Here is a 60,948-nt window from a genome sequence, read left to right as displayed (position 1 = left end):
TGGCCTTAGACACTTACTAGCTGTGTGACCCTGGGCAAGTCACTTAACCTCTGTTTCCCTTAATCCACTGGAAAAAGAAATGGCAAATCACTCCAGTATCTTTGCTAAGGAAACCCCACAAAGAGCATTGGTGTGTTATGGTCCATGGAGTCACAAAGAGTTGGAAACAACTCAACAGCAACAGTTTTTATATAGCTCTTTAAGATTTGCAAAGTGCTTTACACGTTATTTCATTTCATCTTCACAATAACCCTATGAGGTAAGTTGCTATTCTTATGCTCATCTTATAGAAGAGAAAACTGAGGCTGAGGTTGAGTAGCATGCTGGGGTTACATAGTCAGGATCTGAAGTAGGAATTTGAACACAGGTCTTTCTGCCTCAGATCCAGCACTCTATTTACTACAATCACCAATGATGATCCCAAACCATCTCATTTCCAAGGTCTTGACCTGAAATTCCCCTTCTTTGATCATAAACTTCTAGCCTTCCAACTCTCTTCCTCTGTGGTCCTCCCTATCCCTCCCATCTCTCCCAGTCAATCAGCCTGCCTGGCCTCACTTTTCTCTCTTCACAGTCTATTCTATAATTAACCAGTTTGTTATTCTCTACCTTTAATCCCCTTACTTTGGTATTCTTTTATTATTCTGTTGTTGTTGAATCATTTCAGTTATGTTGGACTCCCCATGACCCCATTTGGGGTTTCTTATTAGCAGAGATACTGGAGTAGTTTGCCATTTCCTTCTCCAGATCATTTGACAGATGAGGAAACTGAGACAAACAGGGTTAAATGACTTTCCCAGGGTCACACAGTTAATAAGTGTCTGAGGCTAGATTTTAACTCAGGGCCTCCTGATTCCAGGGTTGGTGCTCTATCCATTGCACCAACTAGCTGCCTTAAGAATTTATTCTTATGTTATTCTGGGGTCCTGCTAATCCTCAACCTTGGGTCCTGCTAATTTTCAACCTTGGGTCACTGCCACCACCTGCCTTCTTTAATTCCAATCCAGGGTTTCTAGGAATGTGGCTGGCTGGAGGTAGTCATACAATGATTTGCTGCTGGGGACCACTACAAATTCCACCCATCTAATTGCAACCTCCTTTATGGTTGCATGTCAATCACTTTATCCTTTTCTAATTGACTCTAGCATATACCCCACAGAAAATGTTTCCATGTTTCCAAACTTTCCTTCTCTGTCTGTCTGTCTGTCCGTTCATCTGTCTGTCTCTGTCTCTCCCCCATCCCAACTTTCCTGCTTTACTGAGAATACTGAGCCTGTCTGCCATAAACTGTCTGGTCTCTCCTCACTCTATACCTCAAAACCTCCCAAAGCTCCTTCTAGCCTTTCTTTTGTCTTGTCTCAGAGGATAACTTGATAAGTTTACAAAGTTGTAATCTTTGGACTCCTTGCTCATCCACACCTCTTCCTAATGGGTATGGACATGCGCACCCCCCCCCCCCCCCCCCCCCCCCGCACCTACTATTGACAACTACTGTTTAAGTCTTAATGACAGGGTCTGTTAGAAGGTGAATGGCCTGGTCTGGGGCTACCCCTTGGTACCTCCCAGGGGATGGGTTTCAGTAACTGAGCTTGAAACCTTAAGATGATTTCATTGGTTTGGACTTGGCGGAGGGAGTGGGGAGGGGGGAGAGGAACCACTTCTTTGTGTGGGTCTATAGAAGTGAACCAGCGGAGCTCCTCGGCCCCTTTGGCTGCTTTCCTGCTTTCTCCTTTCTTCTGCAGAGGTTTGGAAAGAGTAAGAGAGAAGTTAGGTCCTTGGAGGAGGGGTGTGTAACACCCTCTTTCCCCCATCTGCCCTCCTTATGCTTAGAGCGGCCATGTCATAAGATGAGACAACAGAAGTAGAAGTAACAGAATCAGTTCCTCCTTGGAACAGGAGATCCCATTTTATGTTTGCATTTTCTCTGAGCAACACAGGCATTTTGAAGCCGACTGAAAAGTATGTCTCCTACTTACGTCAAATTAGGGGAGTTCTTCTGTGAGAAGGGATTTTTAATAGTTTTAGTAAATGCCATCTCAAGGGCTCTTGTGTTGGGCATTTTAATAATTTCTCTGAAGAAAACAGATTAAATAATACACTAGACCCAAAGAAAGGAAAAGCAAAAGAAAAAAAGGCAGGAACAAACACTTTCTTTCAACCCTGATGACAATCCTCCGGGTGGGCTCAGTCTGTTCTGATGAAAGAAAAGAAAGCACGGTAGGGGGGCAGCGGAATTAGCTTTGGAGACTCCTCTTTCACTCACTCGATTGCTGTGAGGCTTTAGATGTTTGCCAAGAACCTGAGCAGCTCAGGCCCAGAGCAGGGAACCTGACAGGGTTCTGAGTAAACAGTCGTAGACAGGTCATCCCAGAGGCAGCTAGCCTGCCTGGACTTTGCCCTGATTAATCAGTCCAGGAGAGGCCGGGCAGTTGTAAAGGTAACTGTGAGATTCCGTGAGAGTCAGGGGACAGGTAGGGATCAGTGGATGTGGCAACTGGACTTTGACAGTTTCTTCCAGGAGAGAAGAAACTGACCGGTTCCAAGGAGGTTTTATAAAGCTACGGCAGTTGGAAGGTGGGGACCTGATCCGAGCTGGTGTATGCACGGTATGGTATGGCTCATATTGGGCCCTTTGTCCTGGCTTTGGCTGGGGACCTCCTGTGACAGTCAGCTTTGAAATGACAATTCAAGGAGTGTCGTTTATTTTGGTGTGTAGGTAGTATCGGGCTCAATGTCGCTGCTCTGTTGGGTGGCTCTTGGATACCTTTCAATTCTTTTCCTTGAATGTGGGGCTTTGTTCATCGGAATCATTAGATATTTAATTCATTGAGCATTTATTAAGCACCTGCTCTGGGCTAGGAACCATTCTGGGCACTGGGGATACAAAGACAAAAATGAAAAAAAGTCTCTGGCCATAAGAAGCTCTCATTCTATTGCAAGAACAACACGTATGTAGAACATTAAATACAAAATCTTTATAAGGTAATTTCTGGGTGGAGGGCGCAGGTCTATTATCAAGAATAGGGAGCTTTAGACTTGGAAACCTACAGTTGTGAATCAAAGGGGTTCCAAGTAGAGCCAGAGGGCAGTAGATTGTCATGCCCTCCCCAGAAGCAGTGGGTATGTTGATTTGATGATCAGTTCCTGATCGATAAGTGGGAGGGGCAGGGGAGTTGTTTTGTCAAAGAACGACACGTTTTGATTTCTGCAATGCCAATTGACTGTGGTGGGTCTATCCAGAGGATAGGGAGACTCTAAGTAAGACTTTAGGGAGACTCTAAGTAAGAAGTGCGATTGTAGGGATCCTACTATGTTCTGATGACATGAAGCCCAGGAGAGTCTCTGGAGGTCACAAAAGCCCTTTCATTGTGTTCAGAGTCATCATGTCTGCTCTCTGTAGGTTTGACACAAAGGGCTTTCATTGCACCTTGTTTTGGCTATGGGGAGGGGGTGGTTCTGCTTAGACAAAGCCTCAAATTGTGAGTGTAACTGAAGAAGGGGTCTGCTGTTAGAGACTAAGAGTTCCCATGCCAGTCCTTTGTGGAGATTCCAGGAGTGCATTTTCTCTGCTTGATGCTAAGTTTTGGGTTTGTGGTTCTCATCCATGACTGGAGGATGCCCACATTGGTTAAATGTATCCTTTTAACTTTTAGGTCTGGTGGGAATTTTGATCTTATGCTTGGAGTTTTAAGGGTAGAGCACAGTAGACTAGACTGCTGAGAACCCCGGCATCTTGAAATGCTTCCTGAGGGAGAAGAGGGCATAAGGATTGAGTTGGCCCCAGGAAATCAGAAAACAGACTATATAGGTAAGGATGGGATCCATTCCCAGATATTACATGGGAGGCAGTTGGTCACTAAGCATTTCTTAAGCACCTATTATGTGCCAGGCACCATGCTAAGTGATGGGGATATACAGAAAAGCAGAAGACAATACCTGCCCTCAAGGGGCTCACAATCTAATGGGAGAGACAAGTAAACACATATATACAAACTATATACCAGATATAGATGAAGTTATCAACAGAAGGAAGGCACTAGAATTAAGAGGGACTGAGAAAGGCTTCCCGTAAGAGGTGGGATTTTAGTTGGCACTGGAGAAGCCAGGAGGCAGAGATGAGGGGTGGTGGGGGGAGCATTCCAGGCATGAGACAGCCTGAGAAAATAACTGGGGCCGAGAGATGGAGTGTCTTGTTTGTGGGACAGCAAGGAGGATGGGGTCACTGCATCGAAGGAAATGTAAGAAGATTGCAAATGTAGGGAGAATTTAGGTTTTGAAGGGTTTTAAATAACAAACAGAAGATTTTTATATTTGATTCTGGAGGGATTGGGAGCTAGATGAGTTTATCGGATATAGGTCTGATGTGGGCAGACCTGTTCTTTAGGAAAATCACTTTAAGCAACTGGATGGAGGATGGATTGTAGTGGGAAGAGACATGGCAGGCAGATTCACCTGCAGGCTATTGCAATAGTCCAGTAGTGAGGTGATGAGGGCCTGAACTGGAATGGGGCAGAGTCATAGGAGATGTAGTAAAGAGGACTTGACAAGTGTTGACAGCAGATTGGATATGGGGATACAGGGGTGAGTGATAGGAGACAAGAACAGCAACTAGGTTGCAAGCCTAGGGGCCTGAGAGGATGCTGTTGCTCTTGACAGTAATAGGGCGGGGTTGGATATAGCTATAGATATGATACTGACTCGAGTCCCAAGAAGAGAACTTGAGTAGTGGAACATGAGGGATTTCTGGAGAGAATTTATTTCCCATGTAGCTCAGTGTATGGAGCACTGGATCTGGAGTCAGGAAGACCTGAGTTCAAATCCTACTAGCTGTGTGACCCTGGACAAGGGCCACTTAACCTCTGTTGACCTCAGTTTTCTTATCTGAAAGTGGGGCTAATAATAGCACCTCCTTCTGAAGGTTGTTATAAAGCTTCATACATGCTAGCTATTATTAGAATGAGCATGCCTTTCAGCTTTTCTCGTTGCTGGAAGTTAAGTAGGAGGATCCGTGCTGAGTTACTTAGGGATATAGGAGTGATATCTTTTGGGGGAAGAAGCTTCACTTTCTTTCTACTTAAAGAATACCCTTAAAAAAAAAAAGAATACCCTTGGCTGCTCACACTGAAATCAAAAGACTTCTTTGTATCTCCCAAAGGACCTTTCATATTCGTTGAATGAATTGAATGAATGAATGAATGATGCATGTGTGAACAAATGAATGGATAGATGAATAGATGGATGAATTAATGAGCAAATCTGTGGTACAATACAGCGCCAATCTGGTAAATTGATTTATATCAGCTTTTTAAAATAGTCAGCTCCCATGATTCCCTCTCCATTAACTGGCTTAGATACATTTCTCCTATTGTTTCTAAATACGATGAATATAATTGTCAAACAAGTTACTTAATTCATAAGCTTGTTCCACGATTTTCAGGTGTCTGAAGTCCTCTGCATCTGTCTGTAATAGTGTCTTGGGAAGCAGGTGGAGATGGTTATTCTTTTGTGTTCAGCCTAACACTTGACCACCTATAGACCTGTGTTCTTAAATTCTGATGAGGTTGATGAGAATGAGGGGGGTGATGATGACGACTATTGTTCTCTCTTTTGTCCACAGGAAAATAAAGCAGCTTCAGCACTGATTCAATTAAAACTCAAGAGGAACTCTGAGCACAGCCAGGAATGGAGCCCTGGGTTCCTATTGCAAAGCCTCAGCCCCAAAGAAGGCCTGTAGCACAACCTAAGGGGCTTCACAGGGGTGGCTATCACAAGTCCATCATCCCTCATTCTCAGCAAAGTGGTGAGAAGTTCTACCAGTGGTCAGACCTTCGAGGGGGCCCTCCACCATGGCCAAATCAATGGGCCGACTACCAGCGGCCAAGCCATCCATATAGGCCAGGGGATCAGAATAGGCCTCATTCTAGGAATGAGTATTATGAAGGTGGTTATCCCAGTCAGCTCTATCCCAGGTAAGTCTTTAGGACTTGGGTAGAACCAAAAAGTGGGAAAGAAATTGTTTAAATCTTAGGATTTTGATAGCTGCAGTTTCTTGAACAAGCTAGGTGGAGAGACTTTCTTTCTTTGTTTACTTTTCACTTTTTCCCCTCCTCCGTACTGTTTCCTTAGCAACTTATCCCCTTTGTCTGTGCCAAAGTCTTTTTGCTCCCAAATTGGTTACAGTGACTGAAGATAAATGGCTGTAAACTCAACCCATTCCTTTGTCTTATTTCTTCCCCTGCAACCCCTTTGTGAATTTACAGCCATGTGACCAATAATAAAGGTTTAACTAGGAATTAGAAGACACTGACAGTCAGACAGGAAGATATGGCTCTGCTGTCTGGGAATCTCAAAGACAAAAATCTTTAGCCTACAGAAAGGCCCTTATTCCAAGCAAAGTCATAGCAATATGTGTACCCTGGGTGAGCACTACAGGACACTCCTAAACATGAAATGTACTCTCAGTCCCTGCTTCTCCCCGACCCCCAACTTTTAAGGTCAATTTCACTTGAGATAAAGTGGGAGGGGAAGGTCTTAGAATACCAACACTTGGGGTCAGCTGGGTGGTGCAGTGTACAAAGCACTGGCCCTGGATTCAGGAGGACCTGAGTTCAAATCCAGTTTCAGACACTTGACACTTACTAGCTGTGTGACCCTGGGCAAGTCACTTAACCTTCATTGCCCCACAACACTACCACCCCCCCCCAAAAAAAGGAAAAAGAAAAAAGAAAAGAATACCAACACTTGGTGTGGAGGCAGAAGCTGCCTAGATACTAAAAGGCTGTTGTTAATGGGGCCAGAACAGTGTGGTCTTTACTGGACTTTGACTACCCTGGGTCAGCAAGAATGGAGGGATAATGCCATTTGGTAGCTTCTTTTTTTTTTTTTTTTTAAGTGAGGCAATTGGGGTTAAGTGACTTGCCCAGGGTCACACAGCTAGTAAGTGTCAAGTGTCTGAGGCCAGATTTGAACTCAGGTCCTCCTGAATCTAGGGCTGGTGCTCTATCCACTGTGCCACCTAGCTGCCCTGGTAGCTTCCTTTTTTAAACCAATTATTCTTGTTAATGGAGAGAGGCAGAGTAGTGTGGTAGATGGAAAACCAGCCTTGGAAATCCGGTAGACTTGGTTCAAATTTCACCTTTGACCCATCCTTTGCTGTGTGACCCCGGGCATCTCAGTGCCCTTGAAAACTAAGACTTTTGCCTATATCAAGACAAATCACAAGTCTAAATCAAAGGGGGAGGGGGGATAATTCTTGCTAACTAGGTGCTAAGGTCAGTTGTTTCCAGGTTACTGAAGGACTCAATGCAATGGGTACCCTCCAAATTTTGGCACCTTGGGCAGAGCCCTGATCGATATTCTCGCAGTGGGCTAGTCTGGTCTGACTTGGTGGTGACATCATTCATTTCTTACTGTTATGACTACTTCAGCAGTTTCAGAAAATATAAAATATCAGAAATAAATGACAAATGCTACAAATTCAGAAAGCAGAGGGTTTTGTTTTGTTTTGTTTTTTTAGTGAGGCTATTAGGGTTAAGTGACTTGCCCAGGGTCACACAGCTAGTAAGTGTTAAGTGTCTGAGGCTGGATTTGAACTCAGGTACTCCTGACTCCAGGGCCAGTTCTCTATCCACTGCTCCATCTAGCTGTCCCAGAGGTTTTTTTCATAAAAGTATTTTATTATTCTCCAGTTACATGTAGAGGTAGTTTTCATATTTTTATTTTTATTTTATTTTATTTTTGCGGGGCAATGGGGGTTAAGTGACTTGCCCAGGGTCACACAGCTGGTAAGTGTCAAGTGTCTGAGGTCAGATTTGAACTCAGGTACTCCTGAATCCAGGGCCTGTGCTCTATCCACTGCACCACCTAGCTGCCCCTTAGAGATAGTTTTCAACATTTGTTTTTATAAGATTTCTAGTTTCAAATTTCTCTCCCTCTCTCCCCTCCCACCCCCTCCCCAAGACAGCAAGCAATCTGATATAGGTTATATATGTATAATCACATTAAACATATTTCTGCATTAGTCATGCTGTGAAGGAAGAATCAGAGCAAAAAGGAAAAACCTCAAAAAAGAAAAACAAACAAACAAAAAGAAATAGTATGGTTCAATCTGCACCTAGATTCCATAGTTTCTTTTTTTTTTTTTTCTGGATTTGGAGAGCATTCTCCATCACGAGTCCTTTGGAACTATCTTGTACCATTGGATTGGTGAGAAGAGTCAAGTCTATCACAGTTGATCAACACACAATGTTGTTGATACTGTGTACAATGTTCTCCTTGTTCTGCTCATCTCACTCAGCATCAGTTCATGAGAAAGCAGAGGTTTAAGTAAGCTGATTCCAGGTTGGAGGGTCTGGAACTCTTGGTCTCTTGAATCCTAGTCATCTGGGCAGCTAGGTGGCACAGTGGATAGAGCACTGGCTCTGGATTCAGGTGGACCTGAGTTCAAATCCGGCCTCACACACTTAACAATTACTAGCTGTGTGACCCTAGTCAAGTCACTTAACCCCAATTGCCACACACACACACACACACACACACACACACACACTCACAAAGAAAAGAATCCTAGTCATGCCTGCCTATGACTCATTGTAGGCCTTGGCCTACACTCATTTCCTTTCTTAATTTTTTCATATGAGGAAGAGGAGGAAGAAGATGGCAGTTACAGTGGCATGGTAGTAACTTACTCACAGGCTCAGTTAGTTGCAATTATTGCAAAGCACCTGTAGCTTTGTAATATTCCAAATATCATCCTGCAGATGAGTAAGAGTAGTGACTGATATTTCTTATTTTGTTCTCTGGTGGTCTGTTAGTTTTCAAAAGATGATAGGTTAAGGACTGAGGAGGGGAAAATAAACACATTTAAAGTGGCCCACCCCAAATTTTTATTTCAGTTCCTCGTCTTTTATATTTATAAAAACAATGACCATAAATCGAACCCTTATACATCATTGTGCCAGGGCCGCATGCTTATTGAATTGAATTGCATTGCATTTTCTCAGACAGGGTTTATACAGAATAAGGTCTCCTGGGATGTCATCCTTTTGTGGTGTCATGTAGGAAAAGAATGGAAGTTGACTGGAAAAGCATTGATTAAATGCTTATTATGTGGCAAACACTACACTAAGTGCTAGGAATACAAGTCACAAAGCCAGGGAGTCCCTGGTTTCAAAGAACTTCCATTCTAATAGGTGGAGACAACACATATATGGAAGTTCAGATTCGGGATGGGTGGAAAGGCTCATGGTCCTTCAAGTGCTTCAGCAGAGTAAGGCCTTAGGGGGCCTTAGGGTTCAGCAGCAGCATAGAGGGTGTGTCCCAGGGAGCCAACCTGTCTGGTGGGCTCCACCTTCTGGTGCCCTATGGTGGACTCTGGGCTTTACAAAGGAGATTTATGAAACACCCTTGACTTGGATGGAATGGAGATAAGAACAGTATTTTTGTTTTGAGGTTTTAATAGCATTAATATGGCTTTGGAAAGGTCATTTAGTTCCCTGGACCATGTTTTCCTCAATTATAAAATGAGGGGGTTGTCCTGAGGATTTCTAAGATCCCTTAAAACTTTAAATTCTCCTGTACTTTGACTTTGGGTCTTGTTCAGGCCATGATTCCAAGATAATCCTACCTCTGGGATACAGACCTGCTTTGAAGCCAACTGTGCTGGATTATTATCTCTTCTCTTCTTCTTGACTTTTGCTTTTTTTCAGTGCTTCGTTTTATTTTTATATGTGTGTGTGTGTGTGTGTGTGTGTGTGTGTGTGTGTGTGTGTGTGTGTGTGTGTGTATGTGATTTCAGGCCAGGATATGAGAATCCATATCAGAACCACCCTCCGACAAGCACAAGGGAAGAGTATACCTATGGGAGTTATTATCATGGACCCTCACAACTGCTGAAAGAAGAGCGAGGTATGTAATATATGGAATAGATCCTTGGGACTTGGCACTGGCCCAGAGACGTGGGTGGGCTTGGAACTCACCAACAGAGCCATTTCTTGGCAGCCTTGTGCCATGGTGACCTACCCAAGAGAGGGAAACCAGATATCTACATTTCTTGATCTTGAGGAATGGAGCTAGGGAGGAAACTGCTGTCCTTTGTATACTAAGAGAATTTTATCGATCCATCATCATTAAGGCAGGTCCCTTAATTTATTTTTGTAACAGTGGAGATGAGTTGTACTGATCCATCTCCCTAGTAGTTTTTGTAACCAAGACCAAAATCTGAGAGCAGAGGGCAGCTAAACTACATGAGAGCCAAATGTTTGACCTTAGTTTCATTAGTATACAGTAGTCTCATTAATTATACCAATGGTCCTCACCACAATTTCCTTCAGAAGACTAGAACTCAACCCATATCCCATAAATGCAAAGATCCTGCTTTATGGGTGAGACATCCCTTGCCATTGTTCACATGTGGAAAATTTTAAATCCCACAGTTACAGATAGGTGAGTAGCACATTCAGTTGTGGGTGGGTGGGTGTTCCAGGCAGCTCGTGACAGCGTTGGAGAGGAGAAGGAGTCTGTTTTGGTGTTGCCTGCACACACAGACACACATACATCCCACCTCTGTCTCCCCACCATTGTATAATTCTGTGCTCTTAATAGTCTGTGGGGGATAAGGAATTGTGTGTCGGAAGCTGGCACCTCCAGCCTCCTCCTTATTCAAGCAACTCTGCCTCATGACTCAAACATATTTTTGGGTGCATTGCTTAGGTATTCTCCTTTTGAGAAAGCAAGCATGTCAACTCTGACCTCTCAGAAAACAGAACTGTCTTGATTCTCTTTTTATTCCATCTATAGTTCCAAGGCAGGGGAGTCCGTACACTAGGCATGGAGATTATAGGGATCAGAATCTCTACAGTGACTATCACGAGGAAAGACAGAGCAGCCCATTTGGGACAGATGGTGAAATTCAGTTTCGGTAAGTGTGGCAACAAAGGAAGATCTGACCCTGGGCCAGGTGCCTCAAGCAAACCTTGGGACAAAGGGATGCTTTCTTCCCTCACCATCAAGGCTACTCTTATGCTGGTCTGGCCTGTCAATCAACTAACATTTATTAAGGGCCTATTATGTGCTAGGCACTGTGCTAAACTCTGGAGATACAAAAAAAGACAAAAAACAATCCCTTCACCCAAGGAGCTCACAGTCTAGTGGGAGAGACAACAAGATATATACAGGATCAGTCGGGCACAGTCTCAGAGGGAAGACACTATGATTAAGGAGGTCTGGGAAATGCTTCCTGCAGAAGGTGGGATTATAACTGAGGCCAGAGAAGCCATGAGGTAGAGATCAGGAAGGAGAATTTTCCAGGCATGGAGGACAACCACTGAAAATGTTCAGAGAATGCTGTGTTTGAGGAACAATGAGGGGGGTATTGTTACTGTGTCACAGAGAATGTCGAGGAGGAATAAGACTTAAGAAAACTGGAAAGCTAGGAGGGGGCTGGTTGATGAAGGGTTTTTTTTTCTTTTTCTTTCTTTCTTTCTTTTTTTTTTTTTGTGTGAGGCAACTGGGGTTAAGTGACTTGCCCAGGGTCACACAGCTAGTAAGTGTGTAAAGTGTCTGAGGCCGGATTTGAACTCAGGTCCTCCTGAATCCAGGGCTGGTGCTCTATCCACTGCGCCACCTAGCTGCCCCTGATGAAGGGTTTTAAAAGCCAAATAGGGAAATTTATATTTGATCTTGGAAGGAATAGGGAACCACTGGAGTTTATCAGTCACTGGAATGATATGATCAGACCTGCATTTTAGGAAGATCGGTTTGACAGCTGAGTAGAAGATTGACTAGGAGGCCAGACCCCAAGTTATTGTACTTAGTCCAGGTGTGAGGTGATGAGGACCTGCATCAGAGTGGTAGCAGGGTTAGGTACAGGGATACAGACAAGGCTGGACCCTGAGGATCTACTTGGGTTTAGAATGCTCCAGGAGACCTGAACCTGCCGTTCAGGATAGACTCTTGGGAAAAGAGGCTCCTTCCTATGTGCCATGGTACAAGAATTGGTTCAGTTTGGCTCATGGCCCCAGGTCTGTCCCCGGAAGAGACCACAATTCGGTGTCATCAGTCTGAACGAGGAGGCTTGGCATGTGTCCCGAGAGAGCCAGCCTTGGATTTAGGAAGCTCTGGGCTCAAGGCCTGCCTGATACCTGGCTGCTTGACCACGGACAAGGCACTTATGCTCTAGGTCAGTGGAATCAAACTCAAATAGAACTGGATCCCTGATAGCCTCTTATTGACTTAGAATACCACATATCAACAATATATGTCCTTTATTATATTTTTATTTATTCTGTTAAACATTTCCCGATGACATCTTGTTAGGGTTCCATCAGCACTAGAGCAAGGAGCTGTGAGTTTGACACATCTGCTCTAGGTAATTCTGTAAGATTATAAGTGGCAGAGGAGGTCTTGAACTATATTGATGGAGGGAGTTTCCTCACTGGGAGTTCTTTACACCAATAAAAGCACAATTCTGGTCCTTAATTGTTATTTTCTGAATTGACCTGATCTCTATAATGTTCTTTAGCATGATCTGGGTCTAGGATGCTCATCTGGTATCAAAGATGGGTTATGGGGCGGCTAGGTGGTGCAGTGGATAAAGCACCGGCCCCGGATTCAGGAGTACCTGAGTTCAAATCTGGCCTCAGACACTTGACACTTACTAGCTGTGTGACCCTGGGCAAGTCAACCCCCATTGCCCTACAAAAAAAAAGATGGGTTACCATCAAAGTGACCTCTGGGATGAAGAAGGGATGAATGGAAGAATAGAGAGGGTCCAGGAAGCAAGAGGAAAGGAAAAGAGGGCAGAAACCCATCTGTGCTGGTGTCTTTATCCAGCTTAGTCCCTCTTAAACCTAAGCACTTTTATTTAAACTAAAGACTACTTGAGACCAATAGAGAAGAAGTCTTTTCTAAAGACTTGGATGTACTCCAGGCCACTGCATCAAGCAGATAATAGGCTTTTTCTTATTTGTTGAATTGCTATGTTATGAAGGCCAATGAGAGAGAATGTCTTCATTAGAGAAGCTGTGGTACAATGCAAAAGACACCAGCTCTGGAGTCAGGGAACCTGGATTCAAATCTCATTATCTGAAATTTATTGATTTTTGTGACATTTAGACAAGACACTGTATTTCCCTGTATCTCAGTTTCCTCATCTGTTAAATAAAGGGCTTGGGCTGGATGGGCCTTTGAGGTTCCCTAGAGCTGGGGTCATTTGCTTCCACCTTTGGCCTGTAATGCCCCAGCAAAAGTACTTTCTCCTTTGGGTTTGCTTAATGCTGTTTTCTCACCAGGCTTTGTCCCTCTTGCTTCAGGTCTAAGAGTTATGATATGTACAAGGAAAGCCCAGCTTCTGGCTCTGACAGGCAAGAAAGGCCGGAGGAAGAGGACCTGCAGAATAATGCATTGGAAGGGGCCCACACTCAGCTCAATGAGGTAACTAACCTGAAGTGGCACGCAGCTTGTTTACCTAAGGTGCCACAGTTAGGAAGCTACTACACTCATTCTCCGTATACAGAGACTTTTGGACTCTCTTCAGAAGCCAGGACTCTGCAAAGCCCTGGGCACGTTTGGCTTGAACAGGGTCCTCTACTTCTAAATTTCAAATGTCGAGTCCAACCCGGGGCAGCTAGGTGACACAGTGGATAGAGAGTGCCAGGCCTGGAGTCAGGAAGACCTGAGTTCCAAAATCTGGTTCCAGACACTTACTGGCTGTGTGACCCTGGGTAAGTCACTTAACCCTGTTTGCCTCAGTTTCCTCATCTGTAAAATGAGCTGGAGAAGAAATTGCTAACCGCTCTAGTATCTTTGCCAAGAAAACCCTGAATAGCACCACAAAGAGTTGGACACGACTGAAAAATGACTGAATGACAATAATGAACCTTCCTCTTCCCCTTGACATTCAGTTTATTTCTTCATTAGATTGTGAGGTTTTTGAGGGCAGAGACTGTCTTATGCCTTTTTTTGTATCCTAAGACAGGCACGGTGCCTGGTCTATGGTGGTGTTGTTTAGTTGTTTTAGTCATGTTTGACGTTTTGTGACACTGTTTGGGGTTTCATTGGCAGACATACTGGAGTGGTTTGCCATTTCCCTCTCCAGCTCATTTTTACAGATGAAGAAACTGAGGCAAACAAGTTTAAGTGACTTGCCCAAGGTCACACAGCCAGTAAATATCTGAAAGTAGATTTGAATTCAGGTCTTTCTGCCTTCAGGCCTGGAACTCTATCTATTGTGCTACCTAGCTGGGATATCCAGGAGGACTAGCATCTCTGGTGTGAGGGCTTGCTGAGCCCTTGGCAGGAATGCTCACCCACCTTTGATGTCCATTTGCCACCCAACTCTCACCTGTACCTACGAGAAGCTGTAGTATGTGCAGTGCCCAGTAAACTGTCTCAGCAGAAAGGCTAAACAAGGTTGAAGTTAACTGACAGGCGTCAAACCTGTCAGGGAGTTAGGGGAATATCTACCCCAAGTACATGAAGACTTTCCCTAGAAGAATGGGTAGATGGGAACAATTTGTTCCAGTGGTCATGAAAGTGGCTGAAGCAGGCACAATGGAGCTCTTAAGAGGGCATCAAAGATGCCAAGATCATCCATTGCATCTTGGGCCATTGCAACTCGCCTTGACTTTTGTCCTGCCACTGGACTTTAATGATGAAGAGAAAGGGAGGTCGATGACTTTATGCAACTTGGCCTCACTTAAATCCAATTCATGCACAAGTCGTCACTGTGATATCATTGGTCCTCTTTGAAAACAAATAACAGTAGACCCTTGATAAATATTGGCGCACTCTGTGTACAGGCTCTTTTCCTCCAGTGGGATGTAAGCTTGATGGCAGGGACTATTTTCTTTTTGATTTCATATTTCTTGTGCCTACCAACAACAAGGCTTGGCTCATAGGTGGCCAGTGGCTCTCAAATTTCTTCTTATTTTTTTGCCCACGGCACAGGATTATTCTTTGTGTGATGAAAGAGAACAGTAGGGAGAGTTGGGAGATACAGACACATGCTTTTGACTGTGTAAGTTCCATTCAATCTGGGGCATGCCTCACAAGAAGCCGGAGGACTGGCAATATGGTGCCAGTGTTCTGGGGAACCCTTTGAGAGCTGCTCTACTAAGCATGTCATAAATGTTTGTTGAGTGGAATTGAATTGGCCTCTTGCCCTCGAGCTCAAATAGATTGGCAGTTTGTTCCTCTCAGAGATCTGTGAGCTACTGGGATATTTTAATTTAGGTAGGAAGACAGAGTCACACATTCTATCTACCCTGATTGATGTGGACCTCTCCCAGAATACCTATGGTTCTTATCATTGGTTCCAAAGAATTTAGTGATTTTTCCCGATTCTGTTTCATATGGTTTCATGTGTGTCTCTCTTATCTCCTCATTTAGGTTGTGTTTCCCAAAGTCAGGGGTTAGGGTTCTGTATCCTTTACAAGGGGCCCACTCCTGAGTGTGGCCAGCACCAGAAAAAAATGTTTATCAAATAGAAATTTAACATTTAAAATACTTAACAAAATAATTGAGCATCATTTGACAAAATAAATGAAGAACCATTTAACAAAAGAAATAAAAATGCAATAAATCACGGTTAACATTTTATTTTAAAACTGAGTCACAGGGATCTTTATGTGTGGATTAGCAGCTCCAGTTTCTATTTGAGTTTAACACTGCTGCTTTACAGTGCCTAGCTCAGGAAATACTTGTTTTTTCATAAAAGTATCTTATTATTTTCCAGTTACATGTAGAGATAGTTTTCAACATCTGTTTTTATAAGATTTTTAGTTTCAAATATTTCTCCCTCCCTCCCCTCCTGCCCCCTTCCCCAAGACAGCAAGCAATCTGATGTAGATTATATATGTACAATCACATTAAACATATTTCTGCATTAGTCATGCTGTGAAAGAAGGATCAGAGCAAAAAGGAAAAACCTCAAAAAAGAAAAACAAAAACAAAATAGAAATAGTATGGTTCAATCTGCATCTAGATTCCATAGTTCTCTTTGTTTTTTTTTTGGATTTGGAGAACATTTTCCATCATGAGTCCCTTGGAACTATCTTGGACCATTGTATTGCTGAGAAGAGTCAAGTCTATCACAGCTGATCAACACACAACGTTGTTGATATTGTGTACAATGTTCTCCTGGTTCTGCTTATCTCACTCAGCATCAGTTCATTTGAGTCCTTCCAGGTTTCTCTGAAATCCACTTGCTCATCGCTTCTTACAACACAAGTAAATACTTGTTGATGTATTGAACTCTTTTTCTACCTAGGAATCCTTTTACTATCACAGTATTTATTGGGGATTTTGAATTTTGGTTCTCTTTTTTTTTTTTTTAATTTTTTTTAGTGAGGCAATTGGGGTTAAGTGACTTGCCCAGGGTCACACAGCTAGTAAGTGTTAAGTTTCTGAGGCCGGATTTGAACTCAGGTACTCCTGAATCCAGGGCCGGTGCTTTATCCACTGCGCCACCTAGCTGCCCCGTATTTTGGTTCTCTTAAAAGAGAACTAACAGGAGGGAGAGGCCTCTGCAATGATCTACTCGACTGATGAAGTCCAATCTTCCCAATGTGTTTCCATTGTCCAGTGCCCAGCATATAGTAGGTGCTTAATAGATGTTTGTTGATTGTTCACATTTTTTTTTAATTTACAGCTTTCATTGTCTGGTGAATCCAGCTTGCTCCAGCAGTATAAGGATTCCGGTCTTAGCTCCAGCAGCTATGAGCTCAGTCAGTACATGTTGGATTCCTCTGATCAGTTTGACTCAACCCCTTTGAAGACCTGGAGTCCTGTTCAGACAGGTGGCAGCAACACAGGTCTGCTAAGAAACCATGTTTGAGGCCCAGCTCCTGCCTCATTTATAAATGGTCCTGAATTCCCTGGTAAAATATAAGCCCCTTGAGGGCAGGGATTATTTTATATTTTGTCTTTGTATCCCCAGTGCCTACAATAGTATCTGGTATAAAATAGGTGCTTAATAAATCTTGTTAATTGGTTCAATGCATAGGCTTCCATAGCATGGATTTTAATTATGATATTAACCCAAGGCTCCCATCTCTTGTCCTCTAGTTACCCTGATAATGAAGATCTTATTGTCAGTTATTAGGGGGGTGGTGCTGCCTCCAGCTGTCTCGTGTTTGGCATTTGAATGGTGGTCCACTTGGGACATGAGATAGTAAAAGGTGGCTTTTTTTTTTACCTAGATAGTAACACCTACCTAAAAGGAGACTCTTGGAGGTGAGGAATCAGGAAGGGATGGAGAAGGTAATGGTCACCCACAGAGCAAAATGACATTTCTGGGATGATGAATTCTCAGAGAAATGAAATCTCAAGGACCAGGGATTTTGCATGTTTTGTAGAAATTGGGTCTTTTTTCCTTGTTAGAGGAAAGAACCTGTTGGTTATCCTTTGGGAATGAATGATCATCTAAACCTTGTAACATGTTTGGAATTGGCCTGGTCTATAGAGGTTCTAGAGCAGGAATTCTAAACCTAAGGTGAACCTTTAGTCAATAAGCATTTATTAAGCACCTACTATATGCCAGTCACTGGGAATACAAAGAAAGGCAAAAGAGGTTCCTGAACTTGAGGATCTCACAGTCTCATGTAAATATAACTATAAAAATATTTTGATAACCATTTTCCGGCATAATCGATTTCCTTTGTAATGCTATGTATTTTATTTTATGTATTTAAAAGCATGTTCTCTTCTGAGAAATCAATCTTAGACTTTACTGGTCTGCTAAAATGGTCAATAATACAAAAAAGTTAAAAAAAAACTGTTTTAGATCATAATCCCTTTCAGCTCTCAATCCTTTTATCTTGTGATACTTGGGCCCTGTCTATTTTTCTAGCCTACCCAGAATCTTGCCCCAGCTGTCATTTCCACAGGAATGCTTTATAACCCAAGACACCAGTGTCTGACAATGATTATCTCTGTGTATCTCTGGTTAGAAGATGCGTCAGTTCGTCCTGTGGATCCCATGAAGTTCTTCATCCCTCACACACCTGTGTGTTTTGGGCCAGGAGGTCAGCTGATTCTGGTGTGCCCCAACCACCCAGCTCACGGGCAGGCAGCACTTGTGGAAGTGCACAGTTTAGAGGTAAATGTTAGGAAGCCCTCTCCTTCCCCCTATCACGAAGATGTGCTGGGTACATTTCTGCTCTTAACTTCTTTCACCCTCCTCAGTCTGAATTTCTGATCATGTATAGAGATTATAATGATCTGCTTTCATGGGAAACAAGAAGAAAACTTTTTTTTTCCAACTCATCAAATGAGCTAATATTTGTAAAATTCTTTGCGCAGTGCCTGGCATACTTGTTGTTATTGAATCATTTCAGTTGTGTTCAACTCTTCATGCCCCCTTTGGGGTTTTCTTGGCAAAGATACTAGAGTGGTTTCCCATTTCCTTCTCCAGCTCATTTTACAGATGAGGAAACTGAGGCAAACAGGGTTTGGTGACTAGTCCAGGGTCACACAGCTAGTAAGTGCCCGAGGCCAGATTTGAACTCATGAAAATGAGACTTCCTGACTCTAGGTCTGCTGTTCTATCTGCTGCACCACCATAATTTTACAGGTTCATAAATAAAGACTCTGGGAGCTTTAGTGACTTGCCCATCACTATACAACTAGAAAGCATCAGAGATAGGATTTGAATCCATGTCTCTCTGACTCCAACCTGGCATCCTATCCACTGTACCATACTAGCTTGGGCCCAGGTTTTCCTTGACATGCTAACAGCAGGCTGCCTCATGTAGAAAGATTCCTTGTTCTTCAACTGGATACAGAGGACATGCTCCAGGTTGGTGGAGTTCTGAATCACAACTAATTGGATTATGGAGTGTTCCATTCCTGGACAGGCATTAGAGCCTAGTTAAGTGCACTAGAATTTGAATTTCTTGCCCAGATCTTTATCATAAGGAACTGTGATTATGGCAAGGCTTGGGAAAAGGAAGCACGATGCTCCATTTCAAACATGATACAGTGGGAAATATTCTGGATTTGGAGTCAGATGACCTGAGTTCAACTCCTGGCTTTTCCATTTGCTAGCTATGTGTTTTCTCATCTGTAAAATGAAGGGATTGGACTAGATGTGAGGTTTCCTTCAGTTTGGAATCTGAAGTCTTATTTTTTCAAGCTACCTGATATGAACCATTTTATTTTATTTAACAAATTTAATATTTTATTTTTCCCCAATTACAGGAAAAATATTTTTTTTTTTGTGGGGGCAATGAGGGTTAAGTGACTTGCTCAGGGTCACACAGCTAGTAAGTATCAAGTGTCTGAGGCTGGATTTGAACTCAGGTCCTTTTGAATCCAGGGCTGGTGCTTTATCCACTGCACCACCTAGCTGCCCAGTATCTCCATTTTACAGATAAGGAAACTGAGGTGTCAATAGAATAAGTGGCTTGCCCATTGACTCATCTATCTATAATTATTCTATCAACCAGCTAGTAAGTTAAATGGTAGAACTAGGATTTAAATCCAGATTTCTAGATATCAAATCCTGCTTTCTACAATGCACTGTCTCCATTGATTAAAAGGCCACTTCCTTCTATTAAGATTTTATTTTTAGTTAGGATAGCCTTGCCTAAGTAGCAGAAATGTTCTCAAATGATTTTTTTTTTTTTTTTTTAGTGAGGCAATTGGGGTTAAGTGACTTGCCCAGGGTCACACAGCTAGTAAGTGTTAAGTGTCTGAGGCGGGATTTGAACTCAGGTACTCCTGAATCCAGGGCCGGTACTCTCTCCACTGCACCACCTAGCCGCCCCTCAAATGATTTTTTAAACCATTTTCTCTGAAGGTTGGCTAAGGGAGACTGAACAAACCCTTTCCATCTACTGGCCCAGGTGGAGCAGGGCATCAGATGGACAGAGGAAGTCTACTTTTGTTTTTCAGGTTTTCCTTAATGACACTGCAGAACAAGAGGAGCTAAGAGCTTTCTCAGGACCGCTGATCAGGTAAAATTCTTATAGGACTTTCTGAGTAAGTCTTCTTTATTAGCTAGAAGTCAGTCCCTTATGTTCATGGCTAATGTACTTCTCAGGCTGCTATCTGTTTGGCTCTGGCTTGACTTTCTTTGAAGAAAAGGTTCACTAATGGATAATGGAGCAAAATCCTTTGTATTGCAGGACAGAGCCAAATGTGTCATTGTCCATATTGATTTCATCTTTTGTAGCTAAAGAGAACAAGAAAACATAGGTTTAAAAAGAAGAGACCACCCAGGGGAAAAAAATCAATTAACATTTGCAGAGATCACCTCAAGGAATTTCTAGGGATCTGTATGAGTGACAGCGGATGGATATTAGAAGAGTACACCATTGTCAGATTGGGTTCTGGGAAGATGCCAGCAAGTGAATTAATGCTTTTGAAAAAAAATAGCCTTAAAGCATGGCTTCCACTAGGGAATTCCATGACAAAATTCAATAGTCAGACTAGTATGAGTGGGCACTTCTTCCCTCTGTAGGATTGAATTGGAGTTTCTCTATTTCAGTGATTATTTTTCTCAGCTTGATGATGTACATTCCAAGAGAAAAAACAAGAACCCAGAGTATTTCTAAGGCCACGGGGCATTCTCCTTCAGTTCTAAGTGAATAAAAGCTTTGTTTTCTGTGGCATATAACTATGGAGGATAATGGAAAGACCACTGAATTGTGAACCAGGAAATCTAGACTCGTTCCATCTCTGTCACTACCTAGCTTGGGGAATTTAAGCAAGTCCCTTAGTCTCCCTGGGCCTCAGTTTCCTCATTTGGAAAAGAGAGGTTAGATCCTATAACCTCCTTTAGTTTGAACATGCTTTATGAGCTGATGGTCCTAAGTCCACCTAAGTCCATTCTCCTTCCTTGAGATGATGGCTCCCAGACCTTCCCTTCCCCCCCCCCCCATTTATGTGGCCAGGCTTTTAGAGTAATCCTCATTCATCTAGTTGCCTTCATAGTCAGTCCCTAATCTCCTTCCCTGAGGCATCTTTCATCAGTTTATAGAGAATCCTAAGTAGCCTTCCCTTGAGTGTTCTGGAATATGACTCCCAGTGGCTGACTCTACTTCTTGTGTTGCTTCCACAGGGAAGATGTGCACAAAGTGGATGTGATGTTGTTTTGCCAGCAGAAGGCAGCTTTGAGTTCCAAGGCTGAGACCCCAAGGGGTAGAGACTTGGCCCTTCTCTGGAAGTTGCTGGTTCTCCTCTGTCGACAGAATGGAGTATGTAGACACGCAGCCCCAGTTAGGGCAGATGGGAATGGAAGGGCTGGATTTTGAGTCTTCTGGTTTGGATCAAGGGGAGTTAATTTCATGGACATTTATGGCAAAATGTCAGAAGCAAAGAATTGCTCTGGGGAAAAAAGAGTGCATGTACATATAATTGTTATTTTTGCTCTAGACCTGTGAATTCATCAGGATAGGGAACTCCTGGTGTGTGAACTCCCTCTACTGATGGAGGCTGGTAACTCAGCTATTATAGAGAGTCTTATGGGGTTGATTGGGTCACCGAGAAGTTAAGTGACTTTTTCTTATTCCATAGTTAGAAAATATGAGAGTCACGACTTGAACTCAGGTCTTCTGATTTCCAAGGCTGACCCTCTATCTTCTGTACTACACAAATGCCAATTTCAATATGTGAACCCTTCCACTTGCATGATGGTCCAGCCGGCTTACAACCCCACAAAAGAGTTACAATTTTTTGTCTAACTTGCTCCTGATGGTCTTCCAAAGAAGTCACGACTATCATCAACAATGCACGTGTACATGTGTGTATGTCTGTGTGTGTGTCTGTGTGTAAGGTAGAGGAAAGTGGAAGAAATAACTTTTCTCTTATTATACAGATCTTTTAGAAAGGGCAGGGCTTGTAAGTCATTGTTTTCTTAGTCTGAGCCACAGATTAGAACCAACCCAGGCTATTGTTGGACTCCTGCTATAGGCCTCATGATCTATTCTCTTTGTTCTGAAGTCAATGGTGGGGTCGGATGTAGCTGAGCTGTTGATGCAAGACTGCAAGAGGCTGGAGAGATATAAGAGACAAGCTCCTGTAGCTAACCTGATCAACTTGACCGATGATGATTGGCCAGTACCGAGCTCTGGGACACCCAATCTCCTCACTGGTGAGATTCCTCCCAGCATGGAGACTCCAGCCCAGATTATCGAGAAGTTTACTAAACTTCTCTTCTATGGAAGAAAGAAGGCAAGTAATCTCTAATTTTATGCCTATATCTCACAGGGAGTTTTATTTCATTTTATTTTATTTTTTAAATTTTTTAAATTTTTATTTTTTTTAGTGAGGCAAGTGGGGGGGGCGGTTAAGTGACTTGCCCAGGGTCACATAGCTAGTAAGTATTAAGTGTCTGAGGCCGGATTTGAACTCAGGTACTCCTGACTCTATCCACTGTGCCACCTAGCTGCCTCTCAGGGAGTTTTATTTTTAAAGTAGTCTAGACATGGTGGATAGAGAGCTGGGCCTGGAGTCAGGAAGACTCATCTTCCTGAGTTCAAATCCAGTTTTAGACATTTTCTAGCTTTTTGACCCTGGGCAAGTCACCCTGTTTGCTTCAGGCAAACTGTAAAATGAGCTGGAGAAGGAAATGGTAAACCATTCCTGTATTTCTGCCAAGACAACCCCAAATGGAGTCACAGAGAGTCGGACACAACCGAGATGACTCAACAGCAACAACAGACGCGGTGCTTTAGTAGAAAATTTTTTAAAAAATTGGGGGGGATATTATAGGGATTTCAGTCACATAAGAGGATGACAGGTTTGGGCAAACACAGGGTAGGACTGATGGCCTAAGAGACCAAGCCTTCCTTCCTTCCCTCCCTCCCTCCTTCCTCCCCTCCCTTCTTTCTTTCCTTCTTTCCTTCCTTTCCCCTTTCCTTCCTCCTTCTCTCCCTCCCTCCATTTCTTCCTTTTCAACAGGTCAGCAGCTTCTTAGTGTGCCTATGACACTGAGAGGTTAACTTGTGAGGTAAGTGATTTGCCTAGGGAAATACAGATAGTATACATCAGAAGCTGGACTTAAGCCTAGGTCTTCCTGACTCTAAGGTTAAGGGCTGCTGTCTACCCATAATCCCATAGTGCCCTTCCTCCCTCTCCCTCCCTCCCTTCTCCCCCTTTGCCTTTCTGTCTGTCTGTCTCTCCCTCTCTCCTTTCTTTCCTCTCTCTGTCTCTCTCTGTGTCTCTGTCTCTGTCTCTGTTTCTCTCTGAAAGGATTAAATAGGGAGTTGTTTAGAATGATCAATTTCTTTTCACCTGGAGGTAGAATTAGCTCATTAGCTCATTACGGTCCCCAAATGACAAATTTCCTGGCATTGAGGAAGTAATGGGTAATACTAGCATGGTGCCTTATACACATCCACCGTTCAATAAATATTTGTTGAATGAATCTCTATTTTAGGGAAAGTTAGATATATTTGCTCTCTCATGGAGTCATTGACATGATTGATTCAGCCTTAGAGAGGTGTGAATATCATTCCTGATGGTAGCTATTAGAGCATGTAGCCCTTATCTATTATTAATTTAACAAATCAACACAGTGTCTGTGGACCAGGGCTGATGATGGAAACTGTTTTCAGTGTTTGAGAAGCAGGTTGAGTCCAGTATTGGGATTAAAGTTACACCACTCTGGTACTTCCTCCTCTGCTTCTCATGTCTTAGACACAGGGAGTTTTTTGGCCTTTAATAAGGTCAAGGATGTTATACTTGGCTAAGTCTGAAGACTGACCACAGCTGCTAGTCAGGGTTTAAAGGCAATAGCTTTATGACTCTTGGTTCTTGGGGAGTGGAGGTAGGGGAGGAGCAAACTGGTAGAAGAAATAATCAACTGGGTGGTGCTGTGGATAGAGAACTGGGCCTGTCACCAAAATATATATATATATATATATATAAAGGGGCAGCTAGGTGGCCCAGTGGATAGAGCACCGGCCCTGGATTCAGGAAGACCTGAGTTCAAATCTGGCTTCAGACACTTATCACTTACTAGCTGTGTGACCATGGGCAAGTCACTTAACCCCAATTGCCTCACCAAAAAAAAAAAAAAGAAAGAAAAAGAGAACTGGGCCTGGAGTCAGGAAGACCTGAGCTCAAATTTAGACACTTAAGAGCTGTGCGATTCTGGGCATATCTTTGAACTGCTGTCTGCCTCAGTTTCCTTATCCATAACAATAAGATTATACATATTGTTTGCCTTCTCAGTAAGTGTGTGCATGTATGTGGGGGGATAGGGAGAAAATTTGGAACTAAAAGCTTAAAAAGAAAAAACATCTTAAAAATAAATAATAATTTAAAACAGCTAAAAAAGGACAATAAAGGCACCTGCCTCCCAGGGTTGTTATGAGGATCAATTGTGATAATATTTACAAAGTTCTATATGTTTTAAATGCTTTTGCTTATGTGGGGGGGTGGAGGAAGGAGTGGGAACAAGTATTATTAAGTATCTACTATGTGTCAGACATTTCTTTTTCTTTAATATTAATACCTGAGCTACAAAAAGACCTTGTAACTTGGTTTACTACTACTAGTATGCTTTAAGCTTTACAAAGCTCTTTACCTATGTTAACTCATTTGATCCTCCCTCCAACCTTGTAAGACAGGCACTATTATTATTATTATTATTATTCTTCCCATTTTACAGATGAGGAAACTGAGGCACAGAGAAGTTAAATGACTTGATCAGGCTCATTCAGCTAGGGAGTATCTGAAGCAGGATCAAAATATGGGTCTTCTGGATTCCAAGGCCTATAACTCTGCTTCACTTAAAACCAATGCACACACAAGTCAGGACATCACCCTGTGATGTCATTGGTTTTCTATGAAAATGAAGGATGAACAACAAACAAGTGAACTGCCTATATGCTAGCCACTGTACCATATAACCATCTCAACCTGGTTCTGGTGAATAAGCCCCAAGCAAAGAAATACCATTTTTCAGTGGTGGTAGATCAAGAAGGCTGATACTGACCCAGATGCATGCTTGATTTTAGGAAGCCCTGGAATGGGCCATGAGGAATCATTTGTGGGGCCATGCACTCTTCTTGTCCAGCAAGATGGACCCAAGGACCTACAGCTGGGTCATGAATGGGTAGGTAGGAACCCCTGTTTGCTCACAATATTTAGTGGATTGTGGGGATGTGGTGTGGGAGAGAATGCAGGATTCCAAGAAATAATGAGGCACAGTATCTCATATTCTACTATTTTATTGTGTACCAGATACAGATTCATCTTTGGCAGATTTCTCAAATGCAGACACAATAAGCCCACTTACAGAGAACCCTGCTTAGATATTCTGACCCTTTCTTCCTGCCCCCCAAAAGACCAAAGAATCTTAGTAATATTTTTATAGGGGATATGGTCTATAAAAAACTAAGTGGGAAGGAAGATTATGCTTTAATACTTGTCTTCCCCTTGGTTATAGCTATGAAGCCAACTCAATGTTTATTTCTTTAAGATCTAGTGATTGTCATACTGATAGGGGAGGCTATTCTACATAGTGACTAGTGAAATAATTTTATTGCCCCAGACCTTAGTTTCCCCAGCTGTCATATGGGACCAGGAATAGTTTTGCCTTATGTCAAGGGCAGGCAGTAGATAGAGTGGCGGGCCTTAAGTCTGGAAGACTCATCTTCCTGAGTTCAAAGCTGGCTTCAAACACTAGCTGTGTGACCCTGGGTAAATTACTTAACCCTGTTTGCCTTAGTTTCCTCATCTGTCAAATGAGCTGGAAAAGGAAATGACAAACCACTCCAGTATTTTTGCCAAGAAAACCCCAAATGGGGTCATGAAGAGGTGGACATGATTGAAAAACGACTGAACGACAAAAATGTCAAGAAAATTTAAAATGGTGAAGAGTTCCAAAATGACATCATTTAAAGAGTTTCAAACTCCCAAGATCAGAGTGATATTAAAAAAGAGATGCTGTTCTTGAAAATAATCCCTTTTGGGCTAATAGCAATGAGCATCCCACCACTCCCACGCTTGCAGGACTTGTCGCTGCTTCAGCTTTTTGTTTTGGCCCATTGCTCTTTGATGGGACCCAGTGAATTGTGAAAAATATCTCCCACGGAATATCCTTAAATCTCAAATCAGCTGTAGACCTTATTATATCCTTGTTAAGCATATTCTGCAGTTTGTCATCAGTAGGATAATTTCTGGTCCCTGTTCCACGCCTCTTTGGTTATTGATAATGGTCATTTAGTGCTTGTGCGCACAGAATTATAAGCCTGGGCAGCTTTATACTTGTGATGAAATAGAAAAAAAAACCACAAACCCACATCCAGGCCTATGGATTTGGCACAGAAAGCTAATATGCAGTTAGTGGGTGATGGGTAGCTGAGGAGGAAGAGGAGAAGGAGGAAGAAGAGAAGGAGGAGGAGGAGGAGGAGAAGGACTGCTTTGCAGAAGAACTACAAGGTGGTGCTTGATGCCTTGAGAGATCTGGGAGTTATGAAGCCTGCTGCTCAGTGGATGAAGGCTGGTTTCTTGCATGAAATGCAGTGGTTCAAGAAATGTCAGGGTTCAGGTCTTGATGCCAAAGAGGAGTAATTCCCCTCAGGCTTGAACCTCAGGTAGATAATTCTCTTAGAAGAGTGTATGGTACAATGAGTAACTGGGATCAGTTTTCTCATCTGTAAAAGGAGGATAATTATAGCACCTACTTCATGGGATTGTGAAAATCCTATGAAATAACCTATGTTAAGTGCTTTATTAACTTTAAAGTGCTCTGCAAATGCTAGCTATTGCTATTGATGTTATTATAATTATTAATATTATTGCTCTTGTTGTGACCCGTGATTTGCCATAGAGAATAGCTTATGTTTTCATAAATGCAGCATCTCGAAAAGCTGAAAAAGCCCTTTTCCATGTCTGAGGTGAACAGACACCATTGTTTCCTCAGCTTGGTCTGCGATCCCAAATAGTGCATTGATTATGGCCCTTTTTTTTTGTTCTCAGCTTCATTAGCTCTCTGGCCCTCAACGATCCCCTGCAGACTCTCTTCCAGCTCATGTCCGGGAGGATTCCTCAGGCAGCTACGGTACTGTATGCAGTTAGATGCCCCTAACCCGACCCCTGGTGCCCTTTGTGTTATGGGGTCGGGGGTATTAGGAAATATGATATTGGCTTACTTTACACTGAGGGTCAATTCCCCGGACTCCTCCTTTTCTTCCCTCATGGGTGGCTACTTGCCAACAAGAGTTGTCCTGCAAAGTCTATCACATTGGGTCCTGTGGAGTGATTCTCATGATGCCTCAGGCTGGCTGCTGCCCCATCTGGGGAAACTGATAAGAAGTTCTCAGTCATGCAAGGTTACTCATGATCATTATGATCTCTTGTTCTTCCCAGTGGCCCTATGAGGAAGAATTAGTATTGTCACCCCTGTTTTGCAGACGAGGAGACACTAAGAGCTGATGTCTGAGCTAAGATATGGTAGATATAATATTGGAATTCACAGTCCTGGAGTTTTCTGACAATCTGACAGTCTTGAGGTATGATGTTGTTCTCTGGTGTGCAGTGATCATTACAAGGAAACCAACATCTGGGCTTGCTTTACAAAGTCATGGAGTCTCAGAGGTAGAGGTGGAGAGGTTCAAAGAACCTCTGGTTCCAATCCCTTCTAAACATACTTCTATATAGGAGAGATCCCCTGAAAAGATTCCTATGATATGACAGTTTGCCCTTCACTAAATATCATCAAGAGAAGGCCAAATGACATTTTTTTGTTGTTGTTTAATTGTTTCAGTGGTGTCCAATTCTTTGTGACCTTATTTGGGGTTTTCTTGGGAAAGATACTGGAATGATTTACCATTTTCTTCTCCAGCTTATTTTATAGATGAGGAAACTGAGGCAAACAGGATTGCCCAGGTTCACATGGCTAGTAAGTATCTGAGGCCAGATTTGAACTCAGGAAGATGAGTCTTCCTGACTTCAGGTCCAACACTCTCTCCACTGTACCACCTAGCTGCCCAAATGACATTTTTTTTGTTATTGTTCATCCTTCATTCTCAAAGAGGACCAATGAGGGGGATGACTTGTGAGTGAATTAGATTTAAGTGAAGCAAAGCTGTGCAAAGTCATCAGCCTCACTCTCTCCTCCAGAGTCAGAAAACTCCAGTGGCAAAACAAAAGTCAAGAAGATTGGTAGCCTGGGATACAGTGGGTGACCTTGATCTTTCTAATTAACGTCTTTCCCAGGCTAGTTTGTCTGAGGCAAATGACATTTAGTGAGGGGCAAATGGTGCTATCCTGAAGCAGCCAATTCCTGCTTTGGACAGCTCTAATGGTTAGGATGTGCTGCATTTTCTTACATCCCTCTTTGTTTTTGTCTTTTTTTTTTTTTTGCAGGGCAATGAGGGTTGAGTGACTTGCCCAGGGTCACACAGCTAGTGTCAGTTGTCTGAGGCCAGATTTGAACTCAGGTCCTCCTGAATCCATGGCCAGTGCTTTATCCACTGAGCCACCTAGCTGCCCATTACAGTCCTCTTTGTAAATCCCACCCGTTGGTCCAAATTCTGTGTCCTGGGACCAATGGAAAAGTCTCTAATTCAAGTCTAGGGTCTACAAAGCTGATAACGTCACTTCTCTTTATCCTGCTGCATCTGAGATGGATAAACTGGACCTGGTAACAGAACCTTTAAAGGAACCCCAAATGACTAACTCTATTATCAATAACCATATAAAGCATATTGTTAAGATGAAAACCCTAAGTGACATGATGGCCAAAGAGAGATTTTCCTCCATTACATCCAACTTCATGAATTTGTTTGATGAAAGTGGTCACTTAAACAATACCCCAGGAGTCATTTAAGCATTTTCTACCACAATGAATGTGCATTGTAGAGAAGTACAATGTTCAGTTATTACTGCATCTATCTTAGATGGGACAGCCCTTTCAGAATTAAAAACAGTCCTGAAGTGCTTCCTGAGCAAAAAAAAAGTCCTGAAAATGGAGGTTAAGACTGATTCTTTGGCGATGGGAGGAGTGATTGTTCATATAGGAGAACAATGTGTTTATATGTTTATAAAAACCCAAATCCAGAAACTAAGCATATACATATACATATATATGTATACATATATAAACATATATATGTGTATGTGTATGTAAAATTATTGTATACATTTCCATTTATTACTTCTTTCTCTGGATACAGGTAACATCTTTCTTTATCTGTCATTTATAATTCATTTGGGTATTTATAAAAGTAAAAATAATGTATTTGCTCAAAGAATTCATTTATCAATGTGGCCCAGGATAGCATTATTTTTTTTTGGGCTGCTATATTGCAATGTTGACTCACATTAATCCTATAGTCCACTAAACTTCCTGGATCCATTTCAAAAGAGGTGATGTCTAGCTATCCCTTTCCAATCTTGTACTTGTGAAGTTTATTTCTTTAAACCCTAGGGTAAGCTTTTGGTTTTTTTTTTCACTATTAAAATTTGTCTTATTAGATTAAACCCAGGTGGTCAAAGTCTTCTTGGATCCTGACTCTGTCATCCAACATATGGCCATTCGTATTTGCTTGATACCATTTTCAAATCTGATTAGTATGTTCTCTTTGATTTTATAAAATTTGTTGATAAAAACATCCACTAACACAGGTCTAAAAGCAGATTTTCCAAGGCACTCCACTAGCAACTTCCTTTCAAGCTGGCATCAAACTACCGAGTACTCTGGCTTTCCTTCTTCCCCAAGTCACCAATCAACTCTCTCCAATCCTATTGGCCACACCTCTCCATTTTGTCCACAAGATTAGCAAGGGAGACTGTTAAAAGCTTACCTGAAATCCAGGTCAATTCTACCTATAGCATTCTCTTGAACTACCAGCTTAGAGTTTTGGGGTTGTCTTGTTTTGGACCTCTGACTTCATTATGAGGGGAATTCATCCATCTTGAATGCAGATGAACCACTGTCTGTAATTTATAGATTTTCCTGGCACTAAAAAAGATAAGTAGCTTGCCCATTGTCATACAGCCTTTGTCAGAGGGAGGACCTGAACCCAGGCCTTCCTGACTTCCCAAGGTCTGTACTTGATGCTATGCTGCCACCAATCTGATCGTTGTTACTGTTCATCCTTTGTTCTTTTTTTTTTTTCTTTGTTCTTTTGGTGAGGCAATTGGGGTTAAGTGACTTGCCCAGGGTCACACAGCTAGTAAGTGTCAAGTGTCCGAGGCTGGATTTGATCTCAGGTCCTCCTGAATCCAGGGCCTGTCCTCTATCCATCGCGCTACCTAGCTGCCCCTCATCCTTTGTTCTTGAAGACGACAAATGACATCATGAAGGAGATGGATTTACGTGAGGCAGATTAGCCTCACTCTTTCCTCCAGAGTCATCGAAGTCCAGTGGCAGGACAAAAGTCAAGAATACCGGTCATGGCCCAGGATGCAGTGGGTGACCTCGGCCTATGTCAAAAAAGGAAATGAGGATGGGTTGGCAGGGCCTGCTCTTGATAAAGCCATGCTAGTTCTTTGGGATCACTGCTTGCTTTTCTAGTTGTTTACCAACCATCATTTTGATGACTCTCATAATTATTTCCCCCAGGAATCCAAAGTCTAACCCACTGGCCTCTAGTTTACAGTCTGTGGTGTCTTCCCTTTCTAAAAATGAGAATAACCTCTCTCCTTCTTGAGCCCTGTCTCACATTCTTTATGGTCTTTTGAAGATAGGCATTTGAAGTAAGGCCTTCACACTCATATGCACGATTCCTTCCAGTTCCCTGGGTTGTTACTGTGGTTCATCTAGGCCTGGTGGCTTGAACTTATTCATTAAGGCTAAATCGGTACCAGCTGGCTCTCTCTCTTCTCTTTGTATAGTGTGAATTATCTGTCTCACCCTCCCAAAGGAGGTTTGCAAGTGCCAGCCTGGACAGGGTGTTTGGGGAGGAAGGGAGCGTGATTGATAAGGCCATTAGCGTGTATAGGGGAGCCCTCTGACCTACATCTTGCCTCTTCCCTGCTGGTTTCAACTTCAACAAGCATGGGCCTAATGAGCGCATCAGAGCTAGCTTGTGTACTCATGAATTATGTCGATATTCATTAGTTTGTCTGCATCGGTGGGTGGCAGCCCCACTCTTCAGGTGAAGAGATGAGGGGGTGACAGTGTGGCTAGTGGGCCTTTAGATTCCTCAACGGGATGAGGTGTCTTGTGATATTGCTACTCATTATCCCATATTTGGTGAAACTCAATGACTCCGGAGCCTCATCTCACTCTTTAGTTTTAACCTGCTGCTGCATGTATGTATGCATGTATGGTAGCGTGCCATACAGAATGCAGCATACAGCATGTCATTTCATCAGTTATCTTTGCCTCTAAATATCTACTAGGAGAGGCACTAGCAGATACCCCAGTGGCTAACATGTGGGCAGAGGAGGAAACAAGGGAAGGAAGATTACAGTTCAAGGGGTTTATAAAGTTGGATGTGAATAAATTCCATCCTTATGTATTTAATTATATCCTTATGTAATCGACAATCCTGTATATTTTATTTTATGCATTTAAAAACCTCATTTTGAGAAGGAGTCCTTAGGCTTCTCCAGCCTGCCAAAGGGGTTCACGACACAAAAAAGATGAAAGAACCCCGGATGTAGAGGGATATGTAGATTGGATGGCTGTTGGCCCATATACTTTCCTTACTTTTTCTCCTCTAAACCATGTCCCTGGAATTTAGCGCCCAGCTCCCAGGTCTCCTCATAACAGATATTCTCAATATACTGAATTTTCCTACTTGTTTATTCTCCCTGACTTCCTGGGTCACTAGGTGACAGCAGTGCTGTTAAGAAAAGATAGGAGGTCAGGCAAGGCTGCTCATTCCCTGAAGGGAATGGCTGAGGCAGCAGAAATACTGATTCTCCACTCTCCAAGGACGCCCTCCCTGGTCAATCCTAAAGGGCCAGCAGAACCCATCAGGAATGCTGGAGGGGAGGGAGGGGGTCTCCTACATTAGCTGGGAAGTTGGAATGACTCAATCACCCTTCCAGTTCTGAGATCCTATAATCCCATGATTCTCAGGAGGGATCCCTCTTCTCTGTCAGTCCAGCTCTGGGAAATTCCATTAACCTGCCTTCTTTCTCCTCCTGTTTTTCAGTGCTGTGGGGACCAGCATTGGGGAGACTGGAGGCCACATCTGGCAGTAATGCTTTCCAATCATGCTGGAGACCCAGAATTGCACCAGCGAGCCATCATTACGATGGGAGATACCCTGGGTAAGGCAAAAGAAGCAGAGATTTTTTTTTTTCCAAACCCACTTAGAGAAGTCTCAGCACAGAATATGCCCGCAAAAAGCTGGAGCTGTGAGATGCATTTCCCCAATACCAGTGTCTCTCTGGAAGGAAGGTCAATGAATCAACACACATTTATTAAGTGCTGGGCACTGCTAAGTGTAGGAGATGCAAAGACAAAAATAAATCAGTTCCTGCCCTCTGGGAACTTACATTCTGCTGGGGAGAGAGCTCTCCCATGGAAACCGTGGGGAAAGGAGCAAAGATCTACCCTCGGTTCTGTGTGTCTCCTCTGATCTCCTTCATCAAAAGTTTTAGATATGGATCTCAATCACTTCCTAACCTTAGGACTGACAGCAGTAATTAGAAACACCAGTGAATTTCTAACCAGAAGTCCCTTTCCCCTGACTAAATACCCTTCCATCCTGCCTCCCTCCCTCCCAAGCACACCTGCTCTGGATTTATTTGCTAATTATCAAGGCCCCAAATGACTGAGATTGAGAATGTGGGGTGGGGGGGGGCATGTATTTCTTCATTTTCCCACCAGAGGGTATCCATGCGTATACCATTAGATTCACTGATCTCTGCATGGGCACGTCCTCTGGTGATTGGCATAACCTTGACTGGCCTTTGCTTTTTTCATCCAGCGGGGAAAGGGCTATTGGAGGCAGCTCACTTCTGCTACCTGATGGCCCATTTGCCTTTTGGTCACTACACTGTGAAGACAGACCACCTGGTTTTGCTGGGCAGTAGCCACAGGTACATGGATATGTTAGCAGAGGGGAAGTAGATGGAACACGTGTGAAGGGAGGGCCCTTTTTTTTTTAAAGGACATTTTGAATTTTATAATCTCTCTTAGATTCAATTTCCCCTCCCTTTTTTCCCCCCTCCCTTTTATGAGATCTCCAGGTCAGTACTGTTTCCAAGGGCAATATCCCTGGGTAGCATCTTTGGATGCAGAGAAATGGCACCTCAGCCATCATGGACCACCAAGGGTCCTTGATCTGCAGATGTCACTTAAATTGAGAAATATTTTAGTGTTTGCATCAAATGTATTTGGCCACCAGGTGGTGCTCTGGTCCCACAGTCTGAAAACTACAAAATGAGATAACATTTTGGAGGGACAGGACAGGGCAGTGCAGTGGGAAGTCCCAGGTTCCTTGGGAAATTGCTGGGTGCCTGTGACATACAGGGCTGGCCCCATTCTATTTTTCAGGGAATTGGTTTCTTTCTTGCCACCTTCTCTTCTGTTTATCCTCCTAATGCCCAGTATCTTCAGGGTGCTGCCGCTCTGGCCACCCAAGGCCAATGACCCAAACACCCTCTACCCCAATACTCTGTTCCAACTAGCTCTCCCTAGAGAGAGCTAGTCTTTGTAATGCCCCCTCCTCCCCCCAATCAAAGTTTACCAGTCTCATTCTGAGAGGTCCTTGTTCTCTGTCAAGGGATCGCTAGCTCATCATAGACATTTTTCTGTATTAATGCCATAATGATTGTATGTCTTCATTAATCTGTTCCCCTTCTTGGGTCCCAGATTTGCAGTTTAAAAGGGAGTTTCTGGAGACAGGGTCTTAATTCAGAGTCAAGTCAACAAGCATTTATTGAGTGTTCCAAGTGCAGTGCAAAGCACTGGGGAAATTTGAAGAAAAGCAAAAACAGTCCCTGTTCCCAAAGAGCTCATGGACTGATGGGGGTGATTCCATGCAAACAAACAAGATATATCCAGCATAAATTGAAGCTAATCTCAAAGAAAAGGCAATAGTCCCTTCCCCCAAGGAGTTTACAAGCTAATGAGGGAGGCTACATTCAAACAAGTGTTTACAAACAAGATATATACAGGGTAAATTAAAGGTATATAATCTCAGAGGGAAGGGACTACCATTATAGGGGGCTGGGAAAGGCTTCTTTTTTTTCCCCTTAGAGGCAATTGAGGTTAAGTGACTTGCCCAGGGTCATACAGCTGGTAAGTATCTGGGGCCAAATTTGAACTCAGGTCCTCCTGACTCCAGGGCCAGTACTCTAGTCACTGCACCACCTAGCTGCTCCTTGGGAAAGGCTTCTTGCAGAAAGTGGGATTTCAGTTGAGACACAAAAGAAGCTAGGGAAGTTAGGCGGCAGAGGTGAGGAGGGAGAGAATTCTATGCATGGGGAACAGCCAGTGAAAATGCAGACTCGGGAAATGGAATGTAATGTGGGAGGAAAAGCAAGGAGGCCTATATCACTGGATCTTAGAGTATCTGGAGGAGAGTAAGATATAAGAACACTGGAAAGGTAGGAACAATCCAGGCAGAGGAGTGACTGGAGAAAAATTCTATTATTATTAATATTAATATCAGAGAAAGCTGGGGAGGCTGGGTGATACAGTGAAAAGAGAGATCTAGAGAAAGAGGACGTGTGTTCAGGTCTCATCTCTGACTCTTGTGACTTTGGGTAAGTTTATTTTTTTATTTTAATTTTTTTTTGTGAGGCAATTGGGGTTAAGTGACTTGCCCAGGGTCACACAGCTAGTAAGTGTGTAAAGTGTCTGAGGCCGGATTTGAACTCAGGTCCTCCTGACTCCAGGGCCGGTGCTCTATCCACTGCGCCACCTAGCTGCCCCAACTTTGGGTAAGTTAAATTCACTTCCCTGGACCTCAGTTTCCTCACCTTTAAAATGAAAGTTTGGGGATATCAGATGGCCTCTGAGGTCACCCCAGCTCCAAATCTCTGATCATTTTGTGGTCCTCTGCTCAGTTTTAGGAACCGAAGCAGGGTGTTAGGGAAGATATTTTGAGCAGGTGGAATCTTTTGGTTTTCCTTCTGATCACTGAATGTAGTAGCAGCTTTTTCTGTCTCCTCACTCATCCAAATACATGGGTAGCCCTTTGATTTCTGCCTTAGCAGCATTTCTGCTATTTTCTTCTGAGCTGTCCCTGCTCACCATCCTCTCTGTGAAGCTCTGATAGTTGCTTCCTTCATGTCATTTTTTCAGAATATTATTTCATTGAAAGGATTCATCACCTAGTAGTCATCTTGCATCGGTGTTGGGCTTCTCTGGACTTAGCTAGGCAGGTCTTAGGACAGTAGAATCAGTCTATCCCCGGGGCCAAGGATGATTTTTTTTTCCCAGGCAAATGGTTGTTTTCTGGGGTTTTAGGGTTTTTCTTTGGGGACACCTTGGAAAATACACACACTCATGTTCCCAATAGAGAGAAATTACTGGTCATTCACAATATGAGAGTAGTCTAGATGAGATGCTCCCCTATATTGCACAGAGAAGGATAGAGAGAAGCCTGTATTCTGGGTTCAGCTTGCTTTGCTTGGTTCTTGAGTAAGAAATTCCATGTTATATTTAATTTTATTTTTTGTGGGGCAATTGGGGTCAAGTGACTTGCCTAGGGTCACACAGTAAGTGTCAAGTGTCCGAGGTCGGATTTGAACTCAGGTCCTCCTGAATCCAGGGCCGGTGCTCCATCCACTGTGCCACCTAGCTGCCCCCATGGTTATATTTCACAGCTACTCAGTGGTATTATTCTCTTGCATTTTTCTCCAAGTTCTAGAAGGTAGTAGTGGTGGGATGGGGAGGAAGATCAGAACCTCTCATGAATAATTTTCATACTGAAGTAATTTACCTGGAGATCAAAACCCTACCGTAGGTTGGAGGTGGTCTGTTTCTCTGCCTACAAGGAATTCTTATTTCTTTCCTACGCTTTACATTCTTTTATTTACCATTATTCCTTGGTTTTAGTCAGGAGTTTTTGAAATTTGCAACCACTGAGGCCATCCAAAGGACGGAAATCTTCGAATACTGTCAGATGTTGGGACGCCCCAAATCCTCCATCCCTTCTTTCCAGGTAACTACATTCCTTGGCATTACCACATATCAGATGCAGTGTATCCATGATCAGCTAATGCCGCCGATGTCTTCATCTTTGATGATCCTATCAGGTACATATGATAAGTTATTTATTCCAGGTTCCCGGTCAGCTTTGAGTCCTGGGAAAATTGATCATTTTTTTCCTCAAAAAGCTTCTGTTTAACCCTGTCTCCAGCAAAAGATGATCTTTAAAGGATTTGTAACCCTGACAAGGTCACTGGTTGCAAAGATTTTTGCAAACCCCTTTGTTAGGATAATCAATCAATCAGTCAATCAATCCACAAGCATTTTATTTTATTTTATTTTTGGTGGGGGCAATGAGGGTTAAGTGACTTGCCCAGGGTCACACAGCTAATAAGTGTCAAGTGTCTGAGACAGGATTTGAACTCAGGTCCTCCTGAATCCAGGGCCAGTGCTTTATCCACTGTACCACCTAGCTGCCCCCACAAGCATTTTAAAATAGAAGACTGGCCAGTGAAACTAGTCCTCATGAGCAACAGTGGAATGTATGGAATGGCTCCAATGTTCATATGGAGATTGCATCAGCTGAACCTAGTCCTTATGAACATGCCAAGAATATTTGACTGATGCAGTTCCTATGTAGACTTTGAAACAGGTGTAGATGTTCTGCACATGCTCATATACTCTAGGCTTATTAGCCAGTTCTCCATTACACATTTATTAACACCTATTACGTGTTACTCATTGTGCTAGGTATTAGGACTACAAAGACAAAAATGAAACAGTTTCTATCCTCAAAGACTATATATATTTAATCAGGGCATACAACATATAAATACACACACTCGGTCATTTCAGTTGTATTTGATTCTTTGTGACCCTATTTGGGGTTTTCTTGGTAGGGAAGCTGGAGTGGTTTGCCATTTCCTTCTCTAGCTCATTTTACAGATGAGGAAACTGAGACAAACAGGGTTAAATGATTTGTCCAGGGTCATATAGCTAGTAAGTGTCTGAGGCCAGATTTGAACTCAGGGGGATATCTTCCTGACTGCAGGCCTGGCGCTTATCCACTGTGTCATCTAGCTGCCCATGAGATACAATGCAAAGTAATTTTGGGGGGAGGCTAGGAGGGAATGTGAAAGATGGTGCGTGAGCTGAATCTTGAAGGAAACTAGGATTTCCAAGGGGTAGAGGTGAGAAAGGAGGGCATTTTAGGAATGGGGAAAAGCCAGTGCAAAGGCATAGAGATTGAGTGTCATGTATGAGGAACAGTAAGGAGACCAGTTTGGCTGGATCACAGAGTGTTAGAAGGGGAAAATATGGGATAAGGCTGGAAAGGCACACTGGGGCAAGGTTGTCAAGGTTTCTAAATGATAAAGAAATTTATATTTGATCCTAGAGATAAGAGGGAACCAGTGGAGTTTAATAAGTAGGAGACTGACACCGTTAGACCCATGCTTTAGAAAAACCATTTTAACAGCTGTATGGAGGATGGATTGAAGTTGAGAGCATTTGAGCCTAGAAGACCAATGAGGAGGCTATTACAATAGTCCAGGCAAAGGTTGATGAATTAAGGTGGTAGCTGCGTGAGGAGAGAGGAGAGGCAACATTTTTGAGAGGTGTTGAGGGAGTAGAAACAACAAGGTTTGGAAATGGTTTGGCTATATGGGACTAGCCAGAAAAGTGAGGCACTGAGGCTGGTACTGAGGTTGAAAGCCTGGGGGACCAGAAGAATGGTGGTGTCCTCAACAGGGAATGGGGAAGTTTGGAAGAAGGGTCAGTTTTAGGAGGAAAAATGAAGAGTTCTGTTCTGCACTTGAGTTTGAGATGCTTGTGAGATACCCTGTTTGAAATATCCAGTATTGAAATATCCTAATTCATTTTATAGATGAGGAACTGAGGCAAATAGGTTAAGTGACTTGCCCAGGGTCACACAGAAGTATCTGAAGCCAGATTTGAACTCACAGAGATGAGTCTCTTTGAGGGCACTCGATATTTACTGTGCCACCTAGCTGTCCAATCATCTTCATCGAGAAAGGATGGGGAAAGGATGAGAACACCAAGTGAGAGGTAAAGAGAGAAAATAGGAGATGGCCCAGGACAGAGCTTTGGTGGTATACCAACAATCGTGGGGAAGGGCATGAGATGAATGATGTTCCAGCAAAGGACTTGAGGAAGGAATGGTCGTATAAATATTAGGAGGATCGAGACAGAACAATGTCATGAAAACCAAGAGAGGAGAACTTAGGTCATCCTGATTCCATGTCTAGTGTGCCATCTACTGTGCCCCCTAACTGCCTCTCAGGTACTTCAATCTCATTCCTATCTCACAACCACCATTTCTTCATCTCTTCTTTCTCTTCAGTATTTGCTGATTTAGAATCTCTCCAAAATAGAGATGCTAGTTTTGCCCATCTTTCCCAGCTAAATTTGCCCTTTGTGAATGCCAAGTCCTCAGCTGCTTAACATTAGAATATATCAACTATCCAGAAATATGGGGCTTACTACTATTGACTATTCTCTTCTTGGTGGTTTCTTCTTCTTGGCTTTTGTGATACTAGAACATTAGCCCCCGATTTTCATCCTAACTCTGCCTGTCTTGTCTTTTTCTTTTTATCTGACTCCTCTTCTTCCTTCTCCCTGCCTATGAGGATTCCTAAGATTTGGTTCTCAGCCCACTGCTCTTCAAGATATCAAAAACTCTCTTGTATTTGGACCAGAAATGTAGTCTATCACTAGGTCTTAACCTGAAGCTACTTCTAGTTGATCAGACCTGCCAGAACTCATGTTTTCAAAGGCATAGTCTTTAGAGAACCCAGATCACCACCGTCCCCCCCACACACCAGGATAAGGCACGGAAGTAGAACTTTAGTGGAGAACACAGATAAATATAATACCAAATAATACGTGATAAGTACATTTGAGAGAGACAGATATGACACTGGTCCTCTTCATGGAGTCTGCAGTTTACTGTGAGATATGGCATATACAGAGAGTTGTGGTACATTAAAAGTTTACTACCAAAAAACAGTTTACTACAAAGATATGAGTGTTGTATTAGCTGAATGGCAAATATGTAATAGCTCAGTTCACTTTCATGGTATCCAGAACCATGGGAAAATCGAGTTCATTTGGTTTTCATGGCTTTCTACATGACCTGGTAAGTCCATACTAGATTTAGAATTGGGCTTTTTCAGAGTTAATAGTACACAGCTTTCCAACCTTAAGTAGGAAAGCCATTTGGAGCCGGGTGGTCAGTCATCAGACCTTCAAGACGTCTTCTCCACAGTTCTTTCTCTTGTTTCCCTCTCCTGGACTAACTGACCATTGGCCCTCTTTTTCCTTCCCAGGTATACAAACTACTTTATGCCTCCCGTCTGGCGGATTACGGCCTCACATCCCAGGCCCTGCATTACTGTGAGGGTATCAGCTCAATCCTCCTGAGCCAGACGCAGAGCATCCACCCTGTGCTATTAGCAGAACTCATCAAGGTGAGCTTCTTCAAGGCTTCCGGGAATGTGTTTTATCTGAGGCACTCAGTGAAAGGCATTGTAAAGCTACTTAGGTGTCCCCATTTCATCGCCTTTGAAGATGCTATAAAAGTGGAGCCAGTAGAAGCCTTTGACCACGTATGCGTGCCCAGATGTGATAAGCAGAGAGGGGTCTGAAAGGCTGCTGTGCACCCCTGGGATACACATGTGATATGCAAGAAATCCACCCCTCTCGTGTTTTTCCAATACAGTAGAACCACACAATTCTAAGTGTGTTCTCCTAATTATAAACACTGGGGTTTAGAAAACATATTTCAGTGATTAAAACAGGAAACAAGCCTTATTAAAAATACTTTGAAATGCTTGAAATATTTTATCACATACGGGATACATTTAAAAAGAAAACACAAACAAATCAACCCACAGCTTTGGGGGGAAAAACACCATACAAAACAACAAATAGAAAACTAGGAAAATAGTTGACACTTTTTAAAAAATATAAGCTTCATTAGTTGTGGAGCAAAAAGTCATCCTCTCTTAATATTTTAGTTTGTTTTAGAGGAGGCTCAAGTGTTAGGACGCTTGGGTTCTATAATCAAGGAGACTGTTGGATTGAGCTCCATCTATCTTGTAATAGCCGCTAAAGGGATCCAGTGGCCAGGGCCCAACCCCATACTGATAGGGAAGGCTTAGCATTCGGTGATGGTAGAATTCACACAGCTTTGGAGATAGCTACATTCTTAGCACCAGTAGCAATTTATGTCTGATATTTTTCTTTGTTATTTATGGCTGGACAAATGAGATAATGCATGTAAATTGCTTATGAACCTTAAAGTATATACAAGAAAGTTGTTATTCTGATTCCCTAATAGATATGGGGAAGAAAGCTGCTGAAGTGGTCCATTTATTTCTTTAAGGATTGCCGTTCAGTGTGATTTTGATTTGCCAGAAGGTTAAGGGTTTCTCTCTCTTTTTATTTTTTGCTTCCCTTCCCCCCACTTCCTCTGTATTTCTTTCTTGCTCTCCCCCACCCCCTTTCTACTCTTGCATAGTTATCAGAACAGCTGAAGCTGTCAGACCCTCTGCTCTTGGAAAGACGTCATCGAGGGAAAGAGCAGGAACCTGGGTGGTTGGTAAAGCTTCGAGAAAGGCACCGAGAGCTCAAGGTAAGGGAGGGTCAGGTGGGAGAGTCAGAGGGGAGGGCTTGGTAAGAGACATTCATTTCCCCTGCCGAGCTGGGGACAAAAGGTGGGGGCTTGATACCAGGAAAGGTCCAGGGCACTGTGTGCATGTGTTTGGTGAAGGGGAGGGAATAGTAAGAGTCAAGTCTAGGACTAAGGTATCCTGAGAATGAAGCCAAGTGAACTTCATCTGCCTTTTCCACTGTGCCCCCTGGAATCCCAGCTCTACTAGAAACAAGCTCCTCTTCCCTTCCTACATTCCTTCCATCTCTTGGCAGTGACAAGCTTCCTTCAAAAGATATCACATCCCTTTTCTCATGCTCCCTTACTTATAGGACCAGAGTGATGAATGGGCATATCCCAACCTTGCTCTGACACCTTCAGATGTCACCTGGTACTGGATACTTTCATCTATTGACTGGAGGACCCTCCCTTACCTTCTGTTCGTCACCACCCCAAACCCTGTCATCATCCTTAGGGACTTTAATATTCATGCTGATTTCCCTTTTAATTACTTGGTCTCTTAGTTCTTCACTGCCTTCAATCAAAACATCACAGGGGAGGCTGTGAGAGCAGGCATTTATAGCTTAAGTCATCATAGTAGTTAACATTTTTGGTGTAGTGAATTGAGTCCTGAATTGAACTGGGCCTGGAGTGAGGAAGACTCATCTTCCTGAGTTCAAATCTGGCTTCAGACACTTAGTAGCTGTGTGACCTTGGACAAGTCACTTAACACCCTGTTTGCCTCAGTTTCTTCATCTGTAAAATGAACTGGAGAAAGAAATGGCAAACTGCTCCAATATCTTTGCCAAGAAAACCCTGAATGGGATCATGAAGAGTTGGACATGACTAAAAAAATGACTGAAGGGCAAAGTTGATATTTTATATAGCCCTTTAAGTTCTGCAAAGCACTTTCCATGTATTCTCTTTGAATCTTCAGAATAACCCTGGAAAATGTTTGAGGCAGGATTTGAATTCAGGTATTCTCTTTTTTTTTGCTGGGCAATGAGGGTTAAGTGACTTGCCCAGGGTCACACAGTTTGTAAGTGTCAAGTGTCTGAGGCTGGATTTGAACTCAGGTCCTCCTGAATCCAGGGCCAGTTCTTTATCCACTGCACCATCTAGCTGCCCCCGAATTCAGGTATTCTTGATTCTGACATTTCTTTTTTTTTGGTGAGGCAACTGGGGTTAAGTGACTAGCCCAAGGTCACACAGCTAGTAATTGTTAAGTGTCTGAGGCAGGATTTGAACTCAGGTCCTCCTGACTCCAGGGCCGGTGCTCTATCTACTGTGCCACCTAGCTGCCCCAGATTCTGACACTTCTGAGCCAACAGCTTTTTTCACTTAATTGACTGAAGTGATTTGTCCAAGGTCACATGGATGGTGCTTGAAACAAGAGTCAAACTTAAGTTTTTCTGACTCCATGTCTACTGCATGCCACTGAGCTTCTTCAATCAGATGAAACTGCTCTCTCACAGCTACCAATGATCTCAATTTTTTCTCAGTCTCCATCCTCCATTTTTGCATCCTTTGATCCTGTCAATCATTCTCTTCTCCTTGATACTCTCTTCCTCTCTCTTGGTTTTCCTCCTACCTATCTGACTACTCCTTCTCAGTCTCCTGTGCTGGATCTTTATCTAGATCAGGCATGCCAAGAGGGCTCTATCCCAAGCCCTCTTCCATTCTTTCTCCTTCTCCTTCTCCTTCTCCTTCTCCTTCTCCTTCTCCTTCTCCTTCTCCTTCTCCTTCTCCTTCTCCTTCTCCTTCTCCTTCTCCTTCTTTTTAGTGAGGCAATTGGGGTTAAGTGACTTGCCCAGGGTCACACAGCTAGTAAGTGTTAATTGTCTGAGGCTGGATTTGAACTCAGGTATTCCTGACTTCAGGGCTGGTGCTCTATCCACTGTGCCACCTAGCTGCCCCTCTTCTTCTTTTAAGAAATCAGTGAGCCACAAATCAGGGCTTGATTGATTGTATTGTTGATTGCCTAGACTTAAAGTGATGGTGAAAATGTTAATAATGCAGGTTAAATATATGTTTTTACATGCATGAATATTTGTATATATAGTTAAATATTAATGATGCAGATTAAACTTGTGGCATATGCACATACATAAACATAATACATATTTTATATGTGTGTATACATATGTATACACACACATACATCTCTCTGTGTCTCTGTCTCTGTCTCTCTCTGTGTTGTTAAAAATTTATCAGCATTTGATTGAGTCAAAGGACTTGAATTTGAATTCTGGTATTTAGTCTCTCTGGGCCTCAGTTTTTCTCATCTGTAAAGTGAAGACGGGTTGGACTGTATTGCTTCTAACATTGATTCCAGTACCAGATTTGGGCTGCTTTGATCTCATGTCTCACCAATCTTAGTATTTCAGTTTCCAGCGAATAATACGTGGGAGGGTGGCTTCTATTGTCTCAAATCACTTCCTGGAAAGTGAATCAACATTACTCTTCTGGGGAATTGAAGGATAAGGACATGGCATCATGGATCAATACTGAGAGGCCATTGTGACTTGTTAGTGACCCATTTAGCTTCTGCTTCATTGTCAATTGTCTTGTAATTCCTATAACTATAGTGAGTTTCTTTTTGGCTTCAAGTTTGTATGATGCCTAATTCTCTCCTTTTTATCTTCATTTTTTTGTTTATTGTTTTTAAAGTTGGCAAAACAGGCAGAAGAAGACCCTGGTGATCCTGATTTCATTTACACAGATATTTTAAAAGCCAGACAGCCAACAGCAGGTATTTATACCAAAAATGACATGTCTATAATTGACTAATGGGACCTATTAACTTAATCTAATCTAACCTCATATATTAAGATATAATAAAAAGATATAATAATATAATATGATATAATATAAACGAGAGGCAGTGTGGTATGGTGGATAGAGAATATCAGCTCATAATAAGAGAAACCTGGGTTCAGATCCCACTTCTGACACATATGAGTTGGGTGACCTTGGACAAGTCTAGAGCCCTACTTCCCAACACTTACTAGATGCTTCATAAATCCTTATTGATTGGTCAATTGGATTAACCTCTCATTGCCCTCTGAGATTGTAAGTTGTAGAATAGGTGATCTGCATTGGTAGAAATTTCCTCATCATTCCCCTATACCAGTGAAATCAAAGGAATGACGACCCCCTCCTCGAAAAGGCAGCATGGCATGATATCAGGAAGAGCTCAGTTCAAATCCCACCACAGATCCTTAGCAGCTATGTTACTTGGGCAAGTCACTTAACCCTCAGGAGACTTTCCAGGACTTTTCTATTAAGTCATAGACATGTTTTGTGTGAAAGGAATTCCCACGACAAAGAGAGAGTAGATCTTTTTCTTATTTTTATGTATGATAATTTTTTGGAGTGATTGTGTTGTGAGTTCCAAGAGCTTACCAAAAACTTTTTTGTTTTGGCACAGGCGATGAGGGTTAAGTGACTTGCCCAGGGTCATACAGCTAGTAAGTGTCAAGTGTCTGAGGCCAGACTTGAATTCAGGTTCTCCTGAGTCCAGGGCCAGTGCTTTATCCACGGTGCCACCTCACTGCCCCCAACATGCCAATTTTTAATCTTGTTTGCATGGATTATTTTATCAAATGTAAAAAGCTCTCTCTTTTCTACCACTTGGAATATTTTTCTTTTAGATCTAGAAGCTATGGAGCTTGATAATTACATTTTTATTGGTTGGTTAAGTATCACATATGTAGAATGAATAAATGTTTGTACAGCATGGTTATTTTCAAAGCGCTTTTACAAACACCTTCATTAGAGTTTAAAATATCATTGAGAGGCAGGTAGCCATAGGTATCCCTAGAGAAACTTAGTTCCTTTTCTAAGATCACACACAAAGTCACATGGCAGCCCATGCTCTTTCCAGGGGGCATCATTTGATCATTCAGATTCTCTTATCCTGTTTCTTTTTACCTGCTTTTTGGTCATTTCCCTGTTGCTTAGCCCCTTCATCTTAAGATGAGCAAGGGAAATCAAAAGAATGGAAACTTCTTGTATTTTGTCAGTCCTGCTTATTAACAGGATTAGTAAGAATTCACAGTAGTGAGGTTGGGTTATCTTCAGATTTCTTTGTGACCTCATATCCTTGGGTACCTCACCTAAAGGAAGAGTTGGCTGTATTCTATTCAGGAAAAAAGGAAAGTCATCTATGAATTTCTAATGTTGGACTTGAGATTTTCATTGGTTGCTTTTCCAAGGCTGAAGCAAATGAATCTCTAAAGATGCTCTTAAATGGGAAGGTAGAGCTTTAGTTGCCATTCATCATCACATGAGAAAATGTACCTGAAAGCAAATTGACAACTCTAAAAAAATAGTACTGCAAGGTGGGGGCTTTGGATTTGGGATCAGAGGACCTAGATTTGAATCCTGGCTCTGCTCTTAGTTATTCGTGTGACCTTGGGCAAGTCATTGAATCTCTATGGGGATCCATTTCCTTATCTGTGAAATGGGGGAGGATTGGATTTGATCACTTAAAAGGTCCCTTCTAGTTTTAAATCTTTTGACCTTAATTGTAGAATATTATTATTATTATTATTAATAATATCATCATCATTATTATCATGATGCTATCTTATCACTATTTCCTAATAAAGACATGGGAATGAGTAATTCTAGATTGACTTAATCCAAACCCACCTCTGAGAACCTGATTCTTCTTTCCCTCTTGTCCTCAGAAAACAACGTTTACCAAGATCCCCGTCAGGTTCAGGGCTACTCAGATCCCCTCAGGTATCCCTCATCCATGCAGCTCCCACCTGAGGGAACAGGTCTGAGCCAGCCAAATCTGCAGCAGCATCCTCCCTTCCAGCCAGACCTGAATTCTTCTGGGGAAGGAGCAGGGCATCCAGGCACACCGGTACCTCTTTATGCCAGGCCAGAGACAACAATGACAGCATCCTCTGTAACAACACAGCCAGAGGAAGATCGGCAGGTATACCTGCCCCAGGGTAAGTGCCTGGTATCTGTGCTGAAGAGTTTATTGTGCCAAAAGATTTTAGGGAACCTGGGTCTAGGGAAGGGGGCAAAGGAAGACAAAGAAAGTAATGAGTAGAGATGGGAGCCAGAACTGGTAAAGATGGTGACTTTCACAAGTGGAATATCTGACGTCAGAACAACTTCTCCTTGGGTATTGGGCCCTTTAGGGATGAAGTAACAGTTTAGGGTATATAACTCCCAGCTAGAATGGGGAGAATTGGTGTGGGGCAGGCAAACCTCTTGAATTATTAGAATTCTTGGAATGATGCTCCAGCCTGTGGGGAGAAAATGCTACTCCTTTTTTTTTTAGCTTCCCTACCATGGAAGGTATGACTCCTCTCTGAACATCATCAACTTATGCACGAGGATAAAAGAAAGAATATCCAGGCAACTTTTCCCAATTTTATTCTGTGTTCCTTCATATGTAGCCTGATACCTGGATAAGGTTGTTGACTTATGCCAGAAAAGACCTGTAAATGGAAGATAAGAGATAGACAAAAATGAGCATCTCTAACTTTTTCTGCTGTTCAAAATGGAGGCAGGGGTCAAGTTAGAGAAAATTAGATGGGGAACCATTTTGATTAGCTATGGAAGTCCAGCTCCCACTGAGCTGGAAGGTATAGACATGACCTTGGGTCTGGTGGCAGAGCTGGGTTAAAGTCTCCTCCTGGCATGATTGGACTTGAGCTGGAGAATTGTATTTGGAATTTGAGGAGTCCCCTGTAATGACCTTTGCATTGAGTTACTCTATGAGCCTGCCCTTGAATGCCAATAGCTTTGTGGATCATTTCAGGAAATAATGAAGGCAAATGTTTAAATTATGTTATTTTGTTTTTATATCACAGAGGATATTCCAGAATCTCAAAACTCATACCAGTACCAGTATCCTGAGATTCAAAAGGTAATTTCCAAACTCCAAGTGAGAGGAGGCCTAAGATGGTTAAGTCAGGTTGTACTGTTTATCTAATGGAAGTTTTGGGTTATGATCTGCCTGTTTGGCTACTTATTACCCAAGGATTCTTCCTACTGCTTCCAAGGATATGTACTTATTACCCAAGGATTCTTCCTACTGCTTCCAAGAAGGTCTTTTCTCTTTTATTTCTTTCTATATCCAGTTGCAAATACTTTAGGTGATGATGGAGACCAGGGAAGAGTGGTCTGTGATTATTGTTTATTCCTAGCCCTGCCAATCTCTAAGAAGGGAATGGACAGGGAAGGAAAGCTAGATCACCCAATTCAAGCCAGCTTTGCTTGGATTTGGTATCACATCACAGCATTTGTCTTCGTGCATAATTGCTTTAATAACTCTTGGCCTCTGTTCCTTAGCCAGGCCCAGTAAGTTCCCCAATGTTCTCTCTTGTTCCAGACTCCATTGGCTCCCAGAGTGCGAGGCATTTCTGAAAGTTCCACCATTTCATGTGATGAGGAAAAAGAAGACCCCTCTGATGATGATGAAAAGAAAGCTGTCCAAGATAATGCAAAGAACAAGAAGGAATCAGAAAAGAATGCAAAGGTGGAAGGGGTTGTCTTCTTGTTATATATCCTTTCTATCTACTCCGTACTTTGAAGATTTTAATTTATCTCTGAGCCACAATAATAACAATTCACATTTATAAAGTATGTTATACTCCAGAACACTGGACTTGGAGTCAGGAAGATCTGAATTTGAATCCTATCTTAGACTGTTTGACCCTGGGCAAGTCACTTCTTTCTGCCTCATTTTCCTTATCTGTAAAATAATAATAATAATATTAATAATAATAATAATTCCTATCTCACAGGGCTGTTGTGAGGTTCAAATAAGATAATACATGTAAAGTACTTTGCAAACCTGAAAGCATTAGATGTTTGCTATAATAATAATTATTATTACTACTACTAATAATAGCTGAACCTTCATGACCACCCTGTGAGGTCATGTTATCCCCATTTTAGAGGTGAGGAAACAGACTCAGAGAGATTAAGTGACTTGGCCCACATTGCATAGCTGGTAAATGGTAGAGACATCAGTTCCTGACTCTGAAGTTCAGCCCTCTTTCCACTAGGCCTGCTGGTAGGCATGAGGTGCACAACCCTCTTGTTTGCTGGACCCAGCCCTTTATGTCTTAATTTGGTCCCATATCCTTGGAACTCACTACCATTTTCTACAGAGAAAAAAGGGGAATTGAGAATATTGGTTTGGGAAGAGCTGCCATTTCTTTCTCCTGTTCTTCACTTTCTCTGGAAGAAGACATGACTGTTCCCAGAAGAACCTGTTCCTTTTTCCCCGACACCGTGGCTCTGTGAAGTGTCTTTCCTCTTGCCCTAGGGCAATAAGCAGAAATCTAAATCATCCCAGCTGCCCACTCTCATTTTCCTCTGCTCACCTGGGATGGGTGTAAGAGCTTGCTCTTCCCAGAGCTATCTATTCCTCTCACCCATATCTCAAGGTGAGGTCAGAGCTCTCTTCTCCTCTCCTCTCCTCTCCTCTCCTCTCCTCTCCTCTCCTCTCCTCTCCTCTCCTCTCCTCTCCTCTCCTCTCCTCTCCTCTCCTCTCCTCTCCTCTCCTCTCCTCTCCTCTCCTCTCCTCTCCTCTCCTCTCCTCTCCTCTCCTCTCCTCTCCTCTCCTCTCCTCTCCTCTCCTCTCCTCTCCTCTCCTCTCCTCTCCTCTCCTCTCCTCTCCTCTCCTCTCCTCTCCTCTCCTCTCCTCTCCTCTCCTCTCCTCTCCTCTCCTCTCCTCTCCTCTCCTCTCCTCTCCTCTCCTCTCCTCTCCTCTCCTCTCCTCTCCTCTCCTCTCCTCTCCTCTCCTCTCCTCTCCTCTCCTCTCCTCTTCTCTGGTACAACAAGGATGGAGGAATAGCTGGTTTCTGTGCTATTCCCTGTCTTCTTGCTCAAAGATTGTTTTATCATATTGTATTGCATGGGTGGAGAGAAACATCTACGTGGATGATATGGTTCCCCTCCTCTTTCCTCAGGGCTCCGGGTTTGGATGGTTTGGTTGGTTTCGGTCAAAACCTACTAAGATGTCTTCTGTGGAAGAGGACTCCTCTGACAGCCCTGACTCTGAGGTAATCACTGAGCTGAGGCACATGGCTTTCATCTCAACCTTTTACCCAATCAGAGAACTTCCCTGGTGCCTCAGAGATATCACCTGCCATCTTGTCCCTTCTCAGTTCGACAGTTTAGGGAATAGTAGGAAATAAAGTTGGATTGGTCAAAATTATATTTAATACTATCAATTATTTTAATAATATTTATACAGGACTTTAAAGATTACAAAATGTTATCCCCACAATTCATTAAGGGGGCTTGTGAATATCCTACCATCCCCATTTATATAGGCAAAGAAACCGAGGCTGAGTGATTAAGTGGTATCTAATAGATATTGGAACTGGGATTTGAACTCGTGTCATGAAGGGGGTGAGGGAATGAGCATTTATTAAATGCCTACTATGTGCCAAGCACTTTACAGGTATTATTTCCCTTTGATCTTCACAAGACCCCTGGAGGATAGGTGCTATTATAATCCTCATTTTACAATTGAGGAAACTGAGGCAGAATGAAGTTAAGTGACCCTCTGAGGGTCACATAGTTAGCAAATTTCTGAAACTGGATTTGAACTCAGGTCTCCTTGATTCCAGGTTCAGGCCTCTGCCTCATGACTCTGAATTGAGTGATTTTTGCACCATGCCATCCTGGTGTTATGGAGATTTTTCAGATTCTGGTATTGATAGGGTAGATCAGTAGGCAGCTGTTATAAGTTTTGAGAAAGGGAGTGAAATGAAAGCAGTGTGTGTAGAAGATGAATCAGGTAGCAGAATGGAGGACAGATCAGAAGGGTGAGAAGCTAAACTAACGTGGCCAGTTTTGAAGGTTTTATGGTGGTCTAGGTGTTATATTTTGTTATAGAATTGACATGTTTTTTTCCTAAGAAGCTTTTTTAATCCACATTTTTCCATTTGTAGGAGACACCCACCGAAGCTCAGCCTCCCCTGGCTAGCACAATCCCCTCCATGTCCTCTATGCCCTTTTTTCTGCCTCACCCAGGTGCCAACACTGTCTCCAGTCCAGGTAAATCTGATTGTATGGTGGTATTTAAGACCGCTCAAGTGCTACATTCTTCATGAAACCTTTCCTGCTTCTTCCAGTTACTAGCAGGCCCACTCCCCAAACAACTTTCCATTAATTCTTTATCTATCTATCTATCTATCTATCTATCTATCTATCTATCTATCTATTCATTCATTTGTTCATTCATCTATCTATATTTATTTATCTATTCATTCATTTATCTATTTATTGATTCATTAATCCATTTATCTATCAATCCATTTATTTATTTGTTTGTTCATCCATTTATCTATATTTGTCTATTCATTCATTCATTCATCCATTTATCTATCTATCCATCCATTCTTTCATCTATCTACTTACTTATTTATTAATTTATTTATTCATCCATTCATTCACATGTTCATTCATTTATTCATTTTTCTTCTTATTTTTTTTGCGGGGCAATGAGGATTAAGTGACTTGCTCAGGGTCACACAGCTAGTAAGTGTCAAGTGTCTGAGGCTGCATTTGAACTCAGGTCCTCCTGAATCCAGGGCTGGTGCTTTATCTGCTGTGCGACCTAGCTGTCCCTCCATAGCCTTTAAATGAGGGCACCAGTTTCTTTCCCATAATGTAGATAACAGTAGGCAATAAATAGAAGCTGTGATAGCTTGGGCTTAGGAGCTGGTGTTCCTAAGGTGGCTATTTATATTGTGGTTGCCAAGCTGTTTGTGTTGGAAGGAAGGAGAGCAAGAGAGGAAGGTGGGAGCTCTTTATTGCAGAGCATGGAAGCTCTGTGGACTCTGATTACCTGGTCAGCTTTCCTTGTGTATTTTTATTTGTGGTTCCTTATATCATGGTTGTCCCTGGGACAAGTCTTATGCATCATCATGATGACTGTGCTGTTAGCTGAAGTCTTAAGCACAGAATACACCAAAAAATAAAAAGCCCTATGCAATGGTGTACACTGTCACAAAGTCAGTGACAGTTGTGGCCTTTCGAGACCTTCCTCTTCCTCTTCCTCTTGGATGTAGTCATGTCAGCGGTCACCACGATTCTAAGTATGTTGGCATAGTTCTGCTATTTGGGTGATTTCTAGGAATGGGGAGTCCCTGACCCTGGGCCAGGTGTAAATTGTCATGACTTACTGATTTCTAGGTGATGGTGAAAGAAGAGGATCCATGATTAATAAAAATCTGCCTTCAATGGAGGTGAGTGACCAAGGGGAAATTAACCCACGCAGTGCCCTGAAGCTTGCTTTAACTCTGAGGTCTCTTTAGTCTTGGTGGTGGTGGTGAGGAAGAAGAGGAGGGTATTCTGCCTTCCAGGGTTCTACCTCTACTTGGAAATGATTAATTCATGGAACACTGGGAAATATCCTTCAGGCAAAGCACATAAATGCTTTGTGGTCCCAAGACAAAGAACATTTACTGGGGAGATGAAAACTTCCCCTTGCCTCTCTGTAGACTCTAATGAACATGATACTCATGTCTTAATCTAGTAATGGACACTTTACCAATGTTAGGATCCAGAATTCACTTATTTCATTGACAAAGGGCCTCAGCAAGGTGTTGACAGGGTTATTTACTATGGATTCCACTGTCATCAGATGAAAACATTTTTCTCTATTATGGGTTGGTCCGAGCTTTCTTATTTCTCTCTCCATTTTCATGTTTTAGGATAGTGCTTTCAAAGAATAATACTATTTTTATATAGACATAATTAGTTTTGTAACCCTCTAAATAGACATAAATGGCTTTGTGACTTAGGCACTCTCAGCCTCAGTTTCCTTATTTGTAAATTGGAGATAATAACACTCCACAGGGTTGTTATGAGAATAAAATGAAGTACATATATATAGTACTTTCAAATCTTAAAGTGCTATATAAATGATAGCTATTATTATTAATAATATTTATGGTAATATGATGTAATATTGATGCATTGTTTAATATATAACAATATGTTAATGTAATGATAGATAATATCATGCTAATATAAGCTATAATGGCAGTTATACTTTTTATATTTGATTCAAGGGTTACACATGGATTTCTTAAGAAATCCCACAGAGTCCTCAATACATAGGTTGGCCAACTTTGCTTATGCTGTTTCCATTAGGTTGGGATTCCTTGTTTTCTATAGGAAGCCCTTACCATGACCTCCATTAACCATATATGAGATTCAAGAGACTCTTTTCTTTGGTTTGGAGAAAACTAGGGATCTATTTATCTTATTCTTTTTTATTCCAGGGTTCCCCCCATGAACTTCCTTTCAATACCACTGGCCTACCTCCTCCTCCCACCTTAGGAAATGCTGTCCCTCTCTACAACCCATCTCAGGTGCCTCAGGTAAGGCTCTTTCCTCTTGGCATTTAGTCAGAAGGGGAGAAAGGAGAAGCCTAATCATTCCTACCAACAACATAGGGGTTTTCTCAGGGTTATGGTGTCATTGAGTATCTGGATAGAGATTGGGATTTTAGTTTTTCAATCTGATTCAACTCCATTAAGCAAAAGGGTTCTTTGAGGGCAGAGACTATGTTTTTGCTTTTATTTGTATCCCTGGCACTTAGCAGAGTTCTTGGCACATGGTAAGTGCTTAATGACTAACTGGCAGATATAATAAGTGCCTACTCTATGCAAGCTCCTGGAAACAGATAAAAATGAAACAGCCCCTGTTTTCAAGGGCCTTACATTCTAACAGGTGGGGTAGAGTGGAGGGACAAGGACAAGGACATTTTAAAAGAGCAGAATGAAGGGATGTTTCCCAGAAAAGGAGGCCATTGAGCTAAGCCATCATAAGGCAGGCTCAGGATGCCTCATGTTGCTGGAAATATCTTTTGTCACTTGGCGGGGTGGGTGGGGATTGGAGGGGATGAACATTTTCATTACCACGTGCCTTTCTTTGTGATAGCTTAATTTTCCCCCTCAACTTAAACAGTGGAGTGTGCATGGTGCGCCACACAAGAAACTCAGAGGGAAGCAGGGAAGGACAGATGTCACTTGCAAGACTCTCTGGGAGAGCCATTGTCTGCTTGCCTGGACCAATCAGTCAATCAATCAATCAATCAGTCAGTCAGTCAAACAGTACTGTTCTTGGTTCAGCTATAATCTCATCTACCATCTGTTCCTTCCCTTATAGCTCTACATGACTACAAGTGTGAATCGGCCAAATCGCCTTGCTCAGCGGCGTTATCCAACTCAATCATGACAGGAATAACTTAGAACATCCTTCCTGGACTTCAGGATTTTCTCCCCCATAGCTGGGACACAAAACAGTGGCGCTGCCTTTATATCTGGCCTTTTTTCTTAACCACCTTGTGTCTTGATCTGTCCTCTTGGGAAGCAATGGGGGTCCTTATTACCACATCATTATCTCCACAAAAGACACTGGAAGGCCAGGAGAGTGGCCTGCTTCATTATTTGTTGAACTACTTCAGACAAATAGGAGGGAATTGCTTCAAAGGGTGTGTGTGGGGAAGCCCTTGGTATAAAAGCAGACTGTTAGTAAAGAAAAGTGCACTGAAAACTCTCTGAGATGGTGATGACTTTCTCAGGAAAGCAAGGATGCACAGCACCCTTTCCTAGAGTCATTTAGAATACCACTTGGCACGGTTAGGAAATTTACTATAGAGGAGAAAGATGGGCAAATTATAGAATAACTTTTTATCTATACTATAAGTGCCAGAACTAAGTTCTTAAGTTGCCATGTGGTAGAGGCAGCTAGATGGTGCAATGGATAGAGCACTGGTCCTGGAGTCAGGAGTACCTGAGTTCAAATCTGACCTCAGACACTTACTAGCTGTGTGACCCTGGGCAAGTCCCTTAACTTTGATTGCCTTAAAAAAGATGCCATGTGGTAGAGTGGATAGAGAGCCAGTCTTGGAGTCAGGAAGACATAGGTTCAAGTCCTTTCTCTGACACTTATTATTTGGGTGACCCTTGGCAAGTGTGAGATTTAAAGTTGGATATTAGATCATAAATCTCCCCTCTTTAACCTTTCCCTTAATTTATCTCCCAGACTAGTAAATGGAAGAAGCTTCTGGTTTTCTAGTTAGAGCTTTTATTGTATGGTAGTCACAAGGTGATGTTGATTAGAAGGATAGGAAAGTAGAAATACAATACAAATCGTCTTAACTCTAAGCTTAGTCTATATTCCGTATAAAACTCACCAAAAGCCGAAGGCCACCTTTGGGGAGAGAGAGAGACCGTGTCAAGCGCGTGCTGTTGCTAACCGCGAGCCGGGCCCAGTCGAACTCTCGTCAGCATCAGCCTGTGCAGCGCAGTCAGGAGACCAGCAGAGCAGGAAAAAGTCCCACTTCCGTTCTCTCCTTGCCTTTTAAGCTCGCACCCCAGAAGTGGAGTGCTAGCAGGCAGTCTGACATGCGCAGCAGGCGGACTGGCGTGCGTAGCTCATGCCATTGGTCTCCTCCCCGAAAGGGTGGTCCTTGAAAAACTGGCATCTCTCCATTATCTAACCGACTGTTAAAACTTTTTACCACACAAGTCACCTAATTTCTCAGTGCTCCAAGCAACAGTCTAAGACTACCAGTGATAGATGAAGTGCTGATCTATATTGGTGGATGGGATTTTCATACAGGCAGTTCCTCACAAGTCCAGATCCCCCCTTCCCCCCGCCCTGCCTCCAATATCCTAATGTAGGCTTAGACTAGGTACATGCACAGTAATGCAAGATAAAGGCTTTATGCAGAAGCCTTTCTAGTATTTCCTTTCCTTTTTCCCCTACCAGCACTGCCTGGGGAATTTTCTTGTGGCCCCAGTTTCTTTCTTTTTTTTTTAAGTGAGGCAATTGGGGTTAAGTGACTTGCCCAGGGTCACACAGCTAGTAAGTGTTAAGTGTCTGAGGCCGGATTTGAACTCAGGTCCTCCTGACTCCAGGGCCGGTGCTCTATCCACTGTGCCACCTAGCTGCCCCATGGCCCCAGTTTCTTAAGCCATTTCTCTAAGGTTGATATTGATTTCTTATTTTTGAAATGATATTTTGCTCTTTGGGTATGTACATGTGGCGATGGTCTAATTGATCTATGGGGGAATGAAACAAATAGCTGTTTCTCCCGTTATGAAGCATTAGAAAGATTTCCAGTTGATTATTTCATCTGTTTAGCTAACTTAATGGAATTGGAATCATCTTTTTTTTTTCCCCCAGTTGCTAATGATGGCTTCTTCTTCAAATTACTTTGTAGTATCTGGATTTGTATTCACATGCAGAGATCTAGGATCATAGAATCATAGGTGAACAGCTAGAAGGGACCTCAGAGGTCATTTAGTCCAAATCCTCAGTTTACAGGTAAGGAAACTGAGGCCTGGAGAGATGAAGCGATTTGCCCAAAGACATACAGATATTAAGTGGCAGAATTGGATTTGAACTCATATCCCTGTGTTTCTAAATCTGTCAGTCTTTTTTTTAACCATTGGTATAGAATGTAAGCCCCTTGAGGGCAGGAATTACCTATTTCAGAAGGGTCTTCTTATCAATCAATGAATTAACAAACCCTTATTAAGTGCCTACTATATGCCAGACACATGCTAAGGGCTTCTTCTATCTCTCATGCCTAGCATGGAAGCAGTGCTTCAGAAATTCTCATTGAATTGACTTGAACTGTTTTAAAAAGAGGGTATGTAGTCTTAAAATGCTTCCATTTTCCTCTACTGGGCCCATTTGTTCATAGTCTAGTCTTTGGGTCATTATAGGCACAGTGTGTCATGGTGACTGTGGTTCCCAAGTGGTACCACTGGATAGAAAATCAGTACTGGTAGATGGTGGGGAGTTTTTCTAAATCTATTTTCTCATAAAGAGAGGAAGAACCCACACCTGCTCCCTTCTCTTTGATACCTCAATTCCTCTCTCCATCCTTTCTTAGGAAATTTTGAATCTGGAGAGCCATTGGAAGGAGAGGGGAATATCTGAGAGACCCTCCATTTCTCACTTGCAATTAAAAGCATTGTGGCTCTCCTAGAGATCACTTAGAAGTGACTTAGTAACCTCTATCTCCTCACTCTCTCTGTTTACTTGTGGTGGTACCTGACCAAAAATATTTTTGTGTGTCTAGACATATCCTTATAAAAGCAGGTTGGGCTATAAATCACAAATAAAATAAGTTCAAAGTATCATGTTCAAGCTTTTGTATTTTGATGTACTATTGATTCTGATGGGAACACATTAAATTCACATAATTTTATAGCAAATGCTTGTCTCTGGTTGATCTTTGCAAAGGCAAAAGTGTACGGAAATAGTTTCATCCCCAGAGGGCTGGTCCTGAAGTTGTTCAATGACCTTATCCAGGAGATGGAAGTGATTTTAATGGGCCCTGCTAAGTGACCTCAAGAACCATTGTCACAAAGCTGCCACTTCCTGATCTTAATTTTGCAGACTCAATCCCAAAGGGGAGGGGTTTATTCACTCTTAAAAAAAACAAACAAAAAAACAGGGGCAGCTAGATGGCGCAGTGGATAGAGCACCGGCCCTGGAGTCAGGAGTACCTGAGTTCAAATCTGGCCTCAGACACTTAACACTTACTAGCTGTGTGACCCTGGGCAAGTCACTTAACCCCAATTGCCTCACTAAAAAAAAAAAAAAAGAAAGAAAAAAAAATCACAAAAATACAAACCAAATACAAACCAGCTTTTACAATTCAGGTATGCTGCCACCCATTGATAATATTGTGCCATGGGTCATAGGGTCTGAGGAAAGACAAGATGGAAGATAATAGAATTAGAAAGATGTAAAGGACTTTAGAGATGGCTTCATCCAAACCTTTCTTCTTACAGATAAGGAAGAAGGTGCTGGTCTTTCCTGGATTTATATCATACAATGGATTTTTGATTTACTGTGTTTCAAAAATAAACATTCGTTTAAATGACATTGTTTAAGCATCTCTGTCCTTAGTTCCTTGCAATCTGGCTTCTGATTGTACACTGCTCAATAAAGGTGTCCAGTCACTATTGGTCTCTTAAGTGTATCTACCTTAATTTTGTAACTTTTTGTATTTTGTAACTTTTTCCTTCTCTCTTTTCTCCTGGGCATTCTTTCTTTCCTTAATTTCTTTTATAATGCTCTCTCCTGGTTTTCTTTCTGCCTGTTTGACTTCAGTTTCTCATTCTACTTTGTTGGATCATCATCCAGCTCCTCTCCCCTAAACGTAGGTGTCCCCCAGGACTCTGACTTGGGACTCTTTTTGCCCCCTCTACATTCTCTTTCTTGGTGATCTCCTCTTCTCTCATGAGTTGTTATCTCCTTTATGCAACTGACTTCCAGATACATGTTGCAGCCTCTATCCCCAAACCTAATCTTTCTCAGGAACTCTCGCCATGAATCTCTGTCTGTTGGATATCTCATTCCAGATGTTCTTTCAACATCTCAAACTCAACAAATGTATCCAAAATAGAACCCATTTTCTTCCTTGCTTAAACCTGCCCTCCCACTAAAATTTTCTATTTTTCCTGAGGGCATCACCATCCTGCCAGGGTTTTATAACTTCACAATGTCCCTCATCTTTTTTCTCTTTGCACATATCTAATCAATTTCCACAACCTCTATCCAGCAACTCCCTGCTTCTTGTCTGCTCACACTACCTCCACTCTAGGTCAGCTTCTCAGTTTACTTAGACTATTATCCTGGCCTCCTAATTGGTCTCTCTCTGCATCCAGTTTCTGTCCTTGCTAATCCTCTATTTAAATGCTTTAATGGTTCTCAGCAATGTGGTTACTACATCCAAATGGTGCAGAGCGTACCTCATCAATTCCATCTTGTCCTGTGTAACTCTTTTCCATATCCTTCTGTAAATCTGTAGCCCCGAGAGGCTAAGCTTCTTTAAGCAAAAAGTGGGACTGTTGTATAGCCAACATGCTAGGGGCTTTCCTCAGTGTGGCACATAGACCATCTACCTTACCTTCTCACTGCATGATTGATCCACTATTCCCCCCTCCAACCATTTGTCTTGCATGTTTAAGGTAGTCCAATGATTGGGAGGTTTGTTTCTGATCACATACATATTAAGGGCAGGAATCTGGGCTAGGAGGGTGGAAGAAAATGACTTAGCTTGATGCTTCCTTAGCTTCATTTGCTTGGCAACATCAGGGGGTTTACTTATGGATTTTAGAAAAGCTGCAATTGCCCAAACCCACAAAACCCTTTGAACTGGTTGGAATTTTCCCTCCCCTTCCATATGATTTGAGTTAGGAATTCAATTTGACAATCAGGAATTAACTGAATTAAAGGGGATGGTCTAACCTTAAGTTAGAATTCTGTAGAGATATTGATCCTTCTATCAGCAGGAAATGAGTTCAAAAGGCAGACTAAATTCATGTAGGTTCTATTTAGCTGTTTGACTGTTTAGAATTCCAAAATTCTTCAGTTCCTAGAGGCTAAGACTGAGCTTCTCCTTATGGGCCAAAGTTCTTTTTCCTGGTCTAGTGACTGAGTATGAAGGTCTCCTTTTCTAAAAGAGCTGAAGCTTAGCCTCTGGGCTTTTAGCTTAAAGAGAGATGGAAGTGCCCACTTCTCTGAGGCTCTTAGAGGAAGAGGTAGCCCCTCAGTTGAGATTCCAATGGAAGCCCTAGAAATGGTGGCAGAGAAAGGCAGGGAGCAGCTGAGATTCCATATTCAGTAGGGAGCAGCTTTAAAATGGCAAAATGATGGCATCCCCTGAGAATACTAATGGTTTATTATTATTATTAAAACCATAAAATTATTTTATTATTTTCCAATTACATGTAAAGATAGTTTTCAACATTTGTTTTCATAAGATTTTGAGTTCCACATTTTTCTCCCTCCCTCCTTCCCTTCCCTCCCCACTCCCCAAGACAGAAAGCAATCTGATATAGGTTATATATGTACAATCACATTAAACATATTTATGCATTAGTCATGTTGTAAAAGAAGAATCAGAAAAAAAGGGAAAAACCTCAAAAAAGAAAAGAAACCAAAAACAAAAGTAGAAACAGTATGGTTCAATCTGTATTCAGAATCCACAGTTCTTTTTTCTGGATGTGGAGAACATTTTCCATCATGAGTCCTTTGGAATTGTCTTGGATCATTGCACTGCTGAGAAGAGTTGTCTATCATAGTTGATCATCACACAATGTTGATGTTACTGTGTACAATGTTGTCCTTGTCTTGCTCACTTCACGCAGCATCATTTCACTTAAGTCTTTTCAGGTTTTTCTGAAATCTGACTCCTCATCATTTCTTACAGCACAGTAGTATTCCATTATGAGAATACTCATGGGTTTGCAGCATCAGAAATGTAAATTCCGCCTCCATAGTGTACCTGGACCACACTTTCTCTACAGGTGTGCTCTGATGACATGTTCCCTAAGTGTGTGTCCCTCAAATGTCATTCCTATCCATGTTCATCCTTCTTCCTGATGGTGTGTATTTGTGGAAGAGTGTGTCTTAAGTTTGTAAAAGAATGTTTTAGTGCTACTTTTTTTTTAAACTGGGTTATTTCATAAAATGTTTTTGCTTTGAACTGTGTTCTCTGATTGACTAATAGAAGTAAACATCTATGGCATCTGTGAGCTATGATTATGAGTTGAATGACACCCTCATAGTTCCCTGACCCTGAAGCAGCATTTTTGGTGGCCCTGCATGTGAGAGAAGGGTGCCTCAGGTGTGACACATTATATCTTTTATGCCACTTCTTGCATGTGAGTCATTGTTGGAAATACGCCACAGCTTATTTATGCCCACTATAAATTTCTCCATTGCCCTTCGTGTAACCCAGAATTTAGCTTTCTTTTGGAGGTTGTGTTGTTCCATGATTCATAGCAATATAACCTCAACAGAATAAAATCGGTGTCAAAAGATGAGTTTTTGTTTTTAAGAATCTTAGAGTCTTCAAACATGCTGAATAATTTCCCTCCCAACACAGCTGCCAAAATCATCTTCCCAAGGTTTACATCTGATCATATCAATTCCCTGTCCCCCTTTCCCATCTAGAAGAAAATGAAAGCATTTTACCCTTACACAGTCTGGCTTCAGTCTACCTTTCCAGCCTCATTCTTCTTCATGCAGTCTATGTTCCAAACAAAATCGTGTACTAGCTAGCTCTCAGACTTGACATTGTGTTTCTTCCTTTTGTGCATTCATACAATCTGCCCTCCCCACCCCCCCATGCCTGGAATGTATTTCTTCCTCAGTACTGCCTTGCAGAATTTTTCCTGTTATGTTGAGTTCCCGTACCACTCCCACTGTGAAGCCACCTTTGATCTCCTTAGTGTTCAACCTCTGTTTGTCTCACTCTGTCTCTGTCGCTGTCTCTGTCTCTCCCTATATCTCTTCCTGCAAATTACCTGGTATTTACATTTACTAGGTGCATGCCATGTCTCTGGCAAGCTCCTTGAGAGCAGGGGTTATTTAGTTTTGTCTTTGTATACTTACGTCTTGCCCCATAGTAGGCACCTAAAAATATTTGTTGGAATGAAATAAAATTGGTCTCTCTATGTGGCACTTAAGAGAGAACCTTGGCTCCTTTCATTTCTCAGCTTAACTTTGTATCAAAGGCCCCATCTGGCAAATTTCTTCTCAACTTCAGCTTAAAGGTTTTTCAGCTTCAAAGCCCCCTCCAGCTTGTTTCTTCCTCAAAAGACTCTTCTTCCCTTGCCTTTCTTTCTCTCAGCTAGCACGAAGAAGAAACATTTAAGGGGAAGGGAAAGACAGTATCTAGCCCTACACTGAAATCTCTTCTTCCTTTTATCCCCCTATGAGAAATGATGTAAGACGTCTGGATCCTTGAGAATGACAAGCCCGATATGACTAGGTTCCTTCCCATCACGGGTTATTCTCTCGCACAGATTTTTTTTTTTTTCTTGAAGACAGCAGGAAAACAATTCTCTTTCCTTTGACTTCTTTACCTTCATAGGAGAAGGGGCTGTCTCTCATTCAGGAAAGAACACAAAGAATTGTGTTTTTAAATTGTAATTGGATTCCATTAATTAATTAAATTAACTATCTTTATTTAGTTTGTATATAATTGAGTTTTATTTATCAAGCATTTCTTGTTTTCCCTCCCATTTCCTCCAATGTTGTCCTGGGGAAGAAAACCCTTGTAAACAAATAAGCATAATCAATTCAAATAAATGTCCATTTTGGACATGTCCAAAAATGTGTGTCTCATTCTTCATATGAATCTATTGCTTCCCTGTCAGGAGGTGGATGGCATGTTTCATCATCCTTGAGAATTATAATTGATCATTATGTTGAGGATTCGTAA

At 42.3% G+C, this 60,948-nt stretch overlaps 1 protein-coding gene across 6 annotated transcripts; it reads left to right on the top strand.

Moving 5' to 3' along the window:
• Nucleotides 1-2,426: 2,426 nt before the first annotated feature.
• Nucleotides 2,427-53,678, top strand: LOC122726762 (protein transport protein Sec16B). 6 transcript variants are annotated; one of them, XM_043964700.1, is made up of 27 exons: nt 2,427-2,437; nt 2,519-2,606; nt 5,618-5,969; nt 9,797-9,906; nt 10,798-10,918; nt 13,311-13,431; nt 16,649-16,811; nt 17,949-18,097; nt 19,894-19,955; nt 21,062-21,197; nt 21,943-22,173; nt 24,966-25,063; nt 26,932-27,013; nt 32,064-32,181; nt 32,844-32,955; nt 35,924-36,029; nt 39,364-39,504; nt 40,557-40,670; nt 43,359-43,440; nt 45,383-45,655; nt 46,529-46,584; nt 47,050-47,196; nt 48,638-48,730; nt 49,628-49,733; nt 50,874-50,926; nt 51,968-52,066; nt 52,857-53,678. In XM_043964700.1, the coding sequence occupies exons 3-27, from the start codon at nt 5,683-5,685 to the stop codon at nt 52,923-52,925; spliced, it is 3,129 nt and encodes a 1,042-aa protein (XP_043820635.1). In that variant the 5' UTR covers nt 2,427-2,437; nt 2,519-2,606; nt 5,618-5,682; the 3' UTR covers nt 52,926-53,678. The 6 variants fall into 6 exon arrangements, with proteins under 6 accessions (XP_043820635.1, XP_043820636.1, XP_043820638.1 ...); XM_043964701.1 differs by lacking the exon at nt 2,427-2,437 and adding an exon at nt 3,654-3,808 and having other exon boundaries at nt 2,460-2,606; XM_043964703.1 differs by lacking the exon at nt 2,427-2,437 and having other exon boundaries at nt 2,460-2,606; nt 16,649-16,796.
• Nucleotides 53,679-60,948: the final 7,270 nt, after the last annotated feature.

The sequence above is a fragment of the Dromiciops gliroides genome, chromosome 4 (genome assembly GCF_019393635.1).
Source record: "Dromiciops gliroides isolate mDroGli1 chromosome 4, mDroGli1.pri, whole genome shotgun sequence".
NCBI lineage: Eukaryota > Metazoa > Chordata > Mammalia > Microbiotheria > Microbiotheriidae > Dromiciops > Dromiciops gliroides.
Note: the sequence above shows the minus strand (reverse complement) of the source record. Positions and strands in the feature narration are given on the sequence as shown.

Excerpts from the sequence above, each read along its gene's own strand:
- LOC122726762 (XM_043964700.1), top strand. The coding sequence starts at position 5,683 with ATGGAGCCCTGGGTTCCTATTGCAAAGCCTCAGCCCCAAAGAAGGCCT. Across the intron at positions 21,198-21,942 it reads TCCTCTGTCGACAGAATGGA|TCAATGGTGGGGTCGGATGT; the intron begins GTATGTAGACAC and ends TTTGTTCTGAAG. Across the intron at positions 43,441-45,382 it reads AGCCAGACAGCCAACAGCAG|AAAACAACGTTTACCAAGAT; the intron begins GTATTTATACCA and ends TCTTGTCCTCAG.